General features: G+C 43.3%; 2 protein-coding genes across 3 annotated transcripts; one reads left to right on the top strand and one right to left on the bottom strand.

The window, feature by feature from the left end:
• The first annotated feature begins 6,327 nt into the window (after window positions 1-6,327).
• On the top strand, window positions 6,328-25,327 carry LOC130250827 (interferon-induced GTP-binding protein Mx-like). Its single transcript, XM_056486932.1, has 14 exons — window positions 6,328-6,404; window positions 9,822-10,132; window positions 11,594-11,786; window positions 13,230-13,367; window positions 14,629-14,783; window positions 15,867-16,005; window positions 16,437-16,635; window positions 17,376-17,454; window positions 18,389-18,511; window positions 19,279-19,420; window positions 20,240-20,398; window positions 20,886-20,962; window positions 22,270-22,476; window positions 24,808-25,327. Exons 2-14 carry the CDS (start codon window positions 9,878-9,880, stop codon window positions 25,039-25,041), a joined length of 2,100 nt encoding a protein of 699 aa, XP_056342907.1. The 5' UTR covers window positions 6,328-6,404; window positions 9,822-9,877; the 3' UTR covers window positions 25,042-25,327.
• A 1,500-nt stretch (window positions 25,328-26,827) lies between these two features.
• Window positions 26,828-57,624, bottom strand: TMPRSS2 (transmembrane serine protease 2). Of its 2 annotated transcripts, none has more exons than XM_056486953.1 (15): window positions 57,531-57,624; window positions 41,328-41,484; window positions 40,149-40,219; window positions 39,165-39,363; window positions 38,781-38,864; window positions 37,444-37,563; window positions 36,060-36,189; window positions 35,588-35,698; window positions 34,778-34,821; window positions 33,993-34,167; window positions 32,314-32,489; window positions 31,287-31,382; window positions 30,559-30,701; window positions 29,691-29,843; window positions 26,828-29,502 (listed from the first exon to the last, which is right to left on the bottom strand). In XM_056486953.1, the coding sequence occupies exons 3-15, from the start codon at window positions 40,161-40,163 to the stop codon at window positions 29,491-29,493; spliced, it is 1,458 nt and encodes a 485-aa protein (XP_056342928.1). In that variant the 5' UTR covers window positions 40,164-40,219; window positions 41,328-41,484; window positions 57,531-57,624; the 3' UTR covers window positions 26,828-29,490. The 2 variants fall into 2 exon arrangements, with proteins under 2 accessions (XP_056342928.1, XP_056342921.1); XM_056486946.1 differs by lacking the exon at window positions 57,531-57,624 and adding an exon at window positions 47,312-47,594.
• Window positions 57,625-64,786: the final 7,162 nt, after the last annotated feature.

Below are 64,786 nucleotides of genomic sequence, written 5' to 3'. Positions count from 1 at the left end.
TATAAATGTCTATGTTTAAAATTTGAAGCCAGGTTTCTACCTCATTAGATTGGTATATTTACTAAACACTCTGAAAAAGCACCAGCTGAAACCACAGTCTCTGCCATGCCTCTCAAGCAGAACATCTGAATTTCACTTTGCTTTACCCACTACCACAATCACTTTTGATGACCACAAAATTTGCAGTGAAGGAGCCCAAGAAGATCTGCATGTTTCCCAAACTAAGGTGTTCCTATGGAATAAACCACTGCTCAACACTTCAATGCAGGAAACACTTCTGTCCACCAGAGAAGTCACTGGAGTCCTCACACACCAGCCTTGGGGGTGGCAGCTGGCTCTGGTCCTTTATTCCTGCAGATTCCCCCTGGTGATCAGGGCTCAGGGTCTCCAGCATGATGAGCTCCATGGGGATGGCTCCAAGGTGGGGTGACACTTCCAAGTGGGGGGAACTGTGCAAGGATCACACAGGAAAGAGGGAAAAGGGGGTGGGGGCAGAAAAAAGGGCAGACAGATGGAAGGAGGGATCACTGTGGCAAAAACAGGAGAGATGCTGTCTGCCCTGCACAGTCTGAACTACCTTCTCTGCCCAGAAAGCTTGAAATCTTACAAATCACAGAATCACAGAAAAGACCTCCAGGGCTGAGTCCAACTTTTGACCACACACCACATTATTAACTGAACCATGGCACTGAATGCCACATGCAGTTATTTCTTCAACACCACCATCTCCTCCCTGGGCAGCCTCTTCCAATGCTTAACAGCCCTGTCAGTGAAGAAATTCTTTGTGGTGCTCAACCTGAACCTCTCCTATCTGCACAGTCTGAACCACCCCTCTGCCCAGAAATCTTGGTGCCTAAATGTGCAGGAAAGCTGCAAGAAAGGAAAGTCCCCAGACAGTGAGTAGGTAAAACAGGAACTGCAAGTCTCTGCACACAGCTGAAGAGGACACAACCCACTAGAAAAGGGTAGGAAGCACCTGAGACTGCAGAAAATCCATTATCTGGATAGTCCAGTGCACATGGGATTTCCCTGGTGTCAGGGATGTCAGCAGCTCCCACTGCTTCCAGTAGTTTGGATCTCTCAAATCTTGGGTATTTTTGTACTGGCAAATGATCCCCTTGATTACAATATCCAGTTTCCATAAGGCAATCAGGCCTCAGCAAACCACACACAGACAAACTGCACTCTTGGCTTCCTCTCTGTGTCTGACAGGAAGCCACACAGTGATGGCTACTGACATGAGCAAGGACTGGTTTCATCCCACTTCATGCTCTTCAGGATTGCCCTCTCACTGTAAGGATGAAACCTGCACGCCAAACTCTGTGACCCAAACTTCAGCCAAGTCAAACAGCAGACAAATACACCTGAGACATTGGCAGGAGGAGGTGGAAGCTTTCATACACAGCAAATCACACAGTTCCCTGTAGCTCATCCCTTACTAAAGAACAAGGCTCAGGAACTAAAGAGAATGGCTCTGGTTTAAGTGTCTCTCTGCTCTGAACCATGCAGAGCATTTTACCCACTGATGTTTTATTTTTCAGATCCTTTCATGCACACTGCATCCCCCCACAAGAAAGCACCCTCCCCCAGTTATTTTTTCTTTCTAGCCTTTCCATTCCTCTGTTTATTTTAAAGCCTTTCAAATCACCACCTGCTCCTTCCCACCACATGGGACACGCTGCTTTTTGTCTCCACTAGCTTGTGCTGAAGCAGCTTTGCACTGCATCTGCAGTAACTAACCATCTATCACCCCCACAGTGGGATGGGGAGAGGAATCACAAAATAACTTCTGGGCTGGGATCAGAACAGTTGGATAACTGGAACAAGGAAATTATTATCATAATAATTACTAACTGAAATTTTTAAAATAAAGCCCAAGTGATGCACAGCACAGTTGCTCAGCACCTGTTGATTGATGCCCAGCCTGTCCCCTGTCAGCAACAGGACCCCTCTGGCTAACTCCACCCATTTAAACCCTGAGCATGGCATTCTGTGGTATGGAACATCCCTTCAGCCATTCCAGCTCTGCTCCCTCCTGGGTTTTTGTGCTCCTCCTCACTGGCAGAGCAAAGGAAACTGAAGTGTCCTTGACTGAGGGTAAGCAGTAGCTAGCAGCAGAAAATCATCTGTGTAGTGTCAACAGCTCTGCACCAGCTACCAGGGTGAAAATTAACTCTGTCCCAGGCACAGCCAGGACACTGGGGAGGGGCTGGTTCTGGGCTGTAGCAGCCCCAGCACTGGGCTCTGTGCAGATGGACAGTGGGGGAAGGAGAGACATTGGGTAGGACCTGAAACATGCAGGGTACATCCAACCAGATATGAGGAAGGAAAAAGAAAAAAGTCGTTAGTCAATAGTTTCAATGAATTTCATTCTGTGGAATCTCCATACCTGAGGGTTTTCAAGACTCACTGGGATAAAACCCAAGACAACACAGTCTGAATCATTTTGATTTATAAGGTTTGACTAGACAACATCCAGCAAAATATCTGAATAATTTTATGATTAAGGATTTTTACTAGGGGTTTATGTCACAAAATGATCCTGCCAACTTGTGCATTTATACTGTATTTTGATTTCCTTTTAAATTATAGTGTGAAATGGCTTTGACAAATGCTTGGTCATTCATCTTTTGCATCATGCCCCATTTTTCTGCTCATTAAAATTATTTCAAAACATACTCTGCCCTCTCAGATTTGAATAAAATTCTGCTTAGTCTATTTTAAACATTTCTGCTGTGCTGTGGTAATCTGTAGAACTGTATGCAGTGTAACAAGCGGTTATAAATCATTACATAAACATGAAAATTGTTTTCAATGCCTTATATTGATATAATATTTCCCATTAAGGCGGTCAAGTTTTTATTTTGCTGTTTCAGGAGAAAATAGAAGAATCAAACTCTTGACATGTGGAGAAAGGAGAACCCTGATTTCACTGGTCACAGCAAGTTATGCTGTTCTGAATTCCTCTTTTTTTTTTTTTTGCAACATAGTCCTGTGATGAAACAAAACTGAACTGGCCATGTAACAAAGGCACTGCTGAAAATCCATAATCTAATCACTTGTATTGATGTACAGCTCCCAAATAAATCAATTATGTTTAACATGTCTCAGTAATTGCAGCAGCTAGAGAAAACAGAGAACAGAAGACAGAAATTTAAGATAATACATCAACTGAAACCAGGCATTTCTAGTGGATAGCAGAGGCAGACATTCAGTGATAACTCACTGCAAGGGTCTGCTAGGTAAAGTTACAATTCTGATTGTTGGGCTAATGGGAAAATGAGCTTCACAGCCATTGTCACAACCCACAGAATGCACAGCTGGAGACTCTAAATTAACCCACGAGTTTCTGTATGTCAGGATGTCCCCTTCAACTGTTCGGACAAGATCTACTCTGCAAGTTAAATGCTTGAAAACCTTTCTCAGAAACCTCCAAGCATCTCACAAGAAAAGGCATGTAAGGCTGATTAATAATGACCCAGAGCTCAGAGGAACCTGGGAATGAGATCCTGAATGCTGCCTGGAGAGGGTCAGTCTGAATCAGACACCAGCAAAAAAGCCTCACTCTCAGCAGAATAGGCTGAAACAGGATTAAAGAGCAATAAAACAAATAATCATGGACAAATAATTATTTGACTGCTTTGGATTGAAAAAATGCTTTTTTTTTTTGCATTCTGGAGGATGAGCAGAACCAGAGTGTCTTAGCATTCAGGTGGGAAATCTGACAACAGGGAGAAAGGTGCAGCTTTTCCTGCACAACATCGATGGTGGGACACTTTTTGGTCACAGCAGCTTACAGGGATTTTCAGTAAGCTCCTTCACCCTGTTGTCATTCTCTTAATGCTAACCCTATTATGCTTTGTCTTAATTGCAGCACTGAATATTTGCATTTGAAAAATCGTGGAGCAATTGACTTGCCAGTCATCCCTGTGATTAATTTCGGGAAAATGTGTGATGTCCATGAAAAGTGAGGCTTTTGAGTGCTATTGTGGCTTCACAGACTCAACCAGAGGAAATGATGAACAACTCCCTAGGAAATAAATTATGTTTGATGTGTCTCAGTAATTGCAGCAGCTGTAGAAAAAAAAAAAAAGAATAGAAGAAACTTGAGATAATGTATCAACTGCAGCCAGGCATAACTTACTGCTGAACCAACAAACCAAGGACACTTGGTGAATAAACTAAATGACAAGGGGAGATCACAACCACTGATCCACCAACCCAAAAAACTCACTGACTCAAAAGAAGAGAAAAACTGAGCATGAGGACTAATTAGCAAAAGAATGAATAATTTAATCAATAAAAGAAAAAATAGTAGTTAAGAAGATAACTCTGTGACTTGTAGCCAGTGAATATGAATGCCTTTGTGTATTGTGACGAGTTTTGATAGTTGCTGTGCTGGCTTTGTGGATTTGCCACCCAGCACCTCTTTCTGTAAACAAACCAAATACCTCAACTCAGTGTGAGGATCAGCCTCTTGCACACAGGGTGAAAAAAGCCATTTTGGGACAAGAGTATTGCTTAGAATCTCCTTCAGATTGATCTCCTGTGTGATTGAGTGCAAGGATGGGGTGGTGAAAGAGGCCAGGAGAGCTTAGAGCTGTGGTGTCCTGCTGCAGCCCATGCCCAGGTCTGCTGTGTGCCACATCCTGCCACCCACAGCCAGAGACTGGGAGCAAGTCCTCTGTCACTGCCAGGTGAGGAATGAGGAAAAGGCCCAGAGAAGTGTGACAGCTGTGCAGTTAGACCTGAGTGAGGCAGCTTGAAACCCACCAGAACAGGCAGGAACTGGGAACAGCTGATCAGTCAGTGCCTGATCAGAGGCAATGGGCAAAACCAGAGGGGGTGAGAAGCAAGGGAGGATCCTGCATCCAGCTTGCAAAGCCCCTGGCTGCACAAAGTATACTGATGTTGCTTAATGGCTTAGGGCCTGTTAACACCAAAGAGACAAAAAAACACAACACTAAAAAATGAGGGAAGGAGAGCAGACAGCAGAAGAGGAAGCATGTTGAGAAAACACCATAAAATCAGGAGAAACAACTGGGAACTGTCCTGAAGCAGATGCATAACAGAGACAAATTACACTGTGTGTCACTTGGCTGTCTTGTCATCTACATCCAACAGCCTCAGCCATACCCTGCAGCCTCTGGCAGCCAAGGCACAGCCCCCACTGAGTGGTGGCATGGTTTGGTGGGAAAAATACTCCTTCTGCTGTGGAGGGAGCCCTCACCCATTTGCTTTTTGCACAGAAGGATGAGGAGGCTGAAGGGGTCCCCTGGAAGGCACAGGACCAGCATCCCCAGCAGGTGACATAGGTGGGAGAGGGGCACAGCAGCTTGAACCAGCAAGTTCTGCCCCAGCTGTGAGTGAACTGACTCACTGAGATGCCTTTTTGTGGGGGAGGAAAGGCAAGATGTTGCTCAATTATTGGCACCTGTTTATACAGAACAGCCAAGGAAGGAGGAGCTCAGCTGTGTTGTGAGGAGTTTTCAGGGAAATGAAACCAAACAACCCAACACATTGCATTATTTCCAGAGCTATCACAAAGCTGCCCCCTTAACAGTATGAATTTCACATTTGCCTGGCAGAGCCCCTCCAAGGACTTTCATGGAGACAGTTTGGTCAAGTCAAAATTTGTGTTTTGAGGTGAGGGCTGTAACTGATTCAGAACTGCCTTTGATAAATGTGTTTGCTGCATTAGTGCTAAGCATCCTAAGGCTACACAGTGATAATTAATAACTCACAACTCACTAAAAGTTCAGCAGTAATGAAGCTTAGCTTCACCTGGGGGTGATCTGCTGAATAGCAGTACAGAGGTGTGGCTGCTCTTCTGAGAGGCTTTGGTCTGAGAAGACTGGAAGATTTTTACAAGGGTAGGAAGTAATAGGACAAGGGGGAATGGCTTTTAATTGAAATAAAGTAGCTTTAGATTGGATATAAGGAAGAAATTCTTCCCTGTGAGGGTGGTGAGGCCCTGGCACAGGATGCCCAGAGAAGCTGTGGCTGCCCCTGGATCCCTGGAAGTGTCCAAGCCAGGTTGGATGGGGCTTGGAGCAGCCTGGGATAGTGGAAGTTGTCCCTGCCCATGGCAGAGGGGTGAAACTAGATCATATTTATGTCCTTCCAACCCAAAACATTCAAGCATTCTCTGGCTCTCTGAACTTCAGGCTGTGAAGTCTCTCCTCCACTGTGGATTTGCAAGGAAAGCAGGTGGTGCCCACTCGTGGCAACTCTGTCTTTTGGAACAGCCTGGTCATTTCCATAGAGGCCAAATATTTCTGTGAGAGTTAGTTTCATTTCTGCTGTTCCTTGTCACAATGGGAAGGTGGAGCCTGTACATAAAAAAGCATCTGAAGAAGTTTCAGAGAGTCACTGTTTCTCCTTCCTACAGGACACTCACAAGGGTAAGTCTCTCCTTTCCTTCTTCTAAAAAGAGTAATGCAATTTTTTCCTGTTCTCTTCATTTCTTATAATGTGACAAGGCTGCATAGAGTGTCTAAAGTAAGTGTGATTAAACAGGGTTGCCAGGAGCAGGATTTTTTTGCTTTATGGGTGGAAAAAAAGAGAAAGAAAATGTGCTAGTATTATTTCCCCTTTAAAGGGAAACAACTGATAGATGGCATTTAACTTTTTTTTTTTAAAGCCATTATTCAGCAAGATGACCTACCCAGCACTATTTATGAGTAGAATCATAAGCTTTGCATTGCTTCATTTTCTTTATGAGAAGACAGATAGAGTTAATAAACATACAACATGAAAATTGTGAGGTTTACCCAAATCCCCTGAAATCACAGGATGTGTCAATGTCAACCAGAAGCCCATGTGCTCCTGTGGCTGGACAGAGAGTGAATAAATCTGAGAGCTGTGTGGGTTCAGCACTGCGCCTTGGGTTTGAGAGGGGATTTTCATCTTCTAGAGATGCAAAGCCAAAGGGAAGTTACAGAAAAACAAAGCAGCTGCTCTTCAGAACATCGGCAGGTCGGTGTTTGTGCAAATCCAGGTGTGCAGCAGAGAACTTCGTGTTGTGCTGGGAGAGGTTTGCCACACACAGGCAGGCAGATTGTACAGGTAAAGCTCTAGGAAATCAGCATTGTCCCCACATCCGAGGCAGGGGCAGCTCTGGCGAGAGGAAATTCTTGGCAGACTGTCAGTACCACCCGTCATCCAGGTGTCAAGTTTCACCTGTGGATTTCCCCCCCATTGTAGAAGGGCTCTTTACAATTGCAGCTTTTTGTTTTCCTTTCCTCCACCCGATGTTGTCACGGCTCGGTACACAAAGAAATCGCTCTGTGTGGCACAGGGAAGGGTCCAGGAGAGAAGAGGCTCAGAAATGCACACGGTTGTTTATCCTGGTGCTGACTGCAGGTGTGCTGTGTGTGTGTGCACCCCATCTCCACGTTTGGAAGGTGAATAAAGATAGTCGGGTCTCCTCAGCCCTCCCCACATCCCTTCCACCTCTGTGATGGCCATGGGCTTTGTCCTAAATAAACACACCAGGATGTATTGCAGGATGTCTGGACGTTTGCATTATTCATTCTAGAGATCAGGAACTGAGATGTTTGTGATTGAATTCGGTGCACATTGGCCACAAAAAGGATTTAAAATGCTGCTGGAGACTGGGCCAACAGGGCAAACTGGTGTCACAAAGGAAGTTTCTGGGTTGATTTTCCCCCTCCCCATCCCCTTCTCTCCCCACCCCTACCAAGGATGCCCACAAGGTACCTTCAGCTCCAGCGCTTTTGGACAGGTGTTAAAATACCCAAGGTCTACCCAAATACAGACATAAAATCCTAAAGTAGCTCCAGATGTGCTTTGCTGCTTTGCAGTGGTGAATTCTGCAAGTCCAAAGACTGTAAATCTGTACATTTCCACCTAAACCTGCTCTTAGTGTAACCCTTCAAACGTGGACTGTGTAAGAATTGGTCTGAAGTTTCTCTGATCTGCCTCACGACCATCATCAGAGACTGAGAGCCTGGGGCCACACCACTCACTTTTGGACAGGAGTTTCTGGCCTGGCCGAGGTGGATGCTTGCCCAGGACTGTTTGTAGGTGTGCTTGGAGCTTGCCATGGCACACTGCTCTCAGGCAGGGTACTGGTTATAGCACCCTGTTCCACCTGTTTCTTGGAGCAATGATCTCCACATACAATAGTCCATAAATCTCCCCACATTTTGGCCAGAGGCCACTCACTTTGGAAAAGGACCCTAAAAAGTGACTTTTCCTAAAGAGACTTTGAGATCTCTTTGTCCCCAATGGATTGAAGACACATCTATCATCAGATGGCCACAAAGATGTGTCCCTTTTGTTGGCAGCTACATCCCATCCTCTCCCTCTCCCTCTCTCTCTCTCTCTCTCTCTCTCTCTCTCTCTCTCTCTCTCTCTCTCTCTCTCTCTCTCTCCCTCTCCTTTTACTTCCTTTCCTTTACCTCTCTCTCTATCACAAAACTGAATTGTTGGCTCTCAATAAACTGCATTACTGCTTTCTGCTGAATAAAACCTGAGTCTCTTGCCTTTGCCTTTTGCACCTGGGGTCAAATGAACCATCACATCCCACTGGGGTTGAGCAGATCGTGGCAGACTGCTGACCAGATCTGGGACTGAGTGGAGCAGGTGGCACCTAGACTGCTCTGAGAAGTTTTGGAAGCAAGGGGGTGTCACTTGTGACTCAGCAGAAGGGCCATGACCTGATTATAATCCATTGTAATACATGATAAAGTTGTTATTTTGATACTGCACTGGCAATATTTACATACTGTATTAGCAATAAATCTGATTGTAAATGCCCACACAGTCACTGTGTCCAGCTTCTCATGTCTGGCCCACAACCTTCTTTTAACTGCTCTGCTACAGTGTGTGGTGTTTTTTCTAAACTTGTTTTACAAATTCCAAGTATAACCTACATTGTGTCTGATCATCCTATTTTGGCATCTGTGTAAATTAGAAAACCTGTAAACTTAATTCAACAACAAAATAAATTAACAGAACAGGAAGTTATTTCAAGCAAAGATGTGGTTCTCCAAATTTTTTTTCTGAAGTGTCTGAGTTAAACAGATCTTGGTTTTAGCAGAGGGAGGCTAAAAAATCTAGCTTTGAAAAAGGACTCAACTTTTTTTTTTCTTTAAATCACTATCTCTGAAAATCACCTCCCCTGGATAATGTCATGCCAAAAGCCACTAATTTCCTCAATCACCCACAGAAAACAAAACTTCTCCACAAGGAAATGCTGAACAACTAAATAAAAAGCCTCTCGTCCTCCCTTCTCTAACATCATGTGAAGCAAAGTTTGCTTTTGGCAGAGGCTTTTAAGCTGTAGGGGGGGGACCAAGATACAGAGCTTCTAAAACAGGTGTCAGACTTGCCTCTGACAAGTATTTCTTCCACAAAAGAGGTGAGATGGCCACTTAGCAGAGCATGGCTTGGAGCCAGCCCGCAGCCCAACCCTTCTGAGCCCAGCAAGTTAGGGATTCACACTCCCTCCAATCCTGCCCTGCTGACTGAGCTTCTCCAAACACCTTGCAGCAAAATATTTCATCGAGGAGAATCGGCTTTTTGCAGAAACTGGTGTAATTTTGTTTTTTTCCCATGGCAATCTTTTTTTTTTTTTTTAATATCAACAAGAAAGCTTAAGAGAGGTAGGGAGAAGTGTTTCAGCTCTATCCTCTACAGACCAATTTTAGTGATTTGAGAATAGCTGTAGCACTTGGTACCTACCAAGGTACCTACCAAGGGTTTGGATCAGGAAATAAAAGTGGTGTTTGGTTTTCTCTGCTCTGATCATTGTTGCAAGGTGGAGTCACTCACTGCCCCATGTTTGGTTTCAGAGTCTGCACCTCAGAGTGGTTGGACCAGGCAGTGACCAGTCTTTAGTGAAGCACTTATGGACAACCTCAACCTGCATGGAAGCCCAATGGATAAAAAGAAAGCAGCATTCAAACAACCTTTTGAAAACAACAAAAATCTCCCAAAGAAAGAGGGGTTTGTATTTTCTCTTGTAAAACCATTTCCAGAAGCTGCTAAAGTGCCTCTCCCACCAGAGCCAGACTCTCCTGTGATGTCAGAGAACACGTTTGACAAAAGGCTTGACTGTGAACAGAAGGATTTGGAGAAAGAGTTTTTCAGAGAAGAGGACCAGGTAAGAAAAGGAGAAGGCACAGATCCTCCCCACCCTTACTCTGTTGCTTCACTCTGTGCCCCAAAATGAATTCCTTTGTCTCTTAGGGCAATCTGCACTTGTTAGGTCCGAGGAGAACTTTTGGGATGAGGCTTAGCAGTTATTTAAGTAGGAAGAGAGATACCTGCAATTAATCTGCTAACATTAATAATGCAGGTCTAAAAAAAAAGAGATGGCTGCAGCCTAGAAGCCAATTTAATGTGTGACATATCTGTTTCAATCCTAGCTGCAAATGGTCAACAGAAATCATAAAAGCTGAGGTTTCTTTTTTTCTTGAGGCTTTTCAACAGAAATGCACAGAAAGGTTAATAATAACCTGCTTGGGTATTTTAATTGAACACAGATTGGTTTTAAGTCTGTGACAGTTATTGAAGTTTTTTGAGGATTTACTAGCTATTAAACATTATAGTGAAGAGAGAGGGCAGTGGTTACCAAAAAGGGTTTAAATTGCTGCCTCCAGTCATGTGTGCTGACTTCCTCATTTTGAATCAAAAAATCTGCTTTGTTTGAGTGTATCTGATCCATAGAGATACTTTTTGGTGGTATTTTTCATGGATAAAAGTGATGGAGCAAAACTTCAAATTTTCTTCTCAAAAAATCAGTTTTGAATGTGCCTGGCCCAGTATGTCTGAAACATATTGGTGTTCCCAAAATTGCATCTCTAAATGCAGCAGTAAGACTGGAACATGGAGAGAGGAACAGGGAGAAGAGACCAGGCTGATTTTTATATACTTTAGCTGAGCATATTTAACAGCAGATGGACCAGTTTTGCCAAAGACTGGAAATTATTTGTTTTGTTTTCATGTAAATGAAGAGCCTGTGTTAATATCTGGACCTGTATCAAACCCAAAAGATGACATTAATCAGTTATTTAAAACAACTCATGCCTTATGTGAGCCTAAAATGAGGCAAAGAAAGAAGAGCCATGATGATCTAAAAGATTTCATCCACCTGTTAAGAACATTACAGCAGAACTCTTTTGGTGTCTGTGCACAAACTAAATCTTTAGACTCCAAAAGAAAGATCTAATAAGCTATATTTTTACCAAATTCAGTGATTTCTGGGATCAGCCTTCATTTACATACACGTGCTTCAGTACATCTGTGGATGAGCGGAAGAAAATGGCACTTATTAAAAAAACTATTGCTAAAAAAAATTAACAAAGCACACTTAGTAATGTGTTCTTTACCTTCTCAGGATGGCTTCCAAAATTTTGTATTTTCACTAAGGATGGTCTGTGAGCCAACCTCAACTGTTTCTTTCATATTTACAGACACCTGTTTATTGCATGGAGATGCAAGGATGCACAGTGATATAAAGTAGAGCTTGATTGCAGTAAATAACTTTTACTAAAGAATGATGAATAGAAAATGTATCTTTTTTTTAATTATGGAAAATTAATTGTAAGTTTAACTCTATCAGGATGCAGAACACACCTTGTACAACCAATATGAGGAAAAGATCCGACCCTGCATTGATCTTGTTGACAGCCTGAGAGCTCTTGGAATAGAAAAGGACCTATCCTTGCCTGCAATTGCAGTGATTGGAGACCAGAGCTCTGGGAAAAGCTCTGTGCTTGAAGCCCTGTCTGGTGTTGCTCTCCCCAGGGGCAATGGTAAGAATTTGCTATCTCACATTTTCACTTTGATGAGGTGGAAAAGATTTCTTTTTTTTTTTTTTTTTCCTTTTTTTGGGGGTGAGGAGGGGGGGTGGGTGGTTAGAATTAGACAACTCCATGACTGAGGGATAGAGGTGCAAGTGAGGCACCACATGGTAAATCCAAGGCACATTTCCAGGTGGGCAAGAGACCAGAAGTAAGAAGTGTAGTGTAGTGTAATTGCTCCAGTTGACTCTGTGCATTTCTCAGAAAAGAGCATTGCAGCAAGGTATTAATTTCACATGGAAAACCAATTTTTTTTTTTTTTTTTTTTTTTTTTTTTGGTGGCTGTTTTGGGTTTTCTAAACAATGTTTTCTTACAGATACTTATTATTAGTAGTAGTAGTAGTAGTAGTATTACTATGTGCAAAAAGTGTACAAAAATCTTTACTTAAAGCATTATTTAAGTCAGAGATGATTGTTGGAAGACTTTGCAGCTCAAGAAGATCCACTTTCCAGCACTGTGTGTGTATTTTTTGCACACATAAATTCTGCAAGTTCCATGTGAGTTTACAATATAATCTAGTCTTTCAGCTGGAGTTGTGGAAAGTTTTTTCATAGGATTTAGTTGCAGCACTGAAACAGATCATCCAGAGAGGAGCAAAACTCCATCTGGAGAGTTGTCTTAGGTTACAATGTAAAGGATGTGCCCAAAAGTATGTATTCTATCACCATGTGCTGAAACCAGGTGGGGCAGTGATTCTTATCTCTGTGGGAGATATCCTCTGCTAATGGGCCAGCTGTTAAAACCAGATGGGGCAGTGTTCTTTATCTTTCCCATGACCCACCCTTCCTCCAGGAGATATCTCCTGTTAATGGCCATTGAGTCCCACTGCTTGACTGATAATATTACATCATCCCATTGGGAGATGCTCCAGCCAGGGGGAGGAGCCAAGCCTTTCCTACCCAGATAAAAACTGAGATTTGGAACACCAAAGCAGCCCTTACCCACTGGTTTCCAGGGGACAAGAGCTACCAGTCCTTTCTACAGGATCACTGCTTCAACAAGACAACTTCATCTGGGCTGCTACCACCACCCTAACTAGCTGGTGTCAGGTTGTATTCTGACTCTGTCAGTGGTTTTTCTTTTGTACTATTGCATGTATTTTATTTTTCTTTTTTTCCTACTAAATTGTATTTCCGACTTGGGGTCTCTCACTGGTTTTGCTTTCAAAAGCATTACAGGAGGTTTGCAGGGCCAGACATGTCTGGGAAGAGCCATGGTTGATCTCATCTAGCACTGGTGACAATCCTGCTCTGAGCAGGAGCTTAGACAAGTCCACTCTGGAAGTGTCTCTTGGAACATTTCCATGTTTTTGTGTGAAACATTAGGCAATGCTGTGTACAGCACACACTTCAAATGTGTTTCATGCCCAACCTCTGCCTTTGGAACTGCTGCAGGTATTGTCACTCGGTGTCCCTTGGAACTTAAACTCAAGAGGTTGCCTGAAGGCCAGGCATGGGAAGGGAAGATCTCCTACCGAAACGTAATCCAGGAGCTCCAGGAGCCCTCTGAGGTGGACAGAGCAATAAGGCATGGTGAGTGGATTTGGCTGGCTCCTTCTCCTCTGAATCCTCCTCTTGGACTGAGCAGCATCCGCAGTGATTGTGGAGTAACAAACTCAGTTTTCTGAAGGGAGTGGTACCAGTGCTTCAGTGGTGAAGATGGTCTATGATGATGGTCACAGAATGGCCTGGATTGGAAGGGACCTTAAAGGTCTTACAGTTCCAACACCTTGGGCAAGGGTGCCACCCACCAGATCCATGATCCTTCCATCCTGATCCATGATAAAGGCTCAGGCTGTGTCCTTACCTGAGTGGTGTCTTCCTGGTTTGGGGAGGTAGTCTGTCAAATTGTAAACATGGAACCTAAATGGTTCCTGTCATCTGTTCAAAAGCCCAGAGAGTGCTTGATGTTTCTGTGGCTGGAAATCCTATTATTTTGGAAGAAATTGCAAGAAAGCAGAGGGGAGGACAGAGAGCTTCTGCCAGGTACTGTGACCACAGACCCAGTCAGTGCCCTTCACATGTCTCAGCTTTACTGTTACAGCATTTCATGCTGGGTAAGAAATCAGTGTTCTTACCCAAAGGGCAGTAAGCACTTCCCCTAAGTGTGGAAGTTGGATTGTCCTTACTTCCTCGACTAGCACAGCTCTGCACATTGTTATTCTTTCTATTTTTTTAAATTAGCTTTTCAGTACATTATTTAGGTATTCTCAAAACTGGCCAGGCAATTGGTATGAATTAAGGTAATTAAAGAGTTGAAAATCTCTCTTGAGAATGACTCTGGGGTTTCCTTGCTTCTCTGTGTTCACAGTTCAAGCATTGTTGTCTTTTGGTATCTGGGACAGTTTACTCTCAATCTCTCTATCAAAATGTGAAGAACATAGAACAACACCTATTTTTCTTTCACAGCATCCAAGGATTAATTAATGCTTACAAAGTCTCTTGCTGTTGAGGAAGCATTTCTACAACTGACCAGTATTTTACCTGATCCCTTTCATGGTGGTTTATTTACATGTATTTTGTCTGCATACACCAGAGTCCATAAATATATGCTCTGTAAAATATTACAACTCATATTCCAACAGGACTTCACATCAACTTGTTCTGCATGATAATTTCCTTAGATTTTTGCACAAATGGATTTAAGTGTGTGGCTGGATAAAAATAAAATAATAATAAAAAGACAAGCTGAAAAACCCTTAGGTGGTAGCTGGTTCTTTCCCAAGTCATTGTGCTCAGCTTTGGTTCGATTCATCATTCGAAGCTTGCATTCATTGCCTTGCTCTTTTCACAGCCCAGGATGTTGTGGCCGGTCCCGGAGGTGCCATTAGCGGGCAGTTAATTTCCCTGGAAGTTCGGTCCCCTGATGTCCCAGATCTGACACTAATTGATCTTCCTGGAATTGCCAGGGTGGCCGTGGGGAACCAGCCAAAAGACATCGGGGACCAGGTAAAACTCGAGCTCTGTGCCCAGGGTCTCATGCCTTGAGGGTAAACAGAATAAGGGGAGGGGATCTCTGCTTTTCCTCCGGCTGCTTTTAGAAGAAATGCTGGGAAATGCAAATAAAAGTCACCCCTCGCTGTGAGGGTGATGTGTTGTGGTGGGTGTTGTTTCTCCTAAAATACCTTGAAATGGGAACTTGGAATAAGAGGAGCCCAAACTAAATTAGATATACCAAATAGAAATGAGACAAGATTGGACTGTCTGGGCTTTACTTTCTAGGAGGAGACTAATTAAATTTCACAGTTAGATAGCAATCTTTCTATTGTATTGAGAAGAAAGCAGCAGATGTGATAAAACCCAGACATTTCCATTGTCCCCAGCAGGCTGCATGCTCCAGAGATGGAGTTTGTACATTGCAGCTACAAGGATGGGTGGGAAGGAGAAAAGAGGCATCTTCACCAAAATTCAGGGGGGAAAAAACGAATTGATTTACTGTGGAATAAGTGCAATAATGCTCTGTGAAGCTTCTACAAAACAAACCAGATTAGGAGGAACTCGTTCAGTTTGGTATTGAAACACAGAAAAACGCCAACAAGATGTCATGTGCAGCTTCAGTTTTGCCGCTTTTTAAAATTTTCCTACAAATATTCCACTGAAAAATAAGCCAAAGACATTTGTGCTCCTTTCAGAGATATAAATTTGAGATTTATCAGCATAATCGAGCTTGCTTTCTTTCCATAAACGTGTTCCTACACATCAGAACCTGATTTTTTTATATGTGATTAGATATCAAATATCTTTAATATTTCCATAATGAAAGGTTCTACATGCACTAGAGGTTAAACTCCACGTAGCTGTCAAGACAGGCTTAACAATATTAGTCATTCATGCCAGATGTTTGTATTAATCCTGACATAAGAAAAGAAGCTGCTGACCCCTTTCCATGCCATCCTCTAGCATGTAACGCTACCCTCAGCATTTGTGGCATTTAATGTCATCAGGCAGTGGCTCCTATTGCTAGAAATTGTCACATCCTACGAGCAAGTGTCTGATTTCACTGAACCTCCTCCCTGCTGTATTGAATTGCAGATCAAAAGGCTGCTTAGAAAGACGATTGGCTGCAAAGAGACCGTGAATTTGGTGGTGGTGCCATGTAACGTGGATATTGCAACAACAGAAGCACTGAAAATGGCTCAGGAGGTGGACCCCACTGGAGAAAGGACAATAGGTGGGAGAATTTTTGAGCTATGAGGTGAAAAGGGGGCCAAATATTTTTTTTTTTTTTTCAGCCCCATGAGTGATGTTCTGTGTTGTGCACCAGATCTATGAAATTAGCTACTAGAAGAAGAGGGGGAAAGAAAGAAAACAGCCTAAAGAAAATAGTTGCAAGTATTTCTAGTCACAATTCTTGAGTAGCTCCAAGAATCTCTTAGTTTGGTGTATTGCTGGCACTCCTGTTGTGAATAACTGGAAGCTGAAAATCCCATTTAATGGTAGTTGGTCTGAAGATAATGGTAAAAAAGGTTTGCAAAGCAAAGTGAGTTTTACAGCCCAGGAGCTGAGAGCTTTCTAGGAGAGGGAATACCAAAAAAAATTGCTTTATAAAACATGGTACAGAGGCTCCTGCTTGGTGGTTAACTTGCTGTTTTAATTTCACAGGAATCCTCACAAAACCTGACCTTGTGGACAGGGGGACTGAAGAGGCTGTGGTTAAAATACTGCAAAACAGGGTAATCCCCCTCAAAAAAGGCTACATGATTGTCAAGTGCCGTGGGCAGCAGGACATCCTCAACCAAGTGACCTTGGCTGCTGCCATCCAGCAGGAGAGAGCCTTCTTTGAGAACCACAAACAATTCAGGTACTCCTCACAGAAAAGTTCTCACCAGAAACATGTTCAGGTCACCTCAAACTTCCTGTTGATTTGCTGAGATTTAACTCAGGGGTTACAAACAGGTATTAGTTATAGTCAGTATTTATCATTGCCATGTAGGGCTGTGTTTCAGTGACCCAGAATATTTTTACACACTGAATAAACTCTTCAAAATGTTTTTTGTTGGTTTGTTTTGGTTTTTTTTTTTTTTTAATGCAAAGTAAATGGGGGGAGTGCTATGAACTTCAGAAGTTCCAAATAGTCCCAAAGAATTCTAGTTAAAACATCTGAGCACTTCAAGTCAGGCACTGAAGTATTTCTGTTCACTGGGAAACAAGGGGGAGCAGCATGAGAAAAGGAAGGCTGTGCTGAGGGTACAGGCTGCCCAGATGACCCAGCAGCAAATCAATCATAATCCAGAGAGTGGCAGCTGGCAAGGGTTTTGAATCATTGAACTTCACACCTGAAGAAATAATAGACCAGCAGAATTCATCTGCTGTTAGAATTTGCTTTTTTTCAGATTTTTCTCTGTTTCCCTTTGCTCAGTCAGTAGCTGTCAAACAACTCTTGAATAAATGTGCCCAGAGTGTCCTGGGCTGTTGCCACATCTGCATGGCCCAGAGCCCCTTTCTTTACTCAAATTGTGTAACACAATAAGTGAAAACAGAGCAGAGCTGCCTCCTGCACAGCTTGGCTATCCAAACCCACCTTTTCCTTTTTTTTCACAGGGCTATTATAAAAGAAGGAAAGGCTACTATTCCCCATCTGGCAAAGAAGCTCACAAATGAACTTGTGAAACACATTATTGTAAGTATCAGAGGTCCCATACTCAGCTGTTTGTATCAGTTTCTACCTAAAAACAAATTCATCCCTTCAGCCCTGGAGTGCAGTTGGATTTCATCTTTATATGCTCAATGATCCTTCAACTCAGTGATGTGAGAACAAACTGAACTGAGAGGCTGAGGTAAAAACCCCCATGCTCTGTCCTCAGATTTGCCTTTTAACTGCAGATCAACAATAAGCAAATTACTTAATCTATTTGTGACTCATAATTCCTGCCTTTTCAATGGCAGCCATGGTATTTCTTTTTGGTTATGAGTGTTGATTACCTGGGTGACAAGTTACTGCTGTCAGCTTAGAAACAGTGATTTTTATTCAACTGGAAATGTCTTCAAAACATCAAGATCTTCTATTATATTAATATACTAATATAAGGATATTGGTTTTTTTTATTTGGTATAACTATACCTGCACATAATATATCTTATTCCATTAAGAGAAGATGCTAAAATATAGGGAGCATCTAAACTCAGCCTCAAAGGAGAAAAAAAATATTTATGTAAATTTACAAAAAATAAGCAACTAAGCAGCCATTTTCCACCAGGTATTTGACAGGAATTGAGCAGTCACTGCTTTCCTGGCACAGCCTGTGAGGACATAGGTTTTGGCTCCCTGTGGGTGAAATCTTTCCCTAGACTGCAGCTATTCTGCCCAGCTCCTAGCGAGGTCCAGCCTGATCCCTCAGGGAGATCCTGGCTCCTGCATTCCCACAATAAAGACAATATTTGCCCTTCCATGTTATCCCACTATCCACAGAGGACACTGTCAGCAAGGTCTTGGATTTGTAAAAACAGCAAAAATCCTGTGCAGGTGTAGGTTACTCTTAGAGGGATTTTATTCTCCTTCCAAAACCAGACAGGTTCAATCATCTCCATGTCCTTCTTCACTGTCTCCTCCCCAGAAAACTCTGCCTGCCCTGGAGAGCCAAATTCGTGGCACCCTCCATGAAACTTTACAGGATCTGCAAAGGTACAACAGAGGCACACCCCAAACAGAGGATGAGAAGCTGTTTTTCCTCACAGATGTAAGTATCACTGTTGGTCACAGAGCAGAGCAAGGAGGTAACTGTGGGAGAAAAAGAAATTATCAAGACATCAGCATGGACCACTGGGAAGTTTGTGGTATCCATCATTTCAGTGAGGGTAACATAGACAGACCACACCTGCAAAAATATGGACCACAGGAGCTCATGGCCCCTTCTAGCAATTTTTTTTGCTGTGATTATGGGACAAGAAAACCAAATTTGGTTGATTGGCTCAAAATCAAGCATCTCAGCAAGTGAAAACTTGAACTCTTGCCTGCTCAACACTTTGAAGGGTTCTCATTGTTTACAGCACTCGAAAGATCAAATGTATTCCTGATATCAAAGTCCTATATCAAAATCTGATTAATTCCTCATATCAAAATCAAAATATTGATTTGCAAGTCCATCTGAGTGCCTCATCTCAGGGAGTTACTCCCTGAGTAAGCCTTCAGTAGGCATTGGAGGTGTTTATGGAAGCTCATCAGACTTCATGCAAGTCTGGCCTATTAGAATTTAGTAAATGGTCTAAAAGTCTACAGGGGGAAAAAGAGAGTATCAAGTTTGTTTTCCTCTAGCTGTGATAGTCTGGGGGGAAAAAACTCATAAAACCAAACAGACCAGGAGCTAAGAGCATAAAGGACGTAAGAAAGGGATGTTCCTTGTGTCCCTGCTTTAACATCAAACAACTCCAGATTTACTTATCCCCAAATGAGTCTGAAGAAATGAGACCTCACTGAGCTGCCTGCCTGTTGTTTGATTCGCTGCAGCTGATCAAACTCTTTAACCAAGACATCTCTCAGAGCACACGGGGCGAGGAGCAGCTGCTTGGAGATGAAGTCAGGCTCTTCACCAAGATCCGCAAGGAATTCTGCTCCTGGGGCGTGCTTCTCATGGAGTGTGCTGCCAGGGGTAAGCACAGGGCACAGCCCTGCCTTCCACACCCAGACACAGCTTCTTCTGTCTAGAATCTTCAAGAAAATTAAGGGCAAGAAGGCAGGAGCACCCATCTGCTGTGACACAGTTTGTGTTAAGTGCTGTCATCACAGAGAGGTCAGTGCTTGTCTCTCTTCTGCCAGCACAGCAATAAAATCAAGACACTGGGAACAGAATTTGTTGGTGATTTTCTGGACCATTCTTCTAAATAATAGCAACACCAGTGAATAATAATAAATAATAACTATGTATATAATAATTTTTATTTTCGCTCTTAACTTTTTTTATTTTATTATTGCTGTGAATATTTTAGAATCTGGGTGGGGTTTGTTCCACTTTAGCTCTGGGGTAAGGTGATACCTCATACAAAAAAATTTAGCAAATTTGTATAATATCAACAGATATCTGTGATATCTTAAAAAAAATAACTAGTCAACAGTAGATTCCCTGGAAAAAGTGTTTAGTGAGCTTGGGGGTTTGTTTTGTTCAGGGTTCTTTTTTAACTTGGCAGTGACTGGTAATGGTCAGCTACTTCTGTGAGGACAAAAATACCAGGAAGAACCAGATTTTTGTGGCCCATCACAATTTCTGTCAGCCAGATGCTTGATGCAATGTGTGAGAGGGCTCATTCAGAGAGCAACAGCATGTTAGCTCTGTTCTGTGGTAACAAAAAAATCATCTCAGTAGTTTTTCCTCTCAAGAACAACTCAAAGGGGAGAAATAGACTTCCTTCTTAAACCTGAAATGTATACATTGAGTGATGTAGTACTAAAGCAATTTATTTCACCATTACAGCTAAAAAGAACGTCCCCAGTAGAGTGTGGAAATACGAAGACCAGTACCGTGGGAGGGAGTTCCCAGGCTTCAGCAACTACAGGACTTTTGAGGACATTATAAAGGAGCAGATCAGAGAACTGGAGGAGCCAGCAATCCAGATCCTGAACAAAGTGATGGGTATGGCCAGGCCATGGGGGGCTCCTGGGTGGGGACACTGCTGGGCCTGAAAAGGTTATTTTCCAGGAGAAGCTGATGCTGTCACTGATGCTCTCAGGATCCTTCAGAGTGTGGCACTAAATCTGATTCAGCTTGGGTATTGCTCCTTCTCTAGAACCTTCACTCTCTACACATGGTCTCCAGCATGTGTTAATATTTTTCCCAGTGGCTCTTGGAAGGGAGTTAGAGAATAACTATATAACAAATCACACAGCAAGGAAACAGTACAGTAGAAGTACCTGGTGTTAAGTGGTCACACTCTTGGACCTGGAAATGTAAATTTCTACTTGTTTGTATGTATCATAAAGGCAGAGTGCACCAGTACAGCAGCTCAGCTACTTCTGGATGAATACAGAAAAAGTGTAGTTTCCCAAGTCTCATATTTACAATAGCTTAAAACCCTCACTTACTTACCTGACTTTGTTTTGTCTCTCTTTTCTTCCCTTAGAACTGGTTGAAGAGAAATTTATGGAACTTGCTAAAAGGAATTTTGCTAATTTTCACAATCTAAGCAGAGTTGCCAAGGTGAGGCACTACCTATGACCTGAGATTCTGAAAGGACAGAATGGCATTTGTAAATTCATTCATGCTTATGGTACCTGACTCACTGCATTACCCTTGTGCAAGTGTGGAGTTTTTTTGCAGGGAAATAAGAAAAAGCCTGAAAATGATGGCATGATTATGATGGCACTAATGAAAGTGCATTTTGTACAACTTTGACAAGATCTAATAGATACATTCTTTATTCATTCTGCTCACATTCTTGACGTTTGTAACACAATGCAAAGAAAACCTGGTGTGGCTGCCTTGAAGAGTTTATCATTAATTTCAGGTTTGTCAGAGTGCTGAACTGTTTTTCCCTCTCTGAAAGCAAGCCAGGGTTTTAGCCAGTGCAGGAATCTCATCTTTGATGAAAGGGAACAGACAAACCAAAAATCATCCAGTCATGAAAACACCAGAAGATGGCTGTTCACAGTTTGGGCATTAGCAGGTTTTGGGGTGGAGTTCAGTGATATGGAGGTCCTTGAAGGCCTTTTCTCAGAAAGAGCTTTGAGGAAAAGACAAGAAGCAACACTGGCAGCCAGGAAACAGAGTCCACTCACAGGGTACTGCTAAAAAGGAAACTCAGAGGCAAATGTGAGTGAAATAAGTGGTTTGCTATTTCACTTGCATGGTCAAACCCAGAGTTTGAGTAAAATAAATAATGGATCATGTTACAGTTCAAAATTTTATACAAGGTATAAAACCATTGAAATTTTAATTGTATCAAAACCCTGCTGGGCTCCCAGGACAACCAGACAGTGAACAAATAAATTATTTAATCAAAACAAAGACGTGTTCATGCAGGGTCTTTAGGTGAAGAGGGGAGAAGTTCTGGCAAACTGGGCATGAGAAAAGAGACAGGGTGTTTTCTTAGGAATGCTAGGAAAGCATTTTAAGGGAATTTGAGCATGACTGGGGGAACTTTGCCACCCCCACAGACTTTTAGGTGGAAGTATCAAAAAGGGCAGAAAGCAACAGATGGCTGGAACAAAAGCACCAGGCAGAGAGGGGTTAGACAGGGTTGGTTTGCTGACAACAGATATTTTCCTTTGGGTTTCAAGCACCAGGTATGATCCCACTCGTGGGCAAGGAGGGGACAAAGCTGCCCCATTTTCCTGCTCTTTCACAACAGAGACCACAATCCCAAGCATTACCCTGTGTTCCCACCTTCTGGGATTAGACAGTGCTGCAAAGGGCAGCTGTGCCCCCCTCACCATTCCCTGGGGACACTGCTGACACTTCCCAAAGGAAGCAAATGCCTCAGAACTCGTTGTTCCTTTCTTTTCTAGGTGAAAATCGAAGACATTAGAGAGAAACAAGCAGCAGAGGCTCAAAGGCACATCCGGGCACAGTTTAAAATGGAGAGAATTGTGTACTGCCAGGATAACCTTTACCTTGAGGATTTAAGTACTTTTAAGGCAGAAAACGCTGCCAAGAAAGATCTGCAGTTGCCTGTTGTCGCCGAGATGATTTCTCACACCAGTGCCTATTTCTCTGTGAGTTCAGCAGATTTGCTGCCCCCTGAATGCCACAGCAGATGCACCCCAGGAGCTTGTCCCCAAACTGGTCACTGCCACACCCTGGAGAACCCCCAGAGTGTTCCCAAAGTGAGGGAGGGTCCCCAGTTTTGGCTGAGTTCCCTCGGTTGGGTCACTCTGGAGTTTTCTGGTTTAGAAATGGGGGGAGGGTCTCTATTTCTTGCAGCTCATCCCAATATTAGAGGGCCCCCCCCCCATTTTTTATTGAGCCTTCCCAAACTGGGGGGGCTCCCCATTGTCCTCACAGCCCCCCAGGAGTGCCTCCATTTCCCATGGGATTTTCCCCCGATGTTTTTATTAGTAATGCCTGGAATTTTGGCCGGTTTGGGGTGTTTCAGTGTCGATTTTGTAGTCGTAGCAATGACCTCAAGGGTCACAACTGTTCAATCTCTAAGGCCCCAAACAATTAATTTCAAAAGTAGCCAACAGACTTTGCCACATGTTAAGCCAATTGACCGATTTGGGGTGTTTCAATGTCCACTTTAAGTCTATTTCTGGCCATTTTCATATGGATTTTGCGGGGATTTTTGCATGTCTTAGTGGGAATTTGTTAGGCCAAATTTATCCCGGATTTTTCCCGATGTTTTTTCTCTATAATGCCTGGAATACTGATCGGTTTGGGGTGTTTCAGTGCAGATCTGCACAGTCAGCACAGCCTTGTGTGCCACACCAGCACTGTGAGGGATAGCAGGGGTATCTCAGTGCCTCATTCAGGTACATGTTCACCTTCTGTACAAACTGTTTGCAGCTCTGACCAGTGATGAGAGTGTCAGGGCAAAGCTGAGCTGTATCAGCAGGCTGCAGGATGCAGGATATGTTGATTAGAAAAGCCTGAAGGTGCCAAAGTGGTGTCAGTGGCTTGCAGTCAGATCCTAAACTTCTACAGCAGGAGGAGCAATAATTAAACAGTACATTAAAATATATCAGTTGTCTGTAGAGACCAAAGTGCATCTGCTGTATTGCAGATAGCACCCTGTAAGTGAAGTCTCTGAACAAAGAATCATGTTAGAGAAAGAAAACATGCAGTATCAAGATTTGCTTTGTGTAAAACTCCCTCAGAAAGCAACAAGTTCAATATTAATAATTCAGGAAGATAGGTAGCAGCTCACTCTGAATTCCAAGAGCAGGCTTTGTGACAAATTCCTGCAATTAAATAGTCAGGCTGCTCAGGCTGATGGAGAGAAAACCACTGGCTTTCATAGAACAAGAAACAAAGCCAGAAGTGCATAAGCACTTCCACCCCACCTTGCTACACACTCTGCTATGTGTCTTATCTGCAGTTAAATATTTTTGTAAATGCCCTGAGAGCCATTTTCAACAAACCCCCGAGTGCCAGGGCACCATGGGACTGACTTGTGGAAGGCAAATTACAGTTTGAATGAGATGGAAGCTCTGAAGTGCCCATGGCTGCCTACACCCTACAGGACCTAGGAATGCCATTTTCAGGTTGTACCACAAAGACAGAACCTCTCAATTGCAGCCAGGCACTTGGGTCTAAGTGCTCACCCAGCAGCAGGAGGGCTGGAGGCAGCCACTCCCAGAGCTGGGAGAGGTTTGGAACCTCATCTTGCCCAAGAGCACCAGGTGGACCCCTGAAACCTGTGGGTGTCCATGGGGAAAGGGCCCCATGAGCTCTTCTGGGTCAGTCTGTTTCAGTTTGCATCCATAAATCAGCCAGGCAGTTGGTCAGGTCAGACAGGAGATTATCTCATGGGGGTATCAATAGATGTGATGTGGGCACAGTCTGCTCTCACTCCTGCTGAAGACATTTCCCCTTAAGGCTAAAGTTTCCTCCAAAGCTTCTTAAACTGAAAAGGACAACCACATCAGAAACACCATCTAAATACCCCCCTCTGATAGAGGAATTTACCAGCTTTAGGAAGAATCACTCTGATTTCCTGCATCAAAACATACTGTTAGCATTCAGTGAAGTTTGTCAAACTTCAAGACAAGTTCTGTTTGTCAGGAATGTCCTGTAACTTGTCCCAGTGACAGCTGACAGAGCTGAGCAGAGAACAGCCTGCCTTGGCTTTAGTTTGCTGCGGGAGTAAAAGCAACAGCTGACATCCCCATGACTCTTAATTTTTAGATTTTTAGGCACAAAATACATTGGTTGCAAACATTTTTTAGTTCACAGCAGTGCTCCCTTCTTGAACAGTAACTCAGTCCAACAATTTTAAACCTTGGAACCACTTTTTTAACCAGATTACCTACAGACCCTTCATTTTTCAGTTCTTTTTACCAATTTAGTATTTTGCCTTTTTTTTTTTTTTTTTTCCCCTCTTGCAGGGAGCAAGTAAACGCCTCTCCAATCAGATACCTCTGATCATCCTGTCTTGTGTCCTTCATGACTTTGGAGAAAAAGTGCAGACCTCTATGCTGCAACTTTTACAAGATAAAGAGAAGCTAAACTTTCTCCTTGAGGAGGACACTGAAGCTGCTAAAGCCAGGCATTACCTCAGCCAAAGAGTTGATCGTCTCACCAAAGCCTGCCAGTACCTGAGAGACTTCAGCTTGTTGTAATTCCTTTGTTTTTCATAAGTTTTTTTTCTCCTAATCTTCTAGCATTACTGTAGAATTTTGTATAATCCTATAAACATGTAATGTTAGCTCAGACCTTTAATACTAATTTCTAGTGATCAGTTTTTCTTTATTTTCCATAGTCAGTTATTATGCTAACAGCTGCCTTTGCATGAAGAGCTCCACTGGGGGAGTTGTGATTAAATAAACATTATCTCATTTTTAAACATTTTATGAACTCTGTGCAACCACTGGAATAATCATTAAAAAGCTAACACTCTGAGAATTATATGTTTTGTTGGTTTTTTTTTTTCTCTTTTTAATGATGGAAGCTGTATAATTCACAAACTATAGAAATCAAATTATCTAGCTTTCCTCAGTGAAGCTTAGTGCATGACTCTCATGATCTCCCACTTCCCTTTGTGGTTTTGGCTTGCTGGGGTTGTTCTCTTCCCTGCTGTCACCTAAAAGACACCTCTGGAAAGTGCCACCACTAAATCTCAGCCCAGGAGGAGAAAGGGAGCACACAGCAGGCATGAAACCATTCCAGCCTAGGAGGAAAAGAAAGTTTATTTCTTTCAGTGACTGGTGCATCCAGAGGATGCCACTGGCTCTGTTCAGTGTCCTTTCCCAGCTGTCTGATTTGCAGAAGGCCAAGAGGCTCTTCCTCTCAGATGTCTGCAGCATCACCTGAAATTTTGGGACTGATGGGCAACTCACTAGAGGGCAGGATTTGGATATCCAAAAGGAAAGAAACCTCCCAGGATGTTGAACATTCCAAGGATGTCTCAGCATGAGTTTTGCTGCCTTTCTCCCTTCCCTCCCCAAGACAGGGGGAATTTTTCCAAAAGCTCTTTAATTTTGTGGAAGCCAATGCAAAATACATCACACACTGTGTCCATGGCATCTTTCACATGGAAAATTTGGTTTAATGATCCAAAGCACCACAAGTAATGTCTGCGTCCAGCTAGAAAAAATATGCTTATACCAGTGTGTGATGTAGTAATTTCCAAATTTCTTACAAGAGAAGCCTTCTCCTCAGGCTGGATATGACAGAAAGTGTTTGTCCCTGTGGCATGGAAGTGCAGCTGGTGCCTGGCTTTGGGTACAGCATTCACCCCAACATCCACCTTCCTTAACCTTGAACACTGCAGCCACTTTCCCTTTCTTCCAGTACATTATTTTGCTATTATTGACTTGCAGTGCTGCAGGTCAGAAGCCACAGAAAATGTGCCTTATACCTGTAACAACCTAATTTTTTTTCACTTTCTGTTTTGAAAGTACGTTAAACTCGTTGGTTATTTCACGGTATTCCCCCATCCCCCAAGGTGCACGTAATGCACAAGTGCTATTGGAAACACCCATCTCACACCTAGAGAGGAGAGGCAAGGACACATTGCTCCAGGCAGCAGGAGGGGGAATGACAAAATAGGGTGTGACTCCCTCAAGCCACTGCCTGCAGGCTCAACTTCCTCATTTAATTCGATTAAGTCAGAGTGGTTTCATCAGACCCAGCCACCAAAGACACTCAGCATTCCTGGACATGCTGCTCTGGTTCCCTGGGTTTGTTCAAGGACCTGAAGTATTAGAATTAAAACAATCTCTTGGCTCACTCTTTCGAGTTGTCTTTTTTTTTTGTTGTTTGTTTGTTCTTGTTTTTTTTTAATCAGACTCTCAAAGCACTTCATACACTGAATCCAGCAACTGCTTTAAAAAAAAAAAAAAAAAAGCGCCAAGTAAAGAGATATAAAGCACAACTAGGGAAAACTATTTGTAAAAAAAAAAAAAACACGAACAAAAAAACAATTTATTTGGTGCAGTGTTTACATGTCAGATAATTGCATTTCAGTACCAAAAGAGAAAACAAGACTAGTGGAGTAATTTCATTCAATAAAGATTTATCCTTCTTAACAAAGTGATTTGATATGGCTTTTTGATCCTCTACCACGATTATAAATTATTTTCAAAATCCTCATTCAGGTGGCACTCAGATACGAATTACATTTTGCTAAAAACATACAGGCAGATACATAGAGGAGAGCTCTAAGGAATCAGAAGCCAAATTTAACAAATGAGGTAGTTCATCAGCTTTGAGTTTCCTTGTACAAAATATCCAGTCTGTGTGTGAGTGTGTGTGCAGCTGGAGGTGCAGCACAGCCTGCCTGGAAACCTTTGCCCTTTGCCTTTCACAGCAGGGAGGGGTCAGAGTCACCCTGAGTGTGCTCAGCCAGGGACTGAGCCCTGGGGCTCTTCCTGCTGCAGCTCTGGGCACCCCTATCCTGGGCATCCCTGTCCTGGGCACCCCTGTCCTGGGCATCCCTGTCCTGGGCATCCCTGTCCTGGGCATCCCTGTCCAAGGCATCCCTGTCCAAGGCATCCCTGTCCTGGGCACCCCTGTCCTGGGCACCCCTGTCCTGGGCACCCCTGTCCAAGGCACCCCTGTCCTGGGCACCCCTATCCTGGGCATCCCTGTCTTGGGCACCCCTGTCCTGGGCACCCCTGTCCAAGGCACCCCTGTCCTGGGCACCCCTGTCCTGGGCACCCCTGTCCTGGGCACCCCTGTCCTGGGCACCCCTGTCCAAGGCACCCCTGTCCTGGGCACCCCTCTCCTGGGCATCCCTGTCCTGGGCATCCCTGTCCAAGGCACCCCTGTCCTGGGCACCCCTGTCCTGGGCATCCCTGTCCAGGGCATCCCTGTCCAGGGCATCCCTGTCCAAGGCATCCCTGTCCAAGGCATCCCTGTCCTGGGCATCCCTGTCCAAGGCATCCCTGTCCAGGGCACCCCTGTCCTGGGCATCCCTGTCCAGGGCACCCCTGTCCAAGGCACCCCTGTCCTGGGCACCCCTGTCCAGGGCACCCCTGTCCTGGGCATCCCTGTCCTGGGCACCCCTGTCCAAGGCACCCCTGTCCTGGGCATCCCTGTCCTGGGCATCCCTGTCCTGGGCACCCCTGTCCTGGGCACCCCTGTCCTGGGCATCCCTGTCCTGGGCACCCCTGTCCTGGGCATCCCTGTCCAAGGCATCCCTGTCCTGGGCACCCCTGTCCAAGGCACCCCTGTCCTGGGCACCCCTGTCCTGGGCATCCCTGTCCTGGGCACCCCTGTCCTGGGCATCCCTGTCCTGGGCATCCCTGTCCTGGGCACCCCTGTCCTGGGCATCCCTGTCCTGGGCATCCCTGTCCTGGGCATCCCTGTCCTGGGCACCCCTGTCCAAGGCATCCCTGTCCTGGGCACCCCTGTCCTGGGCACCCCTGTCCTGGGCACCCCTGTCCTGGGCATCCCTGTCCAAATCCCACTTTGACAAAGTGCCCATTTTGGGTTCAGAGCAGCTTAAGGCAGAACAGCACTTTTTGTAAGGTCTGAGGCAGCCAGACTGCAACAATCTGACTTTGATTGAGGTCCTGAGGATTTTTAACTACCTGAATAGACAGCATGATTTTTTTTTTTTTTTTGCCTGTACTGTAGTGCATGAAAAATTCCCTTCATATACATCCCTCATTCTCTACTCTCCATAGACCTCACCTGGAATGCTGCATCCAGCTCTGGCATCTCCACCTTGGAGCAAGCCCAGGAGGCCACAAAGGTGTTCCAAGGGCTGGAGCACCTCTGCTTTGGAGAGCTGGGGCTCTTCAGCCTGGAGAAAGCTCTGGGGAGACCTCAGCACCTTTTCCAGACTCTAATGAGTCACAAGAGAGCTGGAGAGGGACTTTGGACAAGGACATGGAGTGACAGGACAAGGGGTAGTGACATCAGACTGAAAGAGGGCACATTTACATCAGATTTTAGGAAGAAAATTCTTCCCTGTAAGGGTGGTGAGGCACTGGAACAGGTTGCCCAGGGAAGTTGAGGGTGGTCCAGCCCTGGAAGTGTTCAATGCCAGGCTGGATGGGGCTCTGAGCAGCCTGGGATAGTGTAAGGTGTCCCTGCCCTTGGCAGTGGGGTTGGAACTGCATGAGCCTTAAGGTCCCTTCCAACCCAAACCATTTTGTAATTCTATACTAAAAAAAAACATTAATTTCTTTTTAAATTGCCAACCAGCAGCTCAGAGATTCAACATTCACATTACTTAACATTTAATTTAAAAACTACTAAACCAACTGTCTCAGCATCCTGCTACGAAAATCTGAAATTAAATTGTGATTTAAATTGTCATTGTAAGCCTGATTATCAAGCAAAAGTTACTCAACAAAAGAGACATTTCAGCAAGCAGTTGACAGAATGACTCTGCCAGGCACCACAAGGAGAAGAAAGGTGCTCATTGTGATAAACCTTCACTGATTGAGATCCATCACTGCAGCCAGCACAGAACCAAGTGTGCAATCCTTCATGTTACTTTTTAAAAGAAAAATCAAAGAGGAAAAATAAAATCAACCACAAAGTGAATAAATATCCCAGGCCCCCATGGCTTCATTTATTCTTGTCCTCAGGAACATCGATTAGCAAGGAGAGTATTGTCATCTGTTTGCCTGTTTAAAAGACAAAACAAAACAGAAAACAAAAGTTAAGGTTCTGTCTTAGCAATCACTTGGATGCTTCCCAGCAAAACAGCTTAGTTATCATGCAAGTCAATTTTATTTATTAACTTTTTAAAAGTAGAACTACATTTCAGGATGTGGGGCCTTAAAATTTATGAAAAAAGCTCTGAATATTTTACCTGCATATTTCTATAAATCCAGTCTGTAAACACAGTCATATTCCCATACACTCCAGGTTTGTTGGGAGTGGCACAGCCAGTGCCCCAGCTGGTATCTCCAACCAGCCACCACACAGAGTGGTGGAGAGTCACCAGAGGACCTCCACTGTCCCCCTGCACAGGACACAAACACCTTGTTAGTGACACAGCCACCAGGAAAACACAGCTTCACTCCAGGAGCACAGCTTTAGTTCCAATATAAACCTGCGTGCCATTTAGGGAGCCACCAAAACAAGATGTGATGGCAATTTTGGTTTTAAATGATGTCTGCTTCCAATAGGGATGAAAATAATTTGCCCAGATCCCTCTAAGTAAGATTGGTATTATTGACTTTCTTGTTCACAAGCACAATGCTGTGATTAATAATACAATAATTATAATAATGCTGTGGTTGTGAGGAGGATTTGATCACTTTCAAGTACCAGGTAACAACACAACCTTGAGCATTAAAAAGGAGCCTCACCCTCCCTGGGAATTTAGTGAGAGCCCAGCACTGGCAGCCATTCAGATAATGAAACAAAAGCTCTCCTCTTTAAAGGGATGCACCACCAAAGGAACCAGAAGCTTAATGCAAAGGTTTAATTTTTGGGGGGCATGGGATTTATTTGTAATAGAGAGAACGAGAGAGAGAGAGAGAGAGAGAGAAAGAAGAGAGAGAGAGAAAGAGAAAGAGAGAAAGAAGAGAGAGAGAGAGAAAGAAGAGAGAGAGAGAGAAAGAGGAGAAAGAAGAGAAAAAGAAGGGAAAGAGAGAGAAAGAAGAGAAAAAGAGCCTACTAGCAAGGCCACAAAATAATCAGACCATTATTAACTATTAATTAGGAACAATTACCTGACAGGAATCAACTCCCCCTGCTAGGTCTCCAGCACAGATCATTGTGGGCAGAATCATGCCATTGTAGATATAAACTGCATTACACCTGGAATGCTCTATCAGGGGCACCGCAACGTAATTCAAGTTATTTGATGTTTTACCTGGGATTGAAATATGCAGAAATGTGCAAAGACAAAATCAGAATAAGCATCACATTACTTTGCTCTTAGAAAAAGTCCCAGCAGCCAAGGTGAAATAAAGTTCCTAGAAGGAGCAGGATGGAAATTTAAGACGTGGGAAGTCTACAAGAGGTCAAGAGGACCTCCCCCAGTACCTTTCTTGTACAAAAAAAAACCCTTTCCTCCCTTTCCTTTTTCCAGTCTTGCAAATCAACTTGCATCATTCCACTTCAGAAGTGGTGGAAAGGAGCAGCTCCTGCCCTTTCCCATATCCACAGGACACACTTGGCACACAGCAGCCCTTGCCAGAAGGAGAACAGAATTATCTCCTGGGTGGGTATTTCTGCCCCCAGAACTGATCTGAGAGTCCTTTGCAGTCTCCTGAATGCCACACATCACAACTTTCTTTGAGTGCCCTGGGTAAATATTTGGGGCTGTAAAATATGTGAAAAAATAGTACATGAACAGATCTAATTCAAACTGCCCCATCAGCCCATGCAGCAATATTCATAAGATGAAGAGGACTAGTTCATGTAAAAGATCAAAATATCCAGAAGCACTTCTTACCTCCTTGGTACTCTGCTCCCCACCCTGATATCCAGCACTGCTGGTTAGGCTGGAACATCATTCCTGGATTGGGCAGACAAACTGGCTTCACAGTTTCTGCAAAACAAACACAATAACAGATGTTCAGACAGAACTCAAAATAAATTTAAACTGCCCCCATCCATTGCACACAATGCATTGCCTCTGTGCTTTGCATTCCTTGAAGGCAGATTATGCAGGAAGCTGCAGAAAGTTTACCAGCTGCCCTTTCCCTGAGGGGCACCTGATCTTCACCTCAAATCTACCTAATCTTCCCCTCAAAGTGATGAACAAGCAGGTAATGGTTCTACCTTAACTCATCAGATTAAAAAGAACAATTAACACCAGCTCTTCTGAGCAGTACAAGGCAAAGAAAAAATTCTGAAAACTTCAGCTCTACATTCTCTTTGTGAAACTCTGCTGAAAATGATCACAAGACAAGCAGGATTCAGTACTGATATATACAGGAAGTGTGCAGCACAAAAAGCTGGAAAACAGACAACCTTCCTGCTCTCAACAGCAGAAAATCCCCTTCAGATTACACTTGGGAGCTTTAAACTGATGCACTGAAACACAAAGGGCTTGAAGACAAAAAGCACTTCAAGTTTAAATAATGGCTTGTTCTCTATTTTGTATGGCTTACAAACAAGCTACATCTGCTTTCATGGAAGGAACTTCTTGTAATGTTGAGTTCTGAAGGGTTTTTTACCATCATTTGACCTGAGTTGGGATTTAATCAGCTGCTCCACCACTGCACCTGTAGCTGTCTGCACATACAGCTAAACTGAAGCACCATAGAGCATTCTGAGATAAAAGTAAATTATTGAGATGAGCCCAAACCCCCTATCCAGGTAATAGATTTAAATAAATCCTGCTTAGGAAATCAGAGGCTGTGCCCCCTGTCTCTGTGTTCTTCCAATAAGTATCTACAAGGATTGCTTGATGAAAAGTTTCAAAAGGTGTGCTCACTGCCACTGGATTTTTCCCTTAAGAAGAGCAGAATACCTACCAGTAAAACTCAGTGGTGTCTCCAGCTTCATAAGGGCAACATCATTGTCTTTAGAGTCTGTGTCATAATCTGGATGGGAAATTATCAGCTGCACTTTGTATCCACTTCTAAAGAGCATCTCATCCTGGTTCAGGATCCCAGCATAAACCCTCCAGCTGTGTGGGTCAGAAAGTCGCCTGCAGAACAAGGAAAAGGTCTGAAGATTTCCTTCTCTAGTGACAAGACAGGGATTAGGACCTTCAAAAAAACTGTCTTCAGGAGCTGTAGTCAAATGTTTGTGTGACCAAAAATGCACATGCATCTGACTACCATTTCTGAAGAGCAAGACAAACAAATTGCCAGACGTGTAACTTGAGGAAAGCTTGGCTCTGGTTTCAAAAATATATCAAAAAAAATCTTTGCAGTGGGTTAAGTATCACTGTCCATCCCCTTAATCACTCAGCACAACAAATTAAATCTGAGACTGCAACAGTGAAGCCTTTTGATTTCCATGACTGGGCAATCAGGCAGGCATTTCTGAAGTCTCACATGTCAGTGGTATCAGCAGAAGCCAGAATTAGTAAAAATATGATCTAGTGAAAGAATTCCACTATCTTGAAAATGCCAGGGCTTTTTTTTTTTTTTTGAGGCTAGTTTTGGCTTTTGGTGTTTTTTTTTAATGTTAAGAATGCTTGCTAGATGTTATTTAAGCAGCCTCTTGTGCTCCAGCACAGTTTACAAAAGCTTAATAGAAAACTTGCCACAAGTGTTAAAAGTCCCTCCATGAGAAGTGCCAAGGCAGCAGTGCCTGCAAGTCACCCCACCTCCCAAAAAACCCAGATCAGGCTGAAAACCAGGCTTGTGCCAGCTGCAGCTTGATTGCCATTCCCATTCTTACTGTGCACTGCAGAGCTCAAATCCAGACAACAAAGGAGGGATAAGATCTCCAGGTAGAAATCAACACTTGCATTCCTTTCTCAAGGTTAAGGACAAATATTCTTCCTTGCCTTAGCCTCAAACTGTGATCCAGCCAACCAACCATTAAAAATGTTTTTGCTTTGTGGGTTTTCCCTCCAGCAGAAACAGGCACCTTTTAAACAAATTCTGCCCTTTCTGAGGGTACCACAAAACCCTCAACTCTCTTTTATAGGTTAGAAATGTACAAAGCACCAGCTATTTTTCTTGTTGATGGCTACATAAAGTGCTCCTTGGATAGATATAAATCTGTATTTAATACTGACTTGGACTTTACTACCCTGTGGCAAGAAGATATGAAGAAATAAATGGCACAGGCATCTTTAAATTGATCATATCTACAGCACTGTGATATTTGAGAATTTGGGGGGAGGGGAGTTTCCTTTGGGTTTTCTCACAGTGTAATTCAACATCTTCATGACAACATTGTACTGGCTGGCATTAAATTTGGTGCCTTGAGTTTACATCTGAAATTGGGTGGGTATCTGTGCTCAGCATCATTTTGTAAGTAAGAGAGAACATAAAATAAGGCCTGCTGTAGGAAAGCAGACAGATGAGCTGCAGCCAGCCTCAATACTTCAAATTTACCATACAGACAAAATGCTGTACAGAGCACCTGCGTGCTGGGCAGGGGGGAGGAATTCTTCAAAGGAGAAAGTGGGGAGAACAGAATGAATTTCAGCTTGAAGAAAGGCAGGCAGGCAGGCAGGCAGGCAGGGACCCACCCTTCCACACAGTGTGCTGCTGTCACAATCCAGCTGTGGGTGATGATGGAGCCCCCGCAGACGTGGGTGCCCTGCACGTGCAGGCTGACCTGCCAGGGCCACTGCCCCAGCACGGCCCCGCTGCCTCCCACGATCCTGTTCATCATGCTCACGCTCTTGCTGGCCAGGCCACACTCTGAAAAGGTCAGACACACTCAGTCAGTCCCAGAGGGAGCTGGGAGATGGATTCTGCTTCCCTCAGGCTTCCCTGGCAGAGGGGTGCACACACCAGGGCTGCTCTGCTGGACACACCACAGCTCAAAGCCCTGCCCAACACCAAATCCCAAATCTGCCATTGCCCAGATCCTGTTGAATTGCACACCCCACCTGGCAGCTGCTGCCCTTGGCTCACCATAAACTCTTTACACTTTTCAGGAATCTCTGGTGATTCAGACACCTCTGATGTGCAACAAAGCAGCCAGGAGACTCCTCAGGACAGGAATCACCATCAAAAAAGCACTGCCCACCCAATTGCTGAATTTTGAGAGCAAATGTGCCACAGGCATCCCAACACAGCTGAATATGGAGCTTCACCATTTAAAGGAACCAGTGGCAGCAAAGACTGGGGATCCACTGCCCTCCTTGCCTCCTCTCCCACCCTGCTCCTAAAACTGCATTATTTGGGAGCCAGAGTTAATCATTTCCCCTTGCAAAAACAGCAATTAATGCCACAGGTCCAAAAGGACTTGCCAGCCAGAGCACTTCAAAGCATGCAGCAGCAGAAGTTTGAAAAGCCAGTGAGTTACCTATGCAGCGCAGGGAAACCACGTCTCCTGTGGCACAGGAACCACTGCAGGAGAAATAAAAAACAAACAGGATCTTAGGGAAGTGTGAGCAGAGTCCACCCTCCAGCTGCTTTCTACCCTTTCCAGCTTCATGCCCTGCCTTCAGCCTCATCTTTCTGCAGAGGTTCCCTCCTTTCTTCACTTTCTCCAGCAACCACCTGGCCTCCCCCATGCCTTGCATTCACCAAAACTCTCCTGTGGGAGGCTGCAGACATGAGCACAAAAGGTTTTTAGCCTACTGAGAAGCAAGATGAAGAACAGCTTGGGAGAAAGTCGAGCTGATTTAGGGAGTCATTGCAGGAGAACTAAACCAGGGAGCTGCAGGAAGTTTGTGGGCACAGCAGTGTACAGGTTTTGAAACTGGACACTTCAGAGTTGTTTAAAGATAATGAAAAGGATGCTTTCCACAGTGAAGATCCACTTTTGCATGCTGTGTGTCCATGTGACTGAAAAAAGGCTGTGCCAGCTGCTGTAAATGTGTTGTAGCTGTAGCTGTGTTTGTCACCACACACAAACTCCTTAAAAACACTTTTGACATCTAAACAGCACAGAGGATGGGACATTTTTTCTCTTAGAAAGGACAGGGAGGATGGAAAAATGTGTTTTTAAAAAGAGGGAAGAACAGTTGCTGCAATAAAAACAAAGTCTTTCTCTCCAACAATCCCCAGTGAAAGATGTGCTTGCATTATGCTGCAGGCAGAAGCTGCACCTCTCACAGCATCTGGAGAGACCCTGCATGAAAGGAGAGAGGCTTTCATTGAACAAAGATACCTGTTGTACAGCTTTTTGTACAAGTCTACATTCCCAGCACTTGTGTTCAGCTTCATGTAGCTCCTAAAGCTGGCTTCAGGGGGTACCCCACGGCTGTAGAAATACGTATCTCTGCAAAACAAAGTCCACTATGAAACCCAGCACTGGTTTCAGTTTTCAATCAACTGATAACAATGGGCTGTGCCAAGCTGGATCTTCTGAGATGACAACACTGGAAATATTTATTTTTGTTTTCATGTGAAGGCAGAACCCTGGTGGTGCAGCCCAGCCAGTCTCAGATTCTTTAAAATCTGCCCACCAGTCACTAGGTTAAAATAATATTTTTATCTAATGTGAATGCACCTCGTGTAACAGGGCAAGATGAAGAGATGCCTTTGCCAGTGTGTTTTCATAGCAAAGTCTCAGACTCATTAAAAATGGGGAAATTTGAACTTTTCTGTGTCTGACAGAAGCTGACAGAGGTTGGACTTACACGCTGTAGCCCATGTCTCTGCATGCAATCTTCCCATAATCATCATTCCACTCATCATGGCAAACAGGATACCAGGATTTGCTGACAGGTGAATAAACTTCCAGGATAAAATTTGGTCCAAAAAGTCTAACTGCCAGAAAAGGAAGAAAGAAAAAAAAAAAAGAAAAAAAAAAAAAGCAACTAAGAACACCACATGCTATTATTACTGCTTTCTCTGCTTGGAAGTAATTACCCACAATATCCACTTCATGTATGAACTGATGTTACTTTAATGCTCCCTTCTACTCAAATTCTGAGTAAATATCCAGTAAACAGAAATATGGCAATGACTTTCTTCTTTTCATGTAAAGCAATTTAGAAGAACTACCAGTTTTAAAATGCAAATGTACAAGACAAGGTTCATCCTTTCATTTCAGCTTTTATGCTCAAAATTCTCTTTTATATTCTACCACTGAGAAAGATTGCAATAATGAAAATTTTCTGATCTTTTCTCTGTGCAACTACATATTTCTTAATATATCACATACTGTGTGTAAATAAAACATGATCTATTGAAAAATATATTATCTCTTAATACACCAGATTTCTTCAGAGAAGCACTTTGTAGAACAAGAATGTAACCAGGAGCAATTAGCTCTGACATTCCACATCCCATTATGCATTTGCTTGCACAAGAATTTAATAAAAAATAGTTCAAGCAAAGGAACGGATTGAAACTGGCTTCTCCAAGAGCCCATTATTCAACCAAATGGAGTGGAACAGCTGCCAGCAAATGCTAACCCTGCATGAGAATGTGCTGAATAGAAGTTTACAGAGGGAATTTAAAGCACAGCTGGAGTTTTTTGGCATGACACAAGATGCCAAACCTCTGGAATGGATAAATCAATGTCTCCACCTTCTACCTTCAGCTCTGCACTAAAGCTTCCCTTGGCATCTTTTCAGTTCAAACAATTATTAGCCCAGGATTTCTTACACAAATGAGTTATGAGGTAGTTGAAGAACTAAGGGGGGAACGAGGAATGCAAAATACATGGAAAAAGACAAGCCTGACTGAAGACCACCAGGTTTATGTTATTACCTGAAGCTTACTGAGAAGTCACCACTGACTGTTCCATCCAGAGACAAAACTAGATTCAGTTCTGCACAAACCTCATTCAAATTAAAAGCTGATATTTAAAAAAATGATTCAAAGTCAAGGCAGCTCAAACCTCTGAGCCAAGCATTTCATCTTTTCAATCGGGCTATATATAAAACACATATCCTGACCATTTTAAAGACAGAGCTTAGGCTAGAACAGCCTTGTTGCAGCTTAGGCAGGCTGTGGACAAGGCAATCTGCTCCCAGGCTCCTGCAGCTGTGCAGGTTTGGCCCCCAGCCCACTCACCACAGCGGGTCTCGTCCTCCCCGTTGGGGCAGTCGCTCACTCCGTCACACCACTGGGAGGGGGACATGCACACCCCTGAGGATCCACACTCCATCAGGGAGCTGAGACAGTGATTCTCTACTGCAGGGAGAGAGGAACACAGCCACGTCAGCCCAGCTCTCAAGGAGTTTCCCATCTGATGGAGCAAAGCTCTGGAAGAGGCTCTGGACCCGGAGGTGGGAGGGAGCCCAGCCTGCCACAGCTCTGTCCTTTGCATCGCTTGTCAGATCAAGTCTCTGATGCAGCTGATTGGATTTTGGCCTCCCTGAATAATCAGGCACCATTAAATTGTCAGAGAGGAGTCAGCTTTGCACTGGCAAAGCATTAACATGTAGAGAAGGAGGAAGAGAGTGAGTGCCTCAAAAATGTATTCTTGCTCTCATTTAAAACAAGATTACACTCACCCTGCTTAAATCAAAATGAGTCAAAAAAACGCCCCTAAGAACACAAAGTGTCATCCTTATACTTCTAAATGAACTCCCTTAAAATCATTGAATAGTTTGGAAGGGGTATTTAAACATCATTTTAGTCCAACCCCAAAGCAATGAGCAGGGACACCTTGCACTAGATCTCTCTTCCTCTTTTCCTGAGCAGAACAGAAAGAAGAGACTCCTAAAAAGGAGCAAATTTTTAATTTCCTGCTTTTTTAGCAAAGCAGCTTTCATTGAAAGGAAAATTAAGACAGCACAAAGCAAACTTCACCTGAGCTGAACAGAATTGTTCCAGCCCTGCTTCAGAGCTCAGATGATCTCCAAGGCGAACATCCACGGTACAACTTAGAGTGCTGAGACAGGCTGGGCTCATGCAACATTTACACAAAAACCCCACAGAAACAAATAAATGGGTGAACATGACTTCTGCTCCAAGAGAGATCCCATCTTAGCAAAGCAAAACACATCTTGACTGTTTACACTCCTGCAGTTAGGGTTTACACACTTAGCTGCAATCCCCTCCCTTCACCTGAAATTAAGTGGAGCTCAAATCTGGAAAGTAACAGCAGCATTAAAAAGAAAGAAAAAAAAAAAAAACCAAAACCAAAAACAAAAACAAAAGCAAAAAAAAAAAAAGGCACAAAAAAAATTAAAAAAACACACACAAAAAACAAACCAAAACACCTCATTCCACAAACAAAACTGAGGCACTAAAAAGCAACATCAGTTCATCTCCTAGGAGAAAAGGAACAAAGGATTTCCAGCCCTTAATTTAGCATAAAGCATAAAATGAGAATGGATGTTTCTAATTTGAAAAGATTAACACATCTTTTCTTTAAAAAAAAACAAAACGAAAAAAAAACTTACCAAAATACCAGATGAAGAAAGCAGCAATTGCACAACAAATTACTATTAATATAGATAATATTATTATTATGGTTTTCCTTAGACCTGAAATGAAAGTGAGGAGGAAAAGAGAAGTTAGGTTCACAAGTAGAGTAACTTCCACCCACCAGCACTATTTATTTGATGTTAACATCAGTATTTATTTGACATTAAAATCAGTCGTTTTTAGCCAGACTTTTCTCCATCCCACCATCCTTCCTCCCAAATCACCCCAGCCAGCTGCCACTTCTCCACCCACAAGGAAACAGCTCCTTCAATGCAGGGCTTGCAAGGGAAGGTCCCTTTCCTTGGATATTTTACTTGGTCAGAAATCAGGTGTGAAGCTGGGAGAGCCCCAGGACTCACTGGCGGCGCACGTTCTCCGGGGCGGGCGCGCTGCGGGCGGGCTGGGCTGGGGGCTGGCAGCCCTGGGCACGTAGCTTGGCACGGAGGGAGGGCTTGTGGAGAAGAGCTGGGGGTAAGGAGCAGCACCTGCTGCCTGCCTGGCAGCGTAGAGGGGCTCTGGCTGGAAGCCCCTGTTCTCGTAGTATGGCGGTGGAGGACCCTGGGGGTGGCACGGGGAGGGGGAAACAGGAGGAGGTGAGAAGCAAAGCTGCCAGCAGGACAGAATCCCAGAGCCCTGCTCCCTGAAACAGGCACACAGAGCACTTACTGGTGACTCCAGGTCACACACACAGAGAGGCTCACAGAACATGGCTAAAACCTCACGGTTTGGGTCATAAAAACAGCTGGAAAAGCTCTGGCAAGATCAGTGTCCTGATCCATAGCCCAGCCCAAGAAGGATTCTTGAGCCCAGCCCTCCCAAGCTGTTCTGCACAAATGCTTGTCTGACAGGGTAGAAATAAACAGCAAGGACAGCTGTGGGCAGCACCATCACAGAAAGAAATGCTGACAAGGAACAGCCTTTGTCCAGGTCCAGGATAAATGCTTACTGCCCCATTTTGTGCTGTGACAACACCAGGTACACCTAAGCTGCTTCTGACACACACTGGCCTGCAACAGGTCATGGAATATTTATCCTGGAAGAGCTCTAAGAAATAGTTAAAAGCCATTCTAACCTATCCCACCAAAACAAGCTTAAATAAATCAAAAGTGTGTGCTCAAAAGAATAAATTTCCCCTAAAAGTATCTGAGCACTTGAAATGTTAGTTCGAGCCTCTTACACCTGCCCCACAGCATCTTTTTGCCAAAAAGGAAACACAACAAATAGTCCCTGTTTTAAAAGACTTGTTAATCAGTATGTCAATGGGCTGTTATGTGTAAAGAAATAAAGCCATATTAAAAGGAAAAATATCAGAGGGAAATATTGTGAGTTTTTTGGTTACTTACTAGAGTAGAGGTCATTTTGCCTTTGTCAACAGTACAGAAACAATTCAAGTGTCAGGGAGCAAAGTGTGAACCTGCACAAACAAACAAAAAGGAAAACAATCACAACTGGAGGCTTTGTCAGTTTTCCCTTTGGAAAAAGACCAGATTTGCAGAGGGGGAAATAAAACAAATTTAAAAAAAACCAAACCAACAAGCGGAAGCACTTGAAGAGAGGGTACAAATTAAGGTGCAGCATGAAATCAGATCTCAGCAGCCTCTCAATACAAGCCTGAGGATTATACAGTGGCAGCTATTCATTAGCACGAGGGCAGCACAAACTGAGAAGGTCAAGTCAGTGCTCACTCTCTGGCAGAACAAGAGTCAGAATATCCTGGCAGGGACCCACACGGTGTCAGTACCACGTTGAGGTCCTCCTGCCTCTCTCAGCACTTACTCATGTGTCACTCTGAGCTTTATGGCACAGAAAGCATCAGGAAACACAAATTCAACCAATTCATGACAACAGCACAACTTGCAGTCACGTTTTTTTCACTCTTTTATGTTGTTTTCTTGGCTGTGTGCTGTAGTCACCACATCAAAAACAGGGAGAGAAGCACAGCAGGGGAACTGTGCCACAACAATATGAAAGTTTTGCAAACAGGGTAAAAGAGAGGTTCTGCATTGAATGCTTAAAGCATCCAGCAGTTTATTTTAAAGTTAAACGTTAACGTTGAGCAAAACCACTGATTGCCACACACACACAAAATACAGAAATGTTTGCTGGTGCAGATCTAAAATAGGCAGTTATCCACAAGCAACCATTCTAATAAATGCTGCTATCTACTGAGTCCTCTCATGCTGCTCTACAAGAAAAAATAAAACTTAGAAAGTGCCTCAGTCCTGCACTGAGAAATACTTTACCTTGCAGAGCAAAACCCTGCACATGGCAGCTGTGTAAAGACAACATAATTCAGCCCAAAGTAAAAGGTTATTTTTTAGAGTCTCTATCAAGGCATCATCTCGCCCAAAACTGAGCTGCAAATGTCACTGAAGCAGATTTCAGCAGCTGCTCAGCCCCTCAAGCACAGCAATGCTTTGTGACACTTCAGCAAGGCTGGTACTTGCTTATCAGTGTAAATAATGCACCACTGAACTTATTTGTGTGGCAGACAGGTGAGAAACGAGTCTAACCCTACTTACTGAAAGTCCATCAGACTGGTGACTAAGGCTCCAGGATTTCTGCCTTGCTTTATGTCCCATCCATCCTTGCCCAGCTCATCACAGCAGTTGGGAAGTGCAGCTCTGCCCAGACTTAGAAACTGATAAATCACAGGAGGATGTTTCTGCTCCTTGTTCTCTGAAAAGGAGAAGGAATAAAAGGGTTAGGGAGTTTAGTGATATCAGAGAGAATTGGTGATTCTGAGGTAAGCCAATGGGACTATGACAAAAAAAATTCCAAATACTTCTTTTACATTACCATCTGAAAGGCTTTGCAAATTAACAGGGAAGAGTGTTCCTCCCTCTTTTTTGGGAGTTTCTGGGAGTGTTTTTGGTTTGTTGGTTTGGGGTTTTTTTCAAATGAACTGAGGAAAAAAATCTCTCCTGTTATCTGGTTTTCCACCATCACTCCAATGTAGTTCTTGCTAATCTGTTTCCTATCCAGCTTCTGATTAATGTTTCCCTGTTATAAAATACAGAAACTCATAGGTAAATACAGACTTCCATGGTATTACATATACACATTCTCCAATGTTTTAAAACTACATGAAACCACAATCACTGAACTCCCATTAGTTTTGCAAATGTTTAGGGCAAAAATCAATCTGTAGTGCCCAGTAATGATATAATCTGGGTTTCCTAAGCACACATCAGTCCCACACTCCAAATTGTTTTACAAACATATCAAGGGAACAACTTCTCAGATAAGGAAGCTGGGTCATGGGGAACCAAACTGACCTCCCAACAACTAGAGAGCTAGAAGGGACTGGTCTGCCTTATCTCAGTCCTCTTTGGCCTCTAACTCACCTCAGACAAATTTAAATTTAAATTTAAATAAACCCACTCTGATGATGCAGAAGAGTTCAGTGGGAATGTACAACTGTCCTTCCCTCTCACTGCCCTCATTCCTCCTGATGTCTGCTGAGCTATTAGAGCACTTTGCTGGGTGCATCTGAAAAAACAAACTTCAGGAGATCTTTAGAGGCAGCTGGAGATCCCAGGAAAGGGGAATGGGATGGAGCTCCCCACCAGAGCAGGCTTCAAGGTGTCACAGGGTACCAGGGGCTTGAGGGTTGGCTTGCTAACACCCTCCACCCAAATAATGAAAGGAACCCATCAGCCCTATGCAGTCAAGCCCCTAAATTCCAAAAACTCCAGTATGGATGGAGCAGAACCAGCATTTAGACCTTTAGCAAGAAGGTTAAAAACTGAGTGTGTTTTTCTTTCATAACTCAAAGTACAGGAATAAAGCCACTGTTTCTAATGACAGGAGAGACAAAGAGCAAAAAGCCACCACTGACACAGTTCACTGATGACTAAAGCAAAATGTGTTGCTGGCAGCTGCTACTTGAAGTATCTGAGCTTCTTACATGTGCCTTAGGAGTGTTAATGTTATGTCATGGGTCATTAAGATTAAAGAAAGGCATCACTACTTCCAGTAAACTTGTCAAAAATGAAAAAAAAAGAACACAGCCAAACAACAATACAAAAATAAAAAATATTGGATTAATTAAAAACAAATTAAATCCAATAGCTTTTGGAGCTTTTAGTTAGTTTTTCTATGGATTTCTGCAAATCAGGTCTTTAAGTAAAAGTTACAGCAGAGTTGGTCTGTACTTCATTGACAGTGTCCTGTTTAATCAAAAATGGACTCAGCCCTCCAAAGTGGCAGTCCCTCTGTGCCCTGGACAGGAAACACCAAGCTCAGAGTTGTGCTGCTCAGCTGTACATGGTCTTCACCACCACAAGCTCCTAAATCCCTCAGTGAATTTGATGAATTTTGGGCAAAAACGAGACCTTGTTGTTTCCTCATTACAGCAGCATCAGCTGTAATCCCTCTCACCTCCTGTGTCCTTTGCTGGCCAGGAACCAACACCCCAAAAAGGCAAGAATGAAACAGAATGAAACCCTAAAGGTCTAAGCAGGATTTTGTAATCAGACCTGCTGCCTTTTACCCCAGCTCTCCATGCAAGAAATAACAGGACTTCCTCAGCACACACCGTATCACAACTGTGAATTGGTTTCCACAAGCTTTTACTCAGAGATCCCTATAGGCTGTTTCCATGCCCAAGTCAATAGGATGGAATAACTACTTCCAGATTCAACACTGGGAATTCAGCTGGCCAGAGCAGCCAGGGTTATATTGGCAACAGCTTGCTTCCTGCATTTACATATTGCTCCAATAACTGTTTTGTGCTACTTCCTGAAACAGAAACATCAGCTGTTTGCTAAGCTCTGTGATAGCTATCAACAACTGAATAGGAATCCCAGAACAAATAAAAAAAAAAAAAAAAAAAAATCAAACTAGTTCTTCACAGTTAGACCTACATAAAAGCAACCACATGTAAAGAAGAAAGATGTAAGAGGACAGAACAGTCAAAACCCAAATGAATGAAGCCAAGTTCATCTTCTAAAAGGAGGAAGCATAAAAGCATCTAAACATTCTACATGAACCTAGCACACTGCATCACATCAAAAAAGTTCCCTGCACCAAGCAAACAAGCAAACCAACAGAACTCATTGAGATATCAAAAGAGTGATTTCAGTGCAAAGCTCAGCTTTAAAGGGCAAGCTGACACATTATGGCATTGATGACGCCAGAAAGGAAATATGCTCTCATTTTTTTTTTCATTTCCAACCATTTTATGACCACCTGGAAGTTTCAGCAAAATAACCATGAACGTCATGTAACCATGACGGTGAGGAGGAAAGGTTAGTGAGGCAATAAAATTAAAAAAAAAAAAAGAACACAAGCAAAGAGGTGATTCCAGTTTCATTCTCATGATCTTTTCACAGAGCAATTTCACAGGACAGTTCCTGCCTTGTCAACCCAAGAGGAAATAAACATGGTCAAGATTCCTCTTTAACAATCAGTACTAAAATTTATCATGATGTGCAAATGTAGTATAGAAAGATGAAAAAAAATCCAGTTATGAATGAAAAAGGAAAGGAGCTAAACAAGATTTTTCATCCCACTTCATTAATAAGATTTCCTTGACCCTTCTTCAGGAAGTGGCACTGAGTATTTTTATTATGTTGATTAAAAAGTGGTTTTAATTTACTGCATTTATCCCCCGGCAGGGATCAAAGACAAATTGACTGAATGTCTCAAAGTCATCAAAATCAGGGTCCTGACATATCCTGGCCTTTCTACAAATCTTCTCAACAGAGGTGAGCTGTACTCAGCTGCTTGTGCAATAACATCTCAAGTATTTCAGAGAACTTCATGAGACTATGCAAATATTTACATGAAAGGCTGCCAAAAATAAAACCTCGTCCTTCTCCTAAGAAATAGTTTTGAAGCTATTCTAGATTAGCTCCTAAAATGCCATTATACTGTACAACTACTTATCAAGAGGTGTTAAAAAACATTCCCTCTTGATAAGCACTATCAGCAGTGGCTCAATGAAATCCACAGCAGTGTTCCCCAGGCCAGGAAACCAAGATTAATTCTACTTCCATATGAAAAAAAAAAGGAGGCATTAAAAATCTCTGAGTGTAGCAGTCACAATTAAAAAGTTATAGGATGCCATACTCATAATACAAATAATCATCAATAATGATGATTATTATTATTATTAGTATCATTATCATCATCTGTCTGAAAACAGCCATTGACTTCAAACTCAGCCTTGTCACAAGTACATCATGTGCTTTGTTAGGAACAGGGGGGTGAGGAAGGAGGCTGAAATGCTCTTTTCTTTTTTCTCAGTTCATGAGTGGACGGTGAGTGGCACAAGACTCTACAAAACCAACTATTTCTGAAACAGAAAGGAGCAAGAGCCCAGAAGAACCAGAGGCTCTGGTGTGGTAGGAGATGGACCCATTGTTCAGGCAACAACTGCAAACCACAGCACCCATGACCAGATCACAGGAGCAGCTGGAGGATGCAGCAACAGCCAGCTTGGCTTTGGATTTTCAGCTCCCCTACACAACATCCCAGGTCCTGCCCTTGCCCTTCTTCCAACACGTAAGCAAAGTCACTTTCTGGCAGAAGCATGTTTGCTGATCTTCTTCATGTTTGATTGTTACCTTCTGGCTAAATTCAAGTGTCTGTCTACGTCACTGAAAGTCCCTGGCAAGGAAATAAACTTCTCAAGAACACTTGCTCATCATATTTGAGCTGAAAATTAATATGACACGAATAAGGTGGCACTAGGTGCCCACACTGCAGGAAAATAAAACCCAGCTACGTTAACAAACCAGACTTATTTAGATACCTGTTCAGGTCAGTGGTTTTTAACCTGTGACCTACAGATCCTGAGGAGCTGCAAACCACTTCTAAGAGGTCTATGGCAGATAAGAGTGAAAAGCAAATCTTGCTGGCAGGAGGTTTGAATTCACTCCACGGGGAGGCTCATGTTGCCAGAAATCATGGCACTGCAGCTACTCAGTGTGGACCAGCCCTGGACTGGCACAGGAGCAAAAGCCTGTATCTTCAGGACTGGCAACTCCAAGACAAATATTTTGACCAGCATCCCAGAATAATGTGTTGCTTTGTTTTTCCGTCAACATCCAGGAATGTAGTTCCATCTTATTTCCAATTTCAGGCTAGGCTACCATGATAGATTTGCTCTAGGTTGACTGTCCTATGAACCAGAATAAATATTAACAGTTTAAGAATGAAAGGAAGGAAGACAAAAAGGCACATGAAGTCCTATTTTGACATCAACATTTATCCTAGCTCACCTGTCTTTTGGCTTTACATCTACACCTGTAGGTAAAAGCCACAACTTGCCATTTTCCCAGTTCTTTGATCTATGCCACACACAACATCCATCTCTTTCCCCACCTAATATTGCCCTAGATGATGCAAATAATCCAAGCTGCTTCCTTTGGCTGTTTCTAAAGCACTGGAGGCATTACTGTCACTTAACACAGGACAAACAGGGCACTTAGGACAAAGGACCGGTGTGACACTGCTCTCTTAAATTCACAGACACTCACCCACCCAGGAAGTTGAGGTTGAGATTGGAGGTCCAGGTGAGCAATGGGCATAAAGCCACCTGTGAGGAGGTGTGGACTGGATTGACTTCATCGTGCAAAGCTTTGGCACAGAAGTTTCAACAGTACGGCTCTTCGAGAAGTTACTGTTCCAAAATCACTCCCCGAGCCGTGCCAACTTTCACCCCAAATTAGCGCTTTTGCTGAAACCCAGTGCATTAACACACGCTGAAGAGCCCCCAGAACTAAACCTTGCTCCGGTTTACTCTCTCTGCTCGCTCGGTGACCTTGAGGAAGTTGCCCAGTGTTTTACCCTTCATCACCAGGGCGAGAGATGGACAAGCTCCACCCGGAGCGGTGCGGGACGAGCCCCCCGCGCCCTCTGGGACCGCGTTATCACTGAATGCACAGCGCCCATCCCCTCCCTTCCTTCGTGAGCGTCTGCTCACGGTTATCCCGGGATCCGGGCTATCCTGGCTTTCCCATGCACCTCCTTCCTTCCTCCGTGTGCCTTTGGCTCCTGCTATCCCGGTATCCCGGCTTCGCCATCCACCTCCTGCGTGCACCTTTGGCTCCCAATTATCCCGGCTATCCTGGCTTCCCTATTCTCCTCCTCCGTGCACCTTTGGCTCCCGATTTCCCGGCTATCCTGGCTATCCCGGCTTCCCCATCCACCTCCTCCCTTTGGCTCCCGGCTTCCCTTACACCCCGGGAAAGCGCAACTTTATCACTCTGCATCTCCCGCTGGGCGAGCCGGCTGCGGACAGGGGGCACCGGGGGAAGCAGGGGGGGACGAGCCCTCTCTGTTTCCCACCTCCCCTCTCTGTTTTCCACCATCCAGCGCCTCCCACCCCGCCGGACGGGGATTCCCAGACGCTGCCGCGGTCGCTCCTCATCCCCCCCAACCCCGATCCGAAGTTTCTTAGTTCAAAACCAAATCCAGCAGCTCGGACGGCGATTCCCTCTCTGCCCGGCCGCAGGCGGTTCCCGAGGCGAAGGAAGGGAGGGAGAGCAGCGCTTACCTGGGGCTGGGGAGCGGCAGGGCTGGGAGGGGATGGAAGGCGGCCGAGGAGCCGGGAGAGCGGGCGGAGCGCCCGGGGAGGAGCCAGGTGCGGGCAGGGACAGGGGCAGGTGCCGCAGGTGGAGGGACCCGCCCCGAGCACGGCAGCCCACCGGGCCCGGAGGGGCACGGGCAGCCCTGCCCTGCCCTTCCCAGACCCCCAGTTTGGTTTTCCCTGCTCGACCTCACCGTGCTGTGGCCGTGCTCTGCTTTTTGAACTCGCCCACAAATCCCTGTTGGCCTCTGTGTCAGGGTGTTGCAGGCAAACAAGGACCCACAACACTTCCCTGAACAGGGTAGGTCAGCACCTGATAAAGACTGCTCGTAAAGTACCGGCCGGGGAAAATGACTTCTGTTTTCTTTGGGCTTTTTTAGGGTCATTTAATAACGTGGCTCTCTGGAAAATTGCTGCTACTTCAATGGTCGTGTTGTTTACAATGCTCTGGTGACTTGTGCTACCTGTACGGCAGACCTACAGTGAGGGAAGGTTTTCTCTGCCATAGCTGAGCTCCACAGGAAAAAAAAAAAAAAAATCCACTCACATCCCAAAACTTCAGAGCAGTACTTTCTGGAAAAGTAAGTTCTCAAATGAAGAAATTCCACTCACTGTTAATAACAGCTCTGATTTAGCTGCAGTATTGCTGCATGCTACACTTACCATCTCTGCATGGGGACTGCAGATAAGGCAAAGTACACAAGTTTGGCATGCAAGTGTCTGGGCTTTGTTTATATTTCCTAACGCATATCAAGGAATTACATCAAGCACGCCAAGATCGTACCTTCAGTATTTTTCCAGGTCCACGTGTTTGTTCAGAGAGAACTATGAATTTTCAGACCCCTTGGTACAAAAACATAAGGAGTATTGTCTAAAACATCTTTAAACTTTATCTTGTGTTTTTAAGCTGCATTATTTGGGGGCTACCTCTGCTCCTGAGCTCCCAAAAGGAATCAGTGAGATTCAGTCATTTTCCAGTGTGGATTCAGCTGCAGGAATTTGATCACAAATTTCTTCTGAAGCAAAAGGTAAAATCATCCCAGACACAGCCCAGAACACTGCAGTGTCACCACCTGTGGTTCTCTACCATGCCCACCTGTGTGGCATGTCCTTCTCTTTAATTTACAGCAATTTATAGATGGCCTTCAGACCTTAGAGATGTTTTAGGTTTGAACCAGGGTGCCTGGTCGTAAGATTTCCCTGTTAAGTTTCCTTACCAAAGTGGAGAGAAATAGCCCTGCAAATTGTTACTTGGCATCATGGCCACAAAGGAAAAAAAAAAAACAACAAAAACCAAAAAACACAAAAAAACCCCCCAAAAAAATCACCAACCAACCAACCAAAACAAAAAAAACACACAAAAAAAAAAACAAAACAACACCACAACCCAAATCCTCAGGATCTCTTCAGTTCTACAAGAGAACTGCATGCTTATTTTCTTTGGAAAGTCACAATTTTTTTTCTTTGAAAGTAGTTTGGAGGTTACGTTCTCCTGTACTGATGGTGTGATAGTGCCTCGTTCTTCTCTCAAGACATAACCTAATAACTTAGAATTCAAAACTGTTTTTCTTTTGAGTTTAGACTCTCCTGGAGCTCACTTTGCATTTGTCCAAATGCCTTGCACAATGGCTATGGATAAGGAGAGAGATTTAAAAAATATACCGGCCGGTTCCTGACAGTCTGCTTGAAGCCACTTTGAAGGTATGACATCAATTCAGGTGTCACAAGAAGAACGGGGCAAGAGGTAAAAAATCCTCTGTGCCGCTCTGCCAGGGGAGTTTAAAGCATTTAGGAGAACCCGGCGTTGCTTTGTGCGCTAGGAAAGAACACCAGACCTGCTGGGGGGAGATCCAGGGCAGCTCGGTTCCAATGAATGGAGCTCTGCTTAGTTACAGCCTCGAAGATCTGGGCGCTCGCCAGCAGCTCGTTGATTACCCCTGTTAACACCTTTTCTTCTCGGGGAGGGCTGAGCTGCTCAGAGAACAGAGCAGCGCATTCCCACCCCTTTTCCCCGGTTATTCCCTCCCTCCTGCTGGCTCACTAAAGGGTCTTGCAGGGCTCTAGAGTAGCAAAAGCTATTTTATTTTATTTTTTATTTTTTTTTTTTTTTTTTTTTTTTTTTTTTTTTTTTCCAGCCTGGGTTAATATTCCCCGAGGTTAACTCAGCTTGCTGACAAAGGTCACAGGAACAGGAGAGCCTGCAGTGGGGAGGGGGTCATTGCCTCCTCTTGGCAGCAGAAGCTGCCTGGTCTGTTCAGCTTGTCCTCCCTGGTCCAGGGCTGAGCTCTGGCCCTGTTATCTCATCCAATATAGCTCCGTGAGCGTGTAATTGTATTTTAAGTCGTGCAGAGCTGGCTTTGGGAGCACTCGTTTTATTAATGGATTATAAACAGCCTCTAAAGCAGAGATCAGGGCAGGGTTTGGTTTTTCCAAGTGGCTGCACGTTTTGGGAGGAGCAGGCAGAGTCTGCTGGAGAGGGATGTGGGTTTGCTGGGCAGCCCAGGGGTTATTGCCCAGAATTCAGGGTGTGGAGACATTCAGCATGACCCAGCAATGCTCTAAACACCTTTATCACACTTAAATATTAATAGGTTCAATAGCATTGATAACAAAAGTTATTAGTAAGTTAAATGTTTAGCAAACCACTTCCTCCTCCATATTTCTGCAGCAAAATGATGTTTGGATGTGTTCTTTTGGCTCTTCACAGGAATGCAAGCTGAGCTTTCCACAGACTGGATATAAGCATCTGAATAAATAAATAAAGTGAGGAATAAACTGCTCTTTTCAGGTGTCTGGCATCACTTACATTGTGCATCCTACCCTGGGATACCTTTGGCTTCCTATGGCACCTCCTCAGCCCTGTTCTATAAGGTAGAACTCTATATATTCTGTATATATTTAATATATATTCTATATTCTGCCCATCCATTTATAGAATCATAGAAAATTCTGAGTTGGAAGAGACTCATCAGGATCATAGAGTCCAGCTCCTGGCCCTGCTCAAACACCCCAAAATCCCATCCTGTCCCTGGCAGCTCCTGCAGCTCTGGCAGCCTCGGGGCTGTGCCCATTCCCTGGGGAGCCTGGGGGAAGAACCTTTCCCAAAAACCCAACCTAAAACCCCAGACTCAGCTCCATGGGGTTCCACTGGCCACCAGAGTGGAGAGGTTGGTACCTGTCCCTCCTTCCCAAGACCACAATGAGGTCATTTGTCACAACTGGCTTTGTTTCTGCAGGCACTTTGTCAACACAGTTCATTTCCCACTCAGTTAATGCCCAACTTGCCATGTGCTCCCTTGTATTCTGATTTCTGCCTGTGTTTCAGCTGTCTAATCAAAACCCCAGGGCAGGGGGAGATAAAGTCTCCCTAAATCCAAACATCCGAGTACTGACTCCAAACACTCAGGGTGAGCTTGCCCTTGACTTTGGGATTACAGCACAAAACTTCCTTTCACCATCCCAACAGAGCTACAATTAGAGCCATCTCCAGGCAATTTCGGTGCTAAAGCCCACAACTGGGGAAAAAACCCAAAACAAACCAACACAAATATTCAAATGGTGGTGTCCTCTCTGAATTTTTGTTCCCCTGGTACCATGTAGATCTCTGTGGTTGACAGAAACTACAGGTACCCACTCACCCATAAAACTACACCAAACCTGAGAACATAATTAGTCATTTAATAACTAAGCTTAAACTGAATGTGTGTTGACTTTGGAAGTACATTTGCATCTGGCTGGTGTTACCATGAATACACACACATAAATTTACCTGCTGCAGGTATACTTGAAAGTCAAGATAAATGGGCAGACATCTTCAAATATAATGTTTTTTTAATTATTATTCCAGCTGTTGAATGAAGCAGAAGGTGATTCTTTGTTAGGGTATTAACTAAATATGCTGAAAAACCACAATTCCTTAAACCAATTACCCTGTTATCTGGGAAGCAGGAGAGGCTCTCCTGAGCCTGCAGATTAGAAAGGTGCGTCCTTGTGAGCATTCTCACTTCTCTCCCAGCCTTTCAGAAAATATTTTAAGAGTTTGAAGCCCCACACAGATGGAAATCCATAAAATCACCCAGGCTCTTTTTAGTTCTCATTTATTTCTTTTTTCCTTTTTCCTCCCAATTCAGTTTTCTGGTATAGAGGCAAAGTTTCAGAGTTATAAAATTAAATTCTTTGTTGTCTTTCAGAGGGAATACAGGAATAATAAGTGACCTTTAGTTTAGTTCAGGTGCATGCTGTTTCAATGGGTTTCTCCTCTGTTATTGTACAAAAAGAGAGAATTAAAATTCAAATACTTGCTCTTTCTTGGATTTTTCTGGGTATATCATGTAAATACAGCTGCATTTTCCCATATCAGAAGAGAATTTAACCCACAAATTTGACCTCCTATCCACATTAAAATAATCCTGCTCTTGTGGCACAGAAATTGAATGACGACTTTCATTTATTGTATGATTTTTTTTCCTGACATTTGGAACTTTTTTTTTTTTTCCCACTGATCTGATAGTTTGGCTTTGTCTTGCACTTGTAGCACAAAGCAGCAATAAATCCAAACTGCTCAGCCAATTAAGCCAGGTTTTAGTTACTCATATGCCAGCTTGAAGCAACTACAATGCATCAGTAAATCTGAGTTTCAATGCAGAATGATCTCATTGTTCTCATGAAAAAAAATTACAAAAATAAATTTTTAACTTGCCATTTTAATTTTTTTTATTTGTAAAAGAAAAACTACTCAGTTCTTATGTGATTGGCTTCAAACAACCAGTGGAAGAACCATGTTTCAGTGCAAATTAGAATCAAATACTTTTAGTCTTCCTGATGCATACAGAAAAATATGGGTTAGTAAAATAAAAAGAAGCAAAGCAAAATAAATCTTAAGATTTTTTTTCCTGAATTAGGAACCAAAAATTATGTTTTGAATGTAATCTTGTACGAAATTAACATTGATTTAATGGAGCCAGATTTTCTCAACTGATCATTTAATCATAATAAGTTTTTAAAGTGTTGACTGTTAACCATGCCATCTCATATTAAAATAATCCCAATTTATTTTCTATAGCTCCATGACGACCAGTGTTTTTCATTTAATTGGTAATAATTCTGTTCTAGAGAGGTTAAAAAAAATGAACAAGACCCTTTGAACAGCTGAATTTTCTGAATACCTGCATGAGATAACCAGAGATAAATCCCATCTGAAAAGAATTGCCTTTTGTTTGTCTGAATAATAGAGAGAAGGGGTTTTTTTCACTTTCTATGCTAGTTCAGCTTTAGATTTGCTGTATAACTTCAGCAAATTTGTTTTCATCTGTCTGCATTTCCTGCTCTGCAAAAGGGAATTAATGGTATTCAGTGTCAGGAGGAGAACAGCAATATTCACATTTAACCAAATATTTGTAAAAGTGCTTGGAGACTCGTTGATTAATCTGTTATAAAAGGGGAACAATGAAGTGTCCTCTTTATGTTTACCTGCAGCTAGACAAGCTTTCATGGCCTGTTCCTGCATCAGGTATAAAAGTACTTGATTTTTATCAACAATTGGACATTGTTTTAATTCCGTGATAAATGGAGCAGATGAAGTCAGAAAACTGTAAATCTCTGATTGGTCACCAACAAAGCACTAATGCAGTTCATTGGATTAGGCAGGTTATAAGGGAGGGAAATTGCAGCTCAGTTTCATCTGTTTAAATTCTTCAGCCAGCCAGTAATTAACTTAGGACCAAATACATTTAATTGTGATGATGAGAAAGTGCTGTTAGCATATCCAGCTTTCAGGAGCTGTGCTTTCCTTGGAAGCAGCCAAATGTGTTGCCCATAATTTTTAACAAGACAACTTTATTTGTGACTAAGGCAGGATTTTGCACTTTGATTCCAAAGTGTTCAATTATTTTACTTTACCTTTCTTTTTAATTTTACCTGAAGTGGCTCAATGAAACCCTATCTGCACTATGAATATAATTTCAATTGGAGCAAGAATGGTGATTTCTGGAATTATTTCTGAATCACAGTTACCACTTTTCCATGTCTTGGTATAAAAAATAATTAACTTGTAGTAGGATGTCACACGCTCGTCACTCTTGCAGCATTTTTCTCGTTAATGACTAAAAAATCTCTTACTTCATCAGTCTTAATTTAGGTCTGACTCTCTCTTTATTCTGGTTCAGTGGCTGCTTGAATTCATTAAGAAAGAATTTGTTTGCTTGCCTGCTGCAAAGGAAAGAAGCCCTGTGTTTGAAGGCACAAATAAAGCCAAAATACTTCTTATCTTTGGAGAAGGTGGCACAAGGAAACAGATCCTGGTCAACAACAAGAGCTGTGGCATTTCAATTTTCCTCTGAGAGGTGAAAGATTGATGCTTGAATTCAATCTTTACCTAATTGCCAGAACTTTGTAATTAGGCAAGTAAATTTTCCAAAAGGAAATTCCTGTTCTAGGTTAACCAAATTGATTAGCAGATTCTTAGTTCATAGATCTCTTTTGTTATCAAAACCCAACCACACTGAAAAATAACAGAGCTTCCTAGGAAGCTAAAAGGAATTACCTGGAAGTGTTTGTTTTCTCTGGGATTGGTTGGACATTGGTCATCAGACTCCTGTACAAGCACCAGGTGAGTAATTTTCAGAAGGTAATTTGAACCCATCCTGGGAAAGGAGAACAAGCTGGCTGATACGAGTTTCTGCTGGTGATGGGCCTGTTTTAAATATTTCTGTGTGGACAACAGCAGCAATCTCATAAATACCAGACAGGGCTGGCAGCTGCACTGCTGCTGTACCTGAAACTGCTCAAAGTGCAGGTGCAATAAAAACCACTTGGCACTGTGGAAAATGGCCCTAAGAAGTGAGGATTTCCACAAATCCCCAAAGCTGGCAAAGCCTGTGCTTTAGGTCTGAACATTTTACCACTATCACTAATTGGTCAGGTTGGTCATTGCAAAATTCTGATCATCTTGCTGTCTGTGTGGGCAGGGTTTTGAAGGAAAAAATAGAGAATGGACGGCATAAATGGAAGTCAGGTAACTGAAGCTAACCAACTGATAGTTAATTTTATGAACCTGTGTCTGTACTCAGAGATTTTATTTTATTTTGCCACTTTATTTTTTGCTGCTACATGCTGCCTAATACATAACAAGATATTTGCTGTGGGACAGCTGTATTTCCATTCCCTGCATTATTTTTTAAAGTCTACTTCAAGATCATCCTCCCCCATCTGATTTTGGGGAAGGCATGTTATGCTTTTTTTTTTTTTATAATTTTACTTTCTTTTTGTCTCTTTATTTATGGCTCTGGTTTTGTAATTTCTGCTCATGCCTATGTACACGTGGCAACTGTTTATATTAACTACACAGTAATTAAATCTTTACAGTGTTTTTTTTCCTCTGCCCCTGTTGTATCTTCAAGACAAAACAATCCTTTGCCCTTATTCCCTGTGGATTTAGTTCTACTGAACTACTCCAGCTGGATAAAGAGGATTTCCACACCTTTGAACACAGCTGAAAAGTGCCTATTGTACAAAAGCAAGGTGTTCACCTCTCCTTGAGCTGTCTGGAGTGGCAGAGAGGGTTTATAACTTCTGCTTCAGATTGTTATAATTCAGAGTTTATAACTTTTTAACTTCAGATTCAGATTGTTATAATTCAGAGTTTATAACTTTATAACTTCAGATTCCTGATCAGGAGTGATGCATGTGTCCCCTGCCCCTCCCTGAGCTCTCCAAACTCATTCCCAAGGGAGACTGGCTTATCAGTGCCAGTGAACACATCAGGTCCAGACCTTGGAAAATAAATTGGGTTGGATAATCCCTCAAAGAGCAGCAGGACAGCCAAAGTGGACATCTCAGCACAGTGCATGGCATCGATGTTGGCAGCATTTGGGTGGGTTTTAATGTATTTTTTTCCTACAGCTTTTAAATACAAAATAACCTTCTTATCCCAAGTCATCCTTTAAAGTTCGTGTGTCTTGATACCAGCCCGATTTGTTGGAAAAACCTAGTCAATGCATAGTCTTTTAACACTTAATATAAGGACTGGGGGATTTCCACATGAAAAATAGGATTTTCAGGGTATCCTTGCAGAGATCAGAGCTGAGACTCAGAGAGGAAATTACCCTTTAAGTATTGGGAATTGCCAGAACACTTTGGGGCAAAGAATTCACAAAATATCCATATTTCTATATGGATAATTTCCATATTATATCCAAATATAATATTTTGCATCCCAGAAAGGCAGACTTGGAGCTAACAATCCAGGAGAGTGTCTGTACTTCAGTGTTTGTGCTGTACTTGCTTGATCCCTGCCTGAGAAGACTTGGAATTTCTGTCTTAGATATGCTGAAGGTGACAAATTAGCCCAGATGCCTGTGACTCCCTTCATCAGCACAAAGTGCTTGACCTTCAAACACTCAGAGCAAGTCACTAATTGAGAGGACCTAAAGGAGGCACTGGGTGTCCTGCATCCTGTGCACCCAGAGCAGGTAAATTTTATATCATTCAAATGCAACCAGTCTGCACTAATCCAAAAATTGTAGCCCCGTGTGATGGGGCTGCAAAAGCTGCAGCCTTGACTCTTAACCTAGGTGGGAGACCAGACTTTTTGTCAGGCTTTGAATGGGGCAAGAACAGCAGGTTTGGACTGATTGATTGATTTATCTATTAGCATGTGAACAGGGAAGCCGAATGCGGGTGTTTCTGCGTGGATTCATCACCCCCATCCTCAAAGGGCTCCCAGGAGGAGCAGCACTAATCCCTCAACAGCTTCTTCAGGTGCTCCCTTCTGCAGGAGGAAAGCAGAAATTATTTCAGCCAGCTGAGTTTAGCCTGCTTGTCTTGTGAGACAGGAGCAATCCTCTCGCCCTGGGGACATCCAGTGACCCAGTGCAGAAGGTGAGCAGTCCTGTGAGACACCCCTGAAATTATGTGTCATGTTGTGGATGGTGTTAGGCACAAAATAACACCCAAAGGTAAAAGTAAAAAGTGAAAGTAGTGGGGTTACACCCATAACACTGCTCTCTTCTTCAGAGAGATGTCCCAATTGCCTGAATAAAAGGAAAGTGAACATAATAAAAGGCTAAAAAGGAAACCTGCATCCCTCCAGATGGTGCCAGAAAGATTGAGCCTTCCTTAGCAGCAGGAGCTCAGCCACTTGCTTGGACACAGATTGGTTTAGAACCTGCAATAAGGCAATTTTTTAGTGTGGCTTTCAGAAGAAGGGTTGCTGTGATACAAAAAGAAGGGGCTGGCTTGGTTAGAGAGCCTGAAACTGCTGAGCAGAGGAGCAGCTGTGCAAGGCTGGGTTTTTAGAGATAAAAAATTACATTGAGGCACCCTGATTTCATTCTGATGCTTTTGAGGTTCTCTCTTGGTTTTTTTTTTTCCTCTCTGGTCAAGTGTCCACAAGAACATGAATGCTTTTTTTAGGTTACACTCTGCAGGCTGGCAGGGGCTACCTCCTAAATGTGAGCATCCCTTGGAGTCCCTGGAAGGAGCAATGTTCCAGCCAGGGCTCGAAATGCACTTTTAGTTATGCATAACACTCCAGTCCTCACAGCACATGCTGTTCTCAGGCCACTACTTCTGTCCCCTGGGAGCTGAGCAGTTGCAAATTACCTTCCATTGAGACTATTGTCTAGTGGGGCTATGGATCAGAAGCTTGATTTTCCCTCCTGGGTTCCACTTAGAGCACAAAAAAGCCTCCTGGCTGAGCCACCCAGGGTGATTGGCTGCCACCCACAAGCTCTGGGTCAGCAGAGTGTTTGGATAGAACTATGGAATATGTGCTGAAAGGAGTTTGAGGGGCACAGTGCACACCAATGGCATTACTGCTGCAAGTCATGCTAGGAAATGGCACAGGCTTCCATGGGATTCTCCCCCAGGAGTGTTTGTCATTAACAAAAACAAACCTGCAATGAAGTTTGCAGCAAAGGAGATTCAGGTATGTTTAAAGGCTGCTGGGTAGGCCTGGCAGATCTGTAAAAAGCCAAGTTTAACCAATGGAAGTGCTATGGAAGAGCTCAGAGTCAGGTGGATGTTAAAGCTGAAATTAAGAGCCTCCCCCTACCCTGGCGTGGTCCAGGCAGGCTTATGTCAGCTCAAGGGTGTGTGTGTGTGAGTCAGCACAGGCAGGCAGCCAGAACAACCACAAAGAACCACGAATTCATGACCAAAACACAAATAATAAATTGGTTTCCATTACCTCTCTAACCAGGGGATCCCTGAAGCAGAGGCACAGGAGCAGACACAGAGCACAGATGTTGTCAAACTCCTGCCCATGGCAGGGGAATCTCTGGCCCTGCTGTTTGCACAGCCTTATCAAGAGTTATTCCAGCTGCAAGGTCACTTGGGCTGATTTACAGCCCTCCTCCAGCCTTCTACTTCTTAACCCATTCCTCCCAAGACTGAGCATTAAAGAGCTCTGCCAAATATCTGATGTGTCCTATTGAAACCTTGCCTGGAGAAAGAAAACAGACAGGCTGTAAATTCACAAATCAAGAAGGAGCTGGTTGTCCTTCCTGGTGCACACAGAGCACTCACTGTACTCGTGTGAAACCTTCCCCAGGGTTTTCATGGCTGCACCCAGCAAAGCTCTGAGACACAGACTGAAAAGCCCCTGAAGGTTTTTAAGAAGCATGTCCAGAAATTAAGAGCTGTGTTCAGTCTGAGAACAAGTGTGGAGCTGGCATCCTCCATCCTTGGGCTTGCTTTTCCATATTCTTCAGAAATGTCAACACCTTGTGCCAGTTTGATATTTACTCAGGCCTGGCTTAGGAAGTACTGAGATGCCTGGGAAAGCTCAGGTGTATCATGATCCTTATTTTAATTGAGAGATTGTCTTTTGATTGTCTTTTGATTGATTCTTCTTCTCACAGGTGCTGTTCAGTGTGTAGAGACCCACAGCTAAATCTGAGATCTCCTGAAGGAAACACTCAAGCACAACCTGGGTTGGTTTTTTTTAAAGGAGTTGTCTGGTCTAAAGCCCAGTTCCTCAGGATAAAGAGGCAGGTAAATTCCTCTTTTTCCCCATAGACATTCATGGATGGTCCATCTCATGTCATGCTGCCTTTCACAGCTGCAGTGACAGACTCCATGAAGGATACCCCAAAAAAAAAAAAAAAAAAAATAAAATTACAGCTTTCAGGATCTTGGAGGGAAAAATTATTATTTTTTTTTTTTTTTCAGGGAAGAGCCCTGCTGACTCTGACACTTCCTGCATTAAATGTTCCCTCTGTTTGGTTTTGAGCATCTGACCTCAAAGCAACATACATCAGTGAAATTAGGACCTCGAAACAATACACAGGAGTGAAATTAGGGAACAGGCTCCCACAGGATGGTTTGAGAGATGGAAGACATAAAGACTTGACTACAAAAAATCTTCCACATTTCCAGAGACTGACTGATGGACAGACATGCTGCTGGGGATGCAGCCTGGCTCTATCAGCATCAAAGGGACAGGGAGTTGCAACAGGCTTTTCACACTGGCAGTGCAGCAACTAAGAAAAAAACAAGATGAAAAACATTTAATGGGATATTGCATAAAACAGGCTGCCTCAAGACTACTTGAAAAACTTGTTTCAGTAAAGCTACGTGAGAAGCAGACAGAAAAGCAGTTATTTTGTGTCCTGTGATAGATTTGTTTTTTCTTGGTTTTGGTTGGGGCTTTTTGCTTGGTTTTTGATTTTTGGATTTTTGTCTGGGTTAGTGAGTGTAAAGCTAGTGTGAGCTCTTTTGTGAATTCTGCCAAATACGAGGTTTCAGGACACCCTCTTGTATATAGGTTTCCTCAGACAATTTTGTCTGGGGTGTGAGATGCCAGGACAACATGGTACCACTGGTGCCTGCATCACCTTGGTTCTTTGGGCTTTTTGGTGTCATTCATCCCTTAGAAAGAGCTGTTTTGGTTGTGTTAACAGAGGTTGAGGGGTGCTGGCAGGAGCTGCCTGGATGTGGGCATGAGCTACTTGCTGCCCTCAACACCTCCTTCATTTCTGTGTTCCTGTTTGTGTGACTCACATCCACCTTTTGCTTTTCCAAAAAAAAAAACAGCATAAAACTGCCCAGTTTCTTCCTCTTTTGACTCTCCTCCTTCTCTTCCTGACATGTTTTCCTGATCTTAAATTTATGAGACCATTGATCCATTCTGGCCATTGTTCCATTCATATCAGCACAAGAGAAAGGGGAAACCTTCTCTTTGAGTGTGATGTCCACAGGAGAGGGGGTTTCAAAACCCTCTTCACTTGCATTTTGTTGTGAACTTCTGCCAAGTCCATTTCTGTCATTATATAACAACATTTTAATATTAAATCTTAGGGATTATTCATATGATCAGCTGCACAACTGCAGTGAGCACTCAGCTTCTCATAGACTGTGCTGAAATGACAGCAATGAATGCATTGAAAAATAAATGGCAGCAGCCACTTCCTTGGAAAACCAGTTTATTTCTTCACAGGGTACCCCATTTTTAAAGGAATACAGAGTATCTTCATCCTTATCAGCAAAGGCTGACCTTGCATAGCTCAGCCAGGACATGCATAGTTTATAACTGACCCTTTCCTCCTGCAGTTAATCTGGTGGAACATCTTGCCTAAAAGCACAAGTTTAGGATTGCAAAGGTGCATTTTTGCCCTGGATTGCAACACAGGTGGAGTGCAGTCAATACCTGCAATGTGTCCTGGGCTGCTGGCTTTGAGAGATGAAATTTCTGGGGGCAAACCCTGGAGCCTTGCTGGAGGTGGAGGGGCTGCACTGGGACCTGTGCTGGCTGGGAATGCAGGCACCTGCAGAGACCTCTGCTTTCCAGCCTGGGCAAGGTTTCACTGCACAGATAAGGTCCCAGACATTCCTCTGGCTGGAAGTGGGAGGTGGGATCTTACTGGCACAGGTGATGTGGAGTTTGAGATAAGTTCTGTACTCTGGGCTGGTGGGCTTTGCCGTTCAGATGGTGAACTTTTGCAAAAATCCGAGGTGCTCAGAATAAAATCCCTGTTACAGACACAGGGAATCACTGCTGAGCTGTGCAGGAGGATGTGGCTCCCTGGGATGAGTTTTAGGGGTGTTTATGGGGTTGGTGGTGAGACTGGATGGTCCTGAAAGTGCCTTCCAACCTCAGAATCCTGTGATTCCATAATTCCCAAATGCCCCATCCCAGCTGCAGCACCTGGCCTTGTTCAACCTTGTTGCATACAAGCAAAGATATTATAAAAGAAACCTTATAAAAAAACCTTATAAAATATGGTTTAGGCCCTGCTTCTCTAGCTAAGCTAGCAATTAGCTTGTAACTGCCCATGTGAAAAAATCCTAAGAATGAAAGCAGTTATCACAACAAACTGAAAATGAAAATTATCACAACAAACTGCTCTGGTGAGAGAATTGTTTGCACCAGTAAAAAACAAGAAATCTGTCCCCTGGGAATCAGTGAATAAAATATGTAAATTATCCAGGAACAGAAAGATTTGATGGACAAGTAAAATACCATTTACTAACCAAATAATTGAACAGCAAGAAAGTTATGAACCAACTGGAGTTATACACTAGGTGTTGAAAACTGTATAAAAATGGGCTGTAATATTAAATGTTGGCTTTTTCTGTATGAAGAAACTGAGTCCCATCTGCTTATTACTGCAACAGAACCTCATGAGATTCTTGTGGTCCCACTTCCCAAACTTTTCCAGACCTCCCTGGGCTGGCAGTGGGACTGGGAAATCTCCCTGGTGTCTCCCAGCCTTGATGATTCTGTGACTGTGACTAATGAGCTGGGGCAGACAAATTAAATTAAATTAAAGTGTGTTAAAGGGGCTTAATTAAAGCCATAATGAAACAATTCAGGCTACTTGTAAGATCTAAGTACTCTCAGAAAAGTGTCTTAAGTGCTAGAAGGTGGAACATCATTTACAAAGTTAAGAACTTCAGCTCCATGTGTCTTTTCCATTCTCCCCTTTGTTTTCTGGCCAAAATCCTTAAGATTGATTCAGCTCTCAGAAAAGGGACTTCAGAAAGTCATATTTAATTCAAAACACAATAAGATAATTGGGAAAGGTACACATTTTAATATCATTTAGTTCATTCCTAAATATTGAAAAAAAAAACTGTGGAATTTTCTCCTTTTTTTCTCACCAAAATTTATTTCTTGTTTGTTTGACTTACCAGTACTAAGATTTACCTAAGGTGTAAAAGGTTTTAAAAACTGAAACTGGAAAGTTATTTAGAAAAAAGTTAAGCCAATTGTTTTACTGAATGGAAAAGGGCTGTAGAGAAGACAAAATACTTGCATGTTTTAATCCTAGATAGATACTGAAGCAGACACAGAGATCCAGATTTCTGAAAGGAAAAAAAGTGTATGGTTTAGTGTAAAAGTTTTTGCTATTCTAATTGCTCAATACCATTTAGTGAAAGAGCTTTTCTGCACAAATATACATAACATATTTAATACCAGGCAGAAAATAGAAAGGATGAAAGTGTGTAGCTTTGCCTCCACCTAACTCCTGACAGCAAATAAAAATTAATGATCAAAATGACAGCAAGAGGTGTGAACTTTCTCATTCATTATTCAGCTTTTCTTTTATTGCTACATACACTATTGATGGTTCTTTGAAAATGAAACTGTATGCATAAAGTCCAGTGCTCATTACCACTGCTGTTATTGTGGATCCTTTGTTTGGCCATAAGTCATTAAATTATCAAGCAGTAGTTTTTATAAGATTATTACATTTACATCTCAAATGCATGTGCCTGCTGTTGCATGAGCAAACTGAATGAATCACAAGCATCAGAATAATAACTTAGGCCATAGTGGAAGGAGAGATTTTGCTTTATTTTATGGAGGTGTGTGAGAGAACACTGAAGTGAGATTTTGGGAAGAGAAGATCAGACTTTATCTTCCTGCTTCCCCCAAAACCTGCATTCAGTAATGTTCAGAAACTCTAAAATTATAAGGCCTAAATGCAAAAGTAACATAAGTAAATACACTGAAGAATAATAATTATATAGTAAGAAAACAGCTGGTAAAGACTTATCAGACTGGATAAAACAGCTTTTAAAAATTCATGTTTATTAATACTGATGTATGCAGTTAAAAGTACTAAATTCATATTGTTGGAAGCCAGATGAAATGAACCCCAGGGGTAACCAATTAAAGGCAATGCAATTATACAAGGATTTATTTGAAGCAAAATATTGAGGAGAGAGGTGATATTAGGAGGCTTAGAAAAAATGAAGACATCAATGAAAAATAATAGAATTAAATTAAGATGGGAGGTAATCAGAAATTGAATGGGGGGAAAAAATCAGAAAACTTCTACTGGAACTTGGGATGAGAAGGGTGATTTTTGCAGTGGGGTGCTTGTTTAAAATAGTTTAAAGCTCTAATTCTTAGTATGGTGATCTTAATTCAAAGAAATACCAGAAAAACAAGGGAGTGCACAGAAGGAGAAAGCAGGGACAGGAAACATGGTTGGTGCCCCAAGGCACTGCAGAACATGCAGAGTTGGCAAAACCAAAGCTCAGCTGAAACTGAATCTAGCAAAGGATGTGAGGGACAGGAGCTCTTCCTTTAAGTACATTTTGCAGTGAAATGAAGGCTAAGGAAGATGTTGGCCAGGGACTGGGGACCCTGTGCCTAATAAAAAACAGGCTGAGGTGCTATTTTTGCCATTTATCACTGCTCAGGTTGGTTCTCTGGCCCTTCAGGAGTCTGAGCCTCTTAGCAGAGCCTGTGGGAGAAAAACCACACCCAGAGAAGAGAGTTAGAGAGTGTTTGGGCTAATTAGCCATAGACAAGCTCATGGGAGGCATCTGTCACTGCAAGGTCACTCTCTGTCAGTCACCACAGTGAGGGTCCCAACGACTGGAAAAAGCCAAATAAAACACCCAGCCTGAGGAAGGACAAGGAGCACCTGGGGAGCTTGAAGGTGGGCAGCCCCAGTCCCTGGGGATGTCACACAACAAATCCTCTGAAGAAGCCATTTCCAGGCACAGGAAGGACAAGAAGCTGATTTGGAAGAGCTAAGATGGATGTTTGTTAACCAGGGATAATTGTGCCCCTCCAGCCCAAACACTTCAGTGATGGCACGACAAGCTCTGTGTACGAAGGGAAAGAAGTGGATATCATATTCCTAAACCCCAGCCAGGCCTTTCACAGTGTTTCCTTTGATATCTTTATTGCCAAACTAGTGAGATATGGGCTGGATAAATAGATGATAAGGTGGGTGGAAAACTGGCTGCACTGCTGGGCTCAGAGCATTGTTTGTAATCCCTCAGTGATCCAAAGTCCAACGGTGGCCAGTTACCAGCAGAGTGCCTGGGGGATCAATACCCAGACCAGGAGTGGTTTAAGCCTTTATTAATGACCAAGACAGCAGGACAGAGAGCAATAAAATTCCCACTGTGGAAGCAGCTGATGTTTAGAAGGACCATGGCAAATGGCTCAGCACTAGTGAGGCCACGTGTCCAGTTTGGGGCTCCCAAAACAAGACAGGGACTTTCAGGGCCACCAAAAGGTCAGTGGGCTGGAACACAGGATGTACAGGAAGAGTCAGGGTGAGCTGGGACTGTTCAAACTCCAGAAGAGAATTTAAATTCCCAGCACAAGGGAATTTATTGCTGCCTGACTCACAGGAGGCTGCAGAGGATGGAGCCCTCTCAGGAGGGCAGGGTGATAGGACAAGAGGCAATGGGCACAGGATGAAACATTTGGATCTCTGAAGAGGTACCAGAAAAAGGAAATACCAGCATGAGCCTGGTCAGACTGGGACCCAGAGAGGTCGTGGGGTGGAGATTCTGAAAACTCAGTTGCAGGAGCCTTGAGCAACCAGGGCTGACTGACCCTCCCATGGGCAATGGGCAATTCTCAGTGACCTGCCCTTCACAGAATCACAGAATATTCTGAGCTGGAAGGGATCCACAAGGTTCATCCAGCCCAACTCCTGGCCCTGCACAGAACAGCCCAAGAACTGATGGATTCAAGGGAGCATAAATTTGAAGGCAGGAGAAGAGAGAGCCAAAGGCATGGACAGGATCTTGCTGCAAGAACATATCTGTGGAAGGTAATAGGAGGAAAACCTAATCTGAGTTCCAGGGAGAACAGCAAATCCCTTTCTCCATATTTCCTTTATCTATTACATTTAGGACCTAAACTGATCTTTCTTGTTTTAGCACATAATCTCTCCAGAGCTTTTCTTTCTGATCAGTTTTTTGTCCAAATTAATTTAATTAAGAAGGCAAAGCACCTAGCAGCCCAGTTTAGGCACAAAGTTAAGCAAAAAAACTCATTATAATAAAATAATTTTTCCTATCATCTTACACACTCAGTACAGTAATTTTGTTTGTGAGCTGTTGTTTGAGAACAACAATTTTCACCATCAGCCATAAGGAAGGGAACATGTTTTTCATGTCTGTCTGGTTGCCTGAGGAATTGCCATAACATGATAAAGGATATTAACAGTTAAACATAAAACTGAG

The sequence above is a fragment of the Oenanthe melanoleuca genome, chromosome 1 (genome assembly GCF_029582105.1).
Source record: "Oenanthe melanoleuca isolate GR-GAL-2019-014 chromosome 1, OMel1.0, whole genome shotgun sequence".
NCBI classification, from domain to species: Eukaryota; Metazoa; Chordata; class Aves; order Passeriformes; family Muscicapidae; genus Oenanthe; species Oenanthe melanoleuca.
Note: the sequence above shows the minus strand (reverse complement) of the source record. Positions and strands in the feature narration are given on the sequence as shown.

What these genes read in the sequence shown, in the direction of transcription:
- LOC130250827 (XM_056486932.1), top strand. Translation starts at nt 9,878, where the DNA reads ATGGACAACCTCAACCTGCATGGAAGCCCAATGGATAAAAAGAAAGCA. An exon ending in AACTTGTGAAACACATTATT is followed by an intron (nt 17,455 to 18,388) that starts GTAAGTATCAGA and finishes TCTCCTCCCCAG; the next exon opens with AAAACTCTGCCTGCCCTGGA. An exon ending in ACACCAGTGCCTATTTCTCT is followed by an intron (nt 22,477 to 24,807) that starts GTGAGTTCAGCA and finishes CCCCTCTTGCAG; the next exon opens with GGAGCAAGTAAACGCCTCTC.
- TMPRSS2 (XM_056486953.1), bottom strand. An exon ending in TTTCTTCATCTGGTATTTTG is followed by an intron (nt 37,564 to 38,780) that starts GTAAGTTTTTTT and finishes CTCTCCCTGCAG; the next exon opens with TAGAGAATCACTGTCTCAGC. An exon ending in GGAGGACGAGACCCGCTGTG is followed by an intron (nt 36,190 to 37,443) that starts GTGAGTGGGCTG and finishes CTTTTCTGGCAG; the next exon opens with TTAGACTTTTTGGACCAAAT.